At 47.6% G+C, this 72089-nt stretch overlaps 1 long non-coding RNA gene across 2 annotated transcripts; it reads left to right on the top strand.

The window, feature by feature from the left end:
* Window positions 1-36975: 36975 nt before the first annotated feature.
* LOC125453825 (uncharacterized) lies at window positions 36976-63434 on the top strand. 2 transcript variants are annotated; one of them, XR_007247860.2, is made up of 4 exons: window positions 36976-37070; window positions 44171-44357; window positions 45449-45529; window positions 61347-63434. It is a non-coding gene; the product is annotated as an uncharacterized LOC125453825 (long non-coding RNA). The 2 variants fall into 2 exon arrangements; XR_007247861.2 differs by lacking the exon at window positions 36976-37070 and adding an exon at window positions 40310-40422.
* Window positions 63435-72089: the final 8655 nt, after the last annotated feature.

Genomic DNA, 72089 nt, shown 5'->3' with positions numbered 1-72089 from the left:
GTGTCCTGGTGATTTATCTACTTTCAAGGCCGCTAAAAATCGATCCTTGTCTCTCAATACTATTTCATGATTTCTATACCGACATCATCCTTCCCTGCTGTGATTAGAGGTTCAAATTAGGCATTTGAAACCTCAGTTCTGTTTTTCAGCTCTGCACACATTTGTCCTGCTTTTTGTGAACAAAACATAACTGGAAAATTTCAATCATTGTTGGGTAGACACCAGCGTTGTGACTGTACTGGAACAGCTTGACTAAAGGAGCGGCAAGTTCTGGAGCATAAGTCTTTAGTACTATTGCTGGAATGCTGTCAGGAACCATAGCCTGTGCAGTATCTACTGCCTTCAGCTGTTTCTTGATATCACGTGGAGTGAATTGAATTGGCTGAAGACTGGTACCTGTAATGCTGGGGACCACTGGAGGATCATCCACTCGGCACTTCTGACTGAAGATTGCTCCGAATGCTTCAGCCTTATCTTTTGCACTGATGTGCTGGGGTCTTCCATCATTAAGGGTGGGGATATTTGTGGACCCTCCTCTTCCAGTGAGTTGTTTAATTGTCCACCACCATTCACGACTGGATGTGGCAGGACTGTAGAGCTTATATCTGATCCTTTGGTTGTGCGATCACTTAGCTCTGTCTATCACTTGCTGCTTAAGTTGTTTGGCATGCACATAGTCCTGGTTGCTAGTTTAACCTGGTTGATCCCCTCATTTTTAGGCATGCCAATGCTGCTCCTGGCATGCCATCCTACACTCTCCATTGAACCTGAGTTGACCCACTGGCTTCATGGTAATAGTTGAGTGGGGGATATAGTGGGCCAAGAGGTTACAGATCGTGCTGAAGTACAATTCTGCAGCTGTTGATGGCCCACATCGTCTCGGTCTCAAGTTGTTGGATCTCTTAAAAGTCTGACCCACTTCACACAATGACAGTGTCACAGAACATGATGAGGGTATTCCCATTGTGAAGGTGACTGTGCGATGGTCACTCTTACTGATACTGGCATGGACAGCTGCAACTGCAGCTGGCAGATTGGGGTGGAGGAGGTCAGGTATGTTTACCCTCTTGTTGGTTCCCTCACCACCTGCCGCAGACGCAGCCTAGCAACAATGTCCTTTGCATTCTGTGCCCTCGCAACTGTCACTGCATTTACAGCAGCTGTTCTAGATGGAGGAGTACTGACCCATTAGCAGAGACAGGGTGGCATCGTGGCTCAGTGGCTAGCTCTGCTGCCTCACAGTGCCAGGAGCCAGGGTTTGATTCTACCCTCGGGCAACTGTCCGTGTGGAGTTTGCACATTCTCCCTGTTGCTGCGTGGGTTTCCTCCGGGTGCTCCAGTTTCCTCCCTCAGTTCAAAGATGCGTGAGTTAGATGGATTGGCCGTGCTAAATTGCCCGTAGTGTTCAGAGATGTGTAGATTAGGGAGATCGGTCTGGTTGGGATGTTCTGAAGGTCGGCGTGGACTCGTTTCCACACGCTTGGGATTCTAAGAGTGTATGGTGGTAATCAGGAAAATATTCCCATGCCCATGTTTAATATGATGCCATGAACCCTCAACATTGAGGACTCTCAGAACAGCTCCCTCCTAATTAATATGCCATTGTGTCGACAGTGAGTGGCATAGTGCCCCACCCAGGATTGGGGCAGCGATATCTGTATCACAGTCGTCTCCATGGAATCATACCTTACAGATGACATGACACTGTTGCTCTCCAGTGTTGACACGAGGAAGGAGGAAATTGAGGGCCGAGGGGGTTGTGTTTTTGTCATCACCGTTTCTGGTGCCGCGGGCCATGCCAAGTTGCCCTTCAGTCTTCTTCCTTCGACCACGCCCTTCTGTGGCTGTCTGGGCCGTGTCAGAGGGTGTTTACAGATTACCGATCCTTGGAGAAATAGCCTCAACACAAAAGAACTCAGGAAGACCAACATTAACAGGAACTGTTAACTGATGTGTTCTAAAGTGGTTAATAGTTCCTGCTGCATTTCCAAGCCAGCCATAGGCAAATCAGCACCTTCAACTCATGCTGAGAGTCAAGTGAGTGGAAACTTGTCTCTATCCCAGTGTTTGTTCAATCTTTTCAACTCCTATGACTAAGCTTCCTTAAGTATTTGGCATTGGCTAATTTGTGGCTTCAGGATAATGTGGACTCCATCACAGAGGTATCCGTGGAAGGGTTTTCTTGCTCTTTGCTCAAAGATTTCAAGTTCAGCCCCTCCAAACCGTCAATTGTGACTTGCGAAAGGGATTTGAGGGTACACTTAGAAGGGAGAACTTACAGTGGGGCATCGAGAGAAGAATGAAGTGGAGTAGGACTGATCAAATGTCAATCAGTGTGCAGCCGGAAAAGAACAGCAGGTCAGACGGTATCCGAGGAGCAGGGAAGTTGGTGTTTCGGGCTGGATCCTTCATTCAGACTGGGGAGGGGATCCCAGAAATAAACAGAAGGAGAGTAGATATTTCATTCACAGTGTGGAAACAGGCCCTTTGGCCCAACAAGTCCACACTGGCCTTTGGAGCACCCCACCCAGACCCATCTCCCTCATCTACACATCCCTGAACACTATGGGCAATTTACCAAGGCCAATCCACCTAACCTGCACATCTTTGGACTGTGGAGGAAACTGGAGCACCTGGAAGGAACCCACGCAGACACGGGCAGAATGCGCAACTCCACACGGAAAGTTGCCCCAGGGTGGAATCGAACCCAGGTCCCTGGCGCCGTGAGGCAGCAGTGACTAACCACTGAGCTGCCATGCCACCCTAAAGGAATAGGCAGGATGGAGATAGGTGGGTGCAGGTAGGGTGTTATTGTGGTTGGCCGGTGGGAAGGGTGGAGCAGATATGTGAGTAGGAAGATATGCAAGTTGGGTGGGGGTTGGGGGTGGTGCGCGGTGGTGGAGAGATTTTGAAGCTGGTAAAGTCACTATCGAGGCCATTGGGTGTAAGATCCCAAGGCAAAGTGTGAGGTGATATCACCTTTACCCCGTCCTTTAACCTTTCAGAGGGAGCACTGGCTTTCCCCCCTGGTTTTGAAATCCCGCATCCCTAGGGAAAAGATACTTGCCATTCACCTTATCTATACCCCGCATGATTTCATAAACCTCTGTAAAGGTCACACCTCAACCTCTTATTCTCCAGTGGAAAAATGTCCTGTTCCCCTGGCAGGGTCATCCAGATCTGAACCGTACCATGTAGATACAGATCATTTTTGTCACTCCTTCCAATCTCCTTAAAGTTCTGTCCCCTGGTTCTGAGGCTTTCCACCAAGGGGAACAATTACTCCTTTTGCACACTGTCCATTGCCAAACTTGCTTTCAAACAATTTCTATCAAATTTCCACCATCCAGATTTGCCCCAAGTGCATTGATGCTATATACTCCCGCTGGTGAACTCGAAATTCATGGGTAAGGAAACTGCTCCTGAATTCTGCCTGGATTAGCAAAGGTGCAAATTATGATTCCTTGCCCTGCAAACCATGTCCCACACAGTGGCGAGACTTCACATTAAATACATGCTCCACTCCACCCAATGTAACAAACATGTATCACCACAACTAAAAGGGATGGGCAAAGGGATGATAAGTCCAGGCCACCTTATGGAAATAAACTGGGAAATTTCTCTCCAACCCATCTAGCTGTTTGAAAGTAGGTAAGGTGATCATTGCACCCTTACTGCACCTACCTTTTGCAATGAGTGAATTCTAACCTATCCGGAATGAGGTCCAGCTCTCCATTACAGAGGAGAGCACAATTAACTTCACTTCTTCAGTTGATCACTTCTGATGTCCAGTCCAGATCTGGCCTCCTACACCATAAAACCCCACTTCCTCCATCCCATGCCCCCCTCAAACCCTCCTCTCTAAACTGGTGCAAGGAACACACACAGTCTGTAACCTTCCTTACTGTGTAAATCATGGTCAGATCCCTCCTCAATCTGTACTTCTCTTAAATCTATGCGAATAAATCCTTTAACCTGTCTGGATAACTACCGTGGCCTCACCAAGGTGCTGTACAAAGTCAAAAATGATACGTCCTCACTCATAGTCAATTTTCTACAAATGTATCAAAACACCTTATTCACTTCATTTATCACTTCACAACATTGAACACGTGCAGGCTAGGTGTATTAGCCATGGGAAATATAGGGTAGGGGGGTGGGTCTGGTTGGGACACACTTCTGGGTGGACTCGATGGGCTGAATGGCCTGCCTCCATACTGTAGGGCTTCTACGTTCTATGAACTTCTATGTATCTTTATGGATGCATCTGCCAGAACGTGCAGATCTATTTTTGTCTTCGCCTCTTTTTGATGCTTTCCCCCTCAACAACGGGTATATTCATGCAAGTCCCGACAAAATGCATGACACAGCATTTCTTCAAAACTAAACATCATTTACCAGTCATGATCCCAATCTCACAACACACCAAAATGTGCCTGCAGACATTGAGTGATGTTTACAGTCTGAGCGCTTGCACAAATTCTTGGTTTCATCTCCACATCTGCATCCGACTGGTGACCAATCTCAAACAAGTCAGGGCCTATCTGTAACTACTTTCTGCCTATACCCTTACATCTAATTCCCCAATCGCACTCATTATGTTATCACGCATAGCAGGGGCTTTGATCATGCAGAGGCCTTTAGGCACTCATTTAGCTTGTCTAAGGCTTTTGAAAAGTCTAAGTAGACAACCATTTCAGGTCTTCATACATTTGCCATCTTTGTAATAAATTAGAATCAGATTTGCAAGACATGATCACCTTTTTTTAATTCAAGCTGTCTTCATGATCCCACCAAGTATATTTGCTATAACTGACATCCAATCAATAATCCTCAAGGAGGCCAAATCCATTGCGTTACCTTTGAATACATTAGCTTCCTTCCAGTTTCAAGAACAGCTATGAAGTACAATGAATTATTTAAATAGAGGCTAAGGCCTCATGCAGCACGTGACCCACATCCCCAAGGATACTCGGGTGATAATCACCCAATCACATTCCCCCAAGGGCGCTCAGGTGACTATCTCCCAATCACGTTCCCCTCAGGGGATACTCACGAGATTATCACCCAATCAAATTTACCCCAGGACGCTCAGGTGATATTACCCAATTGGAGGAGGTGATGGTTTCGTGGTATTATCGCTGTACTGTTCATCCAGAGATCCAGGTAATGTTCTGGGCATGCAGGTCTGAATCTCGCCATGGCAGAATGTGGAATTTAATTCTATTTTTTAAAACTCTGGAATTAAGAGTCTAATGATGACCCTGAACATATTGTCAATTGTTGGAAAAACTCACCTGGTTCACTAACACCATCCTCACTTGGTGTGGCCTACATGTGACTCCAGGCCCGCAACAATGTGGTTGACTCCTAACTGCCCTCTAGACAATTAGGGATGGGCAATAAAATGCTGGCCTAGCTAGCAATGCCCTCACCCTGTGAATGAATGAAGAAAAAAACATCATATCTCCTTGAGGACACGCAGGTGACTATCACCCAATGCCTTCAGGAACACCATCAAAAATAAAATATCACTGTTGCTACTTTGTTATTAAAACCATCATTTAAGTTTAACATCAAGCAGCATCTTCGTGAATGAAGATGGATGCGCAGCACTCATTTGACATTTTCAACACACATCTCATTGAGTTGTTGTGTAAATTCTGGCACAGCAGTAGTGTCCCACCTCAGAACCAGGAGATCTGAGTTCAAAACCCAGGGTGCTCCAGGGGTGTGTGTCATAACATCCCTATGCAGGTTAATATAAAGAAGACTTTTCTCTCAGACCAGATAGGTGGTGTGCCTTTAAGACAGTTAGATGGTGCTACGACATGTGTGGTTCCAGTATTAAGGCTTTACCTTCAGTAATCACAGACTGATGGAATCAGTGCAGTGTGCAGCTAGCCATGTGTACTATTAAATGTAGCCATGAGTAGGCATAGACTGGCTGACCATGAGTAAACCTGAGTTCTTATTAGAATGTAAATAAACTTCATAACATCAGACTCAACAAGAACCCACTCCGCACAGTAGTTGGCAGTGGTGTTTGATCCAAGAAACCAGGTCGCGCCTTACATACTGGAAGCCTGCCCTTCAACCTCCATAGCTCAATAGTCATCGGCAGCACTTCCACACAAATGAAACAGCTTTTGCCACTGCTTCCACAATCCCTTTTGACATTAACCCACCAGACCACCATCCCCCCAACTTTAAGGAAAGGCTTGCAATTATTTTCACAACCTACTTGATCTCACAAAGCTCTTTACAACCAATCAAGTATTTTTTGACGTACTGTAGTATGGGAAGTGTATCAGGCAGTTCACACGTAGCCAGGCTGACACCACCAGCAAAGTGCCCAGATTACCTACAGCATGATGTTTATCGAGAGACAGCCCAGAGTTCGGACATAACTTACTCCCCCTCACCCCCGATCCTCTCTGAAATAGAACCAGAGGATCTTTTAAGTGCGCCTGAGTAGGCATCAACTGAAGGTCTCATCTGAAAGATGGCACTTCTGAAAATGGAGCACTCCCTGAGTGCTTCAAACTTTGTGATGAGGCCCTGGAGGGGGACGTAAACCCAGAGCATTTAGCTCGCAGGTGGGAGTACTATTCAATGCAATTAAAATAATATCAGCCCTCATTTTCTTCAGCTATTCCTTGTACATAACTCTACCTAGTGGAATATATTTAAGTAATGAAGACACCTTTCTTCAGATTTTGTTCTTGTACATAGACAAGCAACCACCTTGTTCCTCCCTTAGTCTCTTGCGTATGGTTTTGCATACTGACTTTCTCTCTTGTTCTTGAAACCTTTCCATTTGTACACACATCAGTCTCACCCACTACCCAGAGCTAATTATCCTGCCCCAAGCAATCTGCCCTTTAACAAACTATGCCATTCTGAAATACCTGGTACATGTTGTAATCCATTAGTAGGATGCCAGCCAATTGCAAGCATATAATGTTGTGGACACTGTTGCCCTGATGTGCCCCATGCATGGAGATCTGACGCAACCTCAAGTCCGCAGCTGAGAGTCTCGGTTTAATATACAATTATCCCTGGTGACTTAGTTGACGTGTTGAGTCAGGATATGGCCTTGTGCATGCTCTACAACTTTTTTCCAGCTGCAATTCCCATCACAAGCAAGAGACTTAATCATCATGTCCACTTGAACTGCAGGAAAATTAAAATCACTCAGTAAAACAAGTAGCAGTTTGAGGCATTAGAAATCTGTTTGCGACTAACACCCATGGTGCCTGCAGCCTGTGCGGCCTCTCAAGTTGGTTTCCACAAATACCTGTGTCCCTGTCTGCTCTATTTGAAGGGTACTGTTTCCCTGACGATTCTGGCTAAGCTTTGATCCCATCCCCTTGGTCTAGGGCTGCTCCAGTACAAGGTGGGGGAGAATGGGTCACTGTCACAGCAGGACCTGCTCCGGGACCTGGACCTAGCCCAAGAATCCTGGCACCCAATGGTCAAGAGGACCCCGGGGCCACACTGAGGTAGCCACCCCAGTGCTTTGTTGATTCTGTCTCTGTCCCTCTGTGAGCACAGGCGTTTGATGGGGTCCTTCTTCAGGAAGGTCAATTTTAAATCACTTTTTAATTTTCCTCTCAAAAGTTTTGTTTGGAGTCCCATCAAGAAGGAATGCTGAGTCATTCTAACGTTTAGTTAGTGAAAAACATTCCAGCGGTCAAAGCGAAGACTAGAAATTTGTTCCCATAGCAACTGTTTCAGGTATCTGACCTTGGGCTTTATTAATAACTACCAAGAATTACTTGCTGCTCTTAAGCTCTCCACTTAAAACCTCAGATAAGGTAAAATGAAATTACACTCTCACTGGTTGTTTCTCCCTGATATATATTGCAGCCCCACTTCCTCCTTGATCGGTTCTCATATGACCGCAGAATGACGACAACACAGGAGAGGGCCCCTCCACACCATGACAGCTCTCCACAGGAACGTTAGCCAGTCTATCTCTCTCCCTGTAGCCATGGAATGTGTCCCTCCCACTCCCTCAGGTGCTTGAGAGCTGCTTAGATCTGCCTGCACCGCATTCCTGTCCATTTCCAGAACAGGTCACCCACTGTGTTATAAAGGAACTGTTGTTTTCCTCATGTTACCTGTGCTTCTTACGCCAAGCAACATAAAACAAAATTGTTTTGACCTCACCACCAAAGGGGACAGCTGCTGCCCCATCTTGGCCCCTCAATCATAGAATCACCACTGTACAGATAGAGGCCATTTGGTCCATCAAAGTCTGCATGGCTAACCCACCTATCCTGCACATCATGGGCAATTTAGCATGGCCAATCCACCTAAGCCCCATATCTTTGGACTGTGGGAGGAAACCAGAGCACCCAGTGGAAACCCACACAGACACAGGGAGAACATGCAAACTCCGCACAAGCAGATGCCTGAGGCTGGAATCGAACCCAGGTCCCTGGCACTGTGACGCAGCAGTGCTAACCACTGAGCCATTGTACTGCCCTTATCAAATCTTCTCTGACCCCTCTCTTCTCTAAGGGGAACTCAAGCTTTTACAATCCAACCACTTAAATAAAGTTACCAATTCCTTGCACCATTCTTGTTAGCACTTTCTGTGTCCTCTCTCAGGCTTTCCTGTTCTTCCATAATTAATGAGACTTTTGTCCACTGTTGCATACTGCCACTCTTCAAACAATTCTGCATCTAATCCTCCTTGTCTTTACAACAAAATAATTCAACGGCCTTGGTTTGTTTATTCAAGCACTTATTCCTAAACGCTGCCTGTTTAACCTGCGTGTGGAAAACATTCAAAAATGTTTGAACTACCTTATCCACAGATCATCCTGACATAGAACTATATCACTGTTGCTTCACCTTTGCACTGTTAAAATCCCAGAACCCCCTCCCTAACAGCACTATCAGTCTCCTCACATTCTGTCCTCTGCTCACCACCACTTCTCAAGGGCAACTAAGGACAGGCAATAAATGCTGGGCCAGCCAGCAACACCCACATTCCATTAATGAATAATATATAAATAGAAATATACTTCCTAACAGCAAGAACATTTTTTTTTGTTTAGCCCTGGGACACAAGCATTGCTGGCTGGGTCAGCATTTATTGCCTGTCCCTGGTTACCCTGGAGAAGGTGCTGGTGAGCTGCCTTCTTGAACCGCTGCAGCCATTGTGCGGTAGATTGACCCAAATGCCCTTGGGAGGGAATTCCAATATTATGATCAAGCGACAGTGAAGGAATGGAGAGGGATCTGGGTGTACAAGTACATAGGTCACTGGAAGTGGCAATGCAGTTGGAAAAAGTAGTTAACAAGGCATTGGCCAGGGCATTGAGTTTTAAAATTGGCAGGTAATGTTGCAGCATTATCAAACCTTAGTTAGGCTGCTTTTGGAATATTGTGTTCAATTCTGGACACCATACTACCAGAAGGATGTGGTGGCTTTGGAGAGAGTACAGAAAAGATTTACCAGGATGTTGCCTTGTATGGAGGGCATTAGGCGATGAGGAGAGGTTGGAGAAACTTGGGTTGTTCTCACTGCAACGATGGAGGTTGAGGGATGACCTGACAGATGTTGACAAGATTATGAAGAGCATGGACAGACAGGACAGTCAGAAGGGTGGAAGGGTCAGTCACCATGGGCCATGAGTTTAAGGTGCGAGGGGCAAGGTTTAAAGGTGATGTACGAGGCAAGTTCTTTACACAGAGAGTGGTGGGTGCCTGGAACTCGCTGCCAGGGGGAGGTAGTGGATGCAGATACAAAAGTGACTTTTAAAAGGCTTCTTGACAAATATAGGAATAGGACGGGAACAGAGGGATACGGATCCCAGAAGGGTAGGGGGCTTTAGTTGTGATGGGTAGCATGTCAGTCCAGGCTTGGAGGGCCAAAGGGCCTGTTCCTGTACTGTACTTTTCTTTGTTCTTTGTTTTGTACTTCCAAGTTAGGATGGTGAGTGGCTCGGAGGGGAGCCTGCAGCTGTTGGTATTTCCATGTATCTGCTGCTCTTGTCCTTCTAGATAGAAGTGTTAATCAATTCGAAAGGTGCTGCCTGAGGATCTTTGGTGAATTTCTGCAGTGCATTCTGTAGATCGTACACACTGCTGCTATTGAGCGTCAGTGGTGGAGGGAGTGGATTCTTGTGGATCTAATGCCGATCAAATGGGCTGATTTGTCCTGGATGGTGTTAAAATTCTTGAGTGTTGTTGGAGCTGCAATCATCCAGGCAAGTGGGGAGTGTTCCATCATACTCCAGATTTGTGCCTTGTAGATGGTGGACAGGCTTTGGGGAGTCAGGGGGTGTGTTACTTGATGCAGTATTCCTAGCCTCTGACCTGCTCTTGTAGCCACTATCGTCATATGGTGAGCCCAGTTAAGTTTCTGGTCAAAGGTAACTCCAGGATGTTGATATTGGCTGATTCAGTAATGGTAAAACCATTGAATATCAAAGAGTAATGGTTAGATTGTTTCTTATTGGAGATTATCAATGCCTAGCATGTGTGTGGCATGAATGTTACCAGTCACTTGTCTGCCCAGGCTGGGGATCAATGATGTCTTCCATGGTAATTTGGAACCCACATCTCATTAGGTCCTCCACGTGCTTCTGGAGCTTAGCTTTCCTAGCCTCAGGTAGAAAGGTTCTTTCTATTGGGCTTTACTTCTATGCAGGGTAAATCACATATTTACATCCCCTAGCAATGGATCCATGCCCCCCATGAGGAACATTGGGAAATGCAAGTGTTTCTAATATAGACGGTGGGGTAATGAAATAGATGCAGAACTATTAATAGAATAATAGCTTCCCTACGGGGTGAAAGCAGGCCATTTGGCCCACACTGATCTTCTGAAGAGCATCCCAAACCCTTACCCTACATTTGCCATGCCAGTCTACCTAAACTGCACATCTTTGGACTGCAGGAGGAAACCTGCAGAGACACAGGGAGAATGTGCAAACTCCACACAGACCAGAGGATGGAATTGAACCCAGGCCTCTGGTGCTGTGAGGCAGCCGCGCTAACCATTGATCCACCGTGCCATAGTGTTGGAACTTGAATCTTAAGCATTGATACACCGAAACAATGCAACCTGTTCCACTGCACTGTATATTTCACTGACTCCCTCAAATCCCAGCTGGGCTCGGTGGGAGGGTGAAGTGAGGGGATCCAAGTCAACCTCAGCTATGGAAGAATTGAATCACTGTGATAAATTCAACAACTATTGCACTGTACAGAATTCCCCTGTTAATTACCGCACCAGTTATTCCAGTAATCGACCAAGTTGCAAACAGTGGTTGCACCAGGGTTAATGCAGAACTGGGTTCCATCTGTAACATCTGTTACTAGTTTCTGTTTTGATACATTGGGAAACTAAGTAATGTTATTTCCAAGCAGCATCTGCCAGGATCATAATTTCATATGACAACATATTTGCTCCCTTCATCAGACTCTGGGCAAACTGTTTGTTCTTAAGTCATGTAATTGAAGATCAAGTCATATTTCAGAATGAGTGGGTAATGTCTGTCTGCAGTAGGGAAGAATCAGAGGGAAAGCTTGACTGCAAGGAAGGAGACTCGCCTGTTGACCTTCCCAACAAATTCTGAAAGCTCCATAAATCCTCCTGGCGACCCAGGCAACTGGAGCCCTTCTAAAATGGCCTGTTATTCAAGGCCAACACTTTCACTAATAGTGCAAGGAAAACATAACACCCTGCTCACAGCTTTACTGAACACTCATTAACCCACTTTCTCAAAGCCCTGTTCAGTCTCTCAATATCGATCCTGCCTGGAAGTGAAGTGAGGTGAAATGCTTCAGAACGTCCGTTGCCAACCTGGACTCTGCTCCGCAGAATTCCCGATTACAATCCAAAAGTGACTCTCGCCAGGATTGTGTCCCACTTTCGGCACCGATTTCAAATGCAACATCCTCCCCATCAGCCGCTTCCAGGACAGGCACAGCACAGGGTTAGATGAAGAGTAGAGCTTCCTCTAAATTGTCCCACATCAACCACTCCCAGGACAGGGGCGGCACGGGGTTAGATAATGAGTAAAGCTCCTTCTACATTGTCCTCCAACAACCAGTCCCAGAACAGGACAGTATGGGATTAGATACAAAGTAACATTTCCACTCCACTGTCCCCAGGGGCTGGAGGAGGTACAGAGATAGGGAGTTAAGGGATGAGGAGGGCAATTTGGCAGGGGTGGGGGGAAAGGGTGGCTACTTTCCCTTCCTACACCAACGGAGCATATCCGAAAACTATGAAATTCCTCTGAGCTGGGCTTGTAATGTCAGCACTCTGTCCCATCTCCATCTTCATAAAACCCAGCCCAATTCAGTTGAAACTCCTCAAAGAATAAGACGGTAACACAGTTATATTTGATTGCCCATGAAGCTATGCAGAGGCAGCACCTAGCTAAAATGTGTGCAACACATTTCTTTCACAGTGCTTTCAAAAATTATTCCATCCTCACAGCTCTTTGCTCCAGCAACATCTGCAACGTGTTCACTTTTCTTGGAGTCCACACCCAGCCCTAACCAATCGAACATAGTGAGCATCTTTATTAAACAGACTCAGTTAATCAAGTGCAGATCAATTGGACACTGCGCAATTCCTTCATCTTCTTAAGACATTAACTCTCCTAATCTATCCACCTCAGCAGTCTTTTGTCTTCCCTAATTCTCAATGAAGAACCTGGTGCCACCATTGTCCTTATCTTCAATGGAAGAGTCATTTTTCGGGTAAGAGGCTAACCGAAGTCCTGGTCAATGTAAAGTATCTTGTGCCAATATTTCAAATGGAAACAGGGCAGTTCCACCTTGCGTCTGGGTCAATACATACTGTCAACCGAAATCACACATGTAGTCTGATTATGAGTTCATTGCTGTGGGATCTCACAGTCTCGATTATCTGGCATTCCAACAGCAACCCATGGAATCCCTACAGAGTAGAAGCAGGCCATTCAGCCCATCAAGTCCACACCAATCCTCCAAAGAGTATCCCATCCAGGCTCAGCCCCCTACCCTATCCCTGTAATCCTGCATTTCCCATGGCTAACCCACCTAGCCGGCACATCCCTGGACACTATGGGCAATTTCCCAATGGATGATCCACCTAAACTGCACATCTTCGGACTGTGGGAGGAAACCCATACAGACACAGGCAGAATGTGCAAACTCCACACAGTCGCCTGAGGCTAGAATCAACCCAGTCCTTGGCGCTGTGAGGTAGCAGTGCTAACCACTGAGCCATCATGCCATCCCACTTTGAAATAGAGCTTAATTATCTACAAAGCACATTGGGATGCCTTGAGGTCATAAAATGAGCTTGATTAATACTTGATTCTTTTTGTTTATCTATTGTGTTCTTTGCTTCATAAAGGTGGCGAACTTCCATAGCAAGGAGAGCCTGAGTCTTCTGTTTTCCACTCTCAGGCTACCTTGTATCCCCTCCTAGTATTTCTTTCTTTCTCAAGTCGATTCAGCACTTTGGTTCTGAGACTTTGTGTGATTTTAAATCTTTCACCTTGCATGTAATCTGCTACCCCCAATGCTTTCTCGCTTCCAGTTGCTAATCGTGTTCACAAGACAGTTCCGGAAATATCCAGGGGCCCTTCCTTATTGCCTCTGTAATGTGGAACTGAGTGATTGTTAGCAATCTTGGACTCACTTAAGTCAGTGCTAGTCCTAGGAGGAAATCAGTTCTCTCCAACATCCAATACCCTGTAGCTAAACCTGCCAACACTTTAGCACTGAACTGACATTTTCCAACAATTTGAGATTAATAACTAGAAGGATAAATCAGAGGGCTAGTGAATAAGGTTGTCATTTATCCTTTTTATTGACACATTTGTATGTTGCTTATAAAAATACGGAATTAAAGTACTCAACTGAGAGTCAAGGAGAATCCAATTGGGTAACAGCTCTCTTTATTTCCCAATTGGCCTGGGACAAGGCTAAGTCAGGTGACCCAACAGCGCAAAGGATTATGCCTGACTCAAATTGGCAATCTTGCCTCAGCCCGATGTAGGGTTGGGGGCCTAGGCCTGAAAGAATGTTCCATCAGCCGAGGTTTCACTGAGGTCCCTTAATGGAGTCAACGGTTGAGTTTTCAAGGCAATCTCAGAGTGCACTTTTTAATGAGTATGGAGCGAAGGAAATCCACTCATGGATTTCCCCTCAAATGCACTCCAATTTAGGTAAAGTCCAGGCAGAGCTTAGACAAGATCTGTATTCTGAGGCAGCACCAGGTATCACGGGTTTTTGTGGGGTGGTGGTGGGGGTGGGGGGTGGGCTGGCGGTGGTGGTGCGGTGAGCCTTCTCCAGCCCCTGCAGCTCCTGGGAAACCCTATTCCAACCTTTACTGATGAAGGGTCTAGGCCCAAAATGGCAGCTTTTGTGCCCCTAAGATGCTGCTTGGCTGCTGTGTTAACCCAGCCTCCACACTTTGTTACCTCCAGTGAAGACGATGCGTGTTTTAAGATCATCCATTGGGAAATTGCCCATAGTATCCAGGGATGTGCCGGCTAGGTGGGTTAGCCATGGGAAATGCAGGATTACAGGGATAGGGTAGGGAGCTGAGCCTGGATGGGATACTCTTTGGAGGATTGGTGTGGACTTGATGGGCTGAATGGCCTGCTTCTACTCTGTAGGGATTCCATGGGTTGCTGTTGGAATGCCAGATAAGTGAGACTGTGAGATCCCACAGCAATGAACTCATAATCAGACTTCATGTGTGATTTCGGTTGACGGTATGTATTGACCCAGACGCAAGGTGGAACTGCCCTGTTTCCATTTGAAATATTGGCACAAGATACTTTACATTGACCAGGCCTTCGGTTAGCCTCTCACTCAAAAAGTGACTCTTCCATTGAAGATAAGGACAATGGCGGCACCAGGTTCTTCATTAAGAATTAGGGAAGATAAAAGCCTGCTGAGGTGGATAGATTAGGAGAGGTAATGCCTTAAGAAGACAAAGGAATTGTGCAGTGTCCAATTTATCTGTGCTTGATTAACTGAGTCTGTTTAATAAAGATGCTCACTGTGCTAGATTGGTCAGGGCTGGGTGTGGACTCCAAGAAAAGTGGACACATTGCAGATGTTGCTGGAGCAAAGAGCTGTGAGGATGGAATAATTTTTGAAAGCACTGTGAAAGAAATGTGTTGCACAATTGCACTGGAGCCACTCAATTCAAAGCAGTGGTATATCATTGCCTTGGGGATAGAAGTGGAGGAGGGGGAATTTACAACAGGGCTATATAAGTAGGCAAGCTGAACCCCAACAGTGGCCAGCTAACAAATTGATCCTGAATAACTTCGGTCCCTGAGAAAGGTTTCTGAAAACTTTCCGAGGATAGGAATTGGGATGTCACTTGCGGCTGTATGGGGCATTGTTGAGGCCACTTTTGGAATACTGCATTCAATTCTGGTCTTCCCACTATAGAGAAGATGTTGTGAAACTTGAAAAGATTTATTAGGATATTGCCAGGGTTGGAGGGTTTGAGTTGCAGGGTAAGGCTGAATAGGCTGGGGCTATTTTCCATTGAACATCGGAGGCTGAGGGATGACCTTATAGAGGTTTATAAAATCATGAGGGACACGGATTGAGTGAATAGCCAACGGTAGGGGAGTCCAGAACCATAGGGCATAGGTTTAAGATGACAGAGAAAGATTTAAAAGGGACCTGAGGGGCAATTTTTTCAGGCAAAGCGCAATGTGAGTATAGAAATGAGCTGCCAGAGGAAGTGGTGGAGGCTGGTACAATTATAACATTTAAGAGGCATCTGGATGGGTATATGTGATTAGGAAGGAGTTAGAGGGATATGGGCCAAATGCTGACAAAAGGGACTAGACTAATTTAGGATATCTGGTCATCACGGATGAGTTGGGCCGAAGGGTCTGTTTCTGAGTTGTACAATTCTATGATTACGACTCTACAAACCGATCTGAGGGGGAGATTTCATGATTACCAGATCTGGCCATCCCATCGGAGTGCAGCACCTCAAGATGGTGATATTGGCTTCAGGGTTGGCGCAGTGTTGTCATCTCCCTTGGCAAGTCCAAGAGACAGCTGCAAGACTTCTATTCCTTGGATTGACATTAGTTACGGTGATGATGTAACGGAGGTGGTTAAGGTATGGTTAGAGGAATTGAGAAATCTTTTGTGCCAAACTGCCCCAGAAATGTATCTAATTTGCAAAATCTGTAACATTAAGTTACAGAACATTTGATTCAAATATTATAGAATTTGCAAAAAAAAATTCAACTTGTCCCAATGCACAACCTCTACAATTATAACGGTCTTAATGTTTGCAAAATGCATTCCAAGTCAGGCAACACAGCCTGAGGGTAAAGCATTTCAAATTGGAACGAACAGAAAGTGTAATAATGTGAAGTTCCCCGTACAGTATGTTTCTGTCTGAAATGCCTCTAATACCATCTCACTCCTGATAATTCACAGTGTACACTCTTTGTAAGGCACACAGCCCCCAGGAGTTCTATAGTTTCCAGGTGTGCTATTGGCAGACAAGTCCCAGCCAGCAAACTTTCCTCATCACATCTCTGCAGAGCTTCCCTAAGCTGGAGTGTGTCCCTCAGCGTATGGCCCTGGACCTTGCAATGTGCCAAATGTTAATACAATGTCCTTGCATTCAAGGGGATACGACTTGCCCATGAACGAGGGTGTCCTGAACAGTGGAGACTAACTTTAAAGTGAGAATTAGGTCATTCAGGAGAGGTGCCAGGGTCCAGCACTTCTTCTGAAGGGAGGTTGTGGAAGTTTGGAATTCCAAAAGGGAAAAAAAGATCTGGGGGGATAAAGGAAGAACTACAAAATGTGCATCAGAAATGCTCTTGCTTGGTGGGGCTAGCTAAGGGTTGAGGCAGGTGAAGGGAGAGAGAGAGAGTTTAAGAATATATGTCAGCCACGTCTGATGAAAGGGCAGAGCATTAAGCTTCCCTCTAGGTTCAGTTTGGTTGGTGTCAGTTACCTTCAGCACTCACTTGCGAATCCGAGGCAGAATGAATGAGCTATAGGGCAGTGTTCACTGACACAGCCCTTAACAATGGTATCCATCCCTCAGCAGTAGCTGGCCTGTGGTTGCATACTGTATCACAAGACAGCTTCAACCACACTTTCTAGACACTCTGCGTGATGCCTCCAGACAGCTGCAAATGAAAGAGAAAGCAAGAACCTGGCACTAATCTGTGGTTTAAGTGACCTCAGGGTGTCCCGGACACTTTTGTAGTCGACTTGCTCTTGCAGGAGAGTGGGTCAGTTCCTGGCCCCACCAAATATTGAGCAGGATGACTTGCCTTCAAAATGGTGCCACAGGGCATCTCTTTGTGCCCTCTGCCTGGGACAGCAGATAGGGTCTCAGTCAAGCGTCTCATTGGGGAGGGCAGCACCTCCAAGAGTGCAGTGTTCCCTCAGTGTTGCGCCACACAGGGGCCAAGCTCGAGTTAGCGCTCAGATCAACAGAGTGTGGGTTGGTGAGCCATGGCCGTGCTTTTGTTGTGCGGGTTCTCTTGGCAAAATACTAAAAACAGTGGAGAGACCCACATAACTTGTGCCAAAGGCCTTTGTTGGCAGTGGAAGCCATGTCCACTGGCTTGATTGATTCAAATGGGAGGGGGGGCAGTGGGTGGGAGGGAGGGAGGGGGCGGTGTAGCTGGGCACAAAATGTTTGCCAGTTCCAGCTTCCTAAAGGCTGTGGTCATCTTCATTCTAAGCTGGCAGCTACTTGGGATGAACACATCTGGTTTTGAACCTCGCAGGGACAAGAGCCAGTTGCAGTTGCCTTGTGCCAGTTACAATAAAAAGCTCGCTGAATCGAGAAAGGAAGGCTAAACTTGTCACAAAGGAGCTTGAGGAACCTCGCGGGCAGTTAAACACTCGCAGCCATTGCTAAGGCCATGGGTCCTCGGTGCACAGGTCGATCCCACTGCAGGAGTAGGATGGATGCCCACGTTTCCAAAACAAAAAAAAACGGAAAGAACTGCAGACACTGGAGATCAGAAACACAAACAGAAGTTGCCGGATAAGCTCAGCAGGTCTGGCAGCATCTGTGGAAAGAAATCAGAGTCAACATTTGGCGCCCAGTGACCTGCCTTCAGAACTGATGGTAGCTTGGAAATAGCTGTTATTTTGTGTAGAAGAGCGGGTGAGGGCAGGGGGTAAAGAGTAAACGATAGTTGGGAATAGAGGCCAAAAAGAGACGAGAACAGTTGGACAGACAAAGGTGTGGCTAACAGTCTGCCTAGGGGAATGAGTAGCTACTAATGGAGACTGTCAGTGGTTAACAATGGTTAGTGCATAATAGTAGACCATCCTCAGACGACATGTCCATCCTGGGCCTCCTGCAGTGCCACAATGTTGCCACCCGAAGGTTACAGGAACAGCAACTCATATTCCGCTTGGGATCCCTGCAGCCCAATGGTATCAATGTGGACTTCCCAGGCTTCAAAATCTCCCCCTCCCCCACTGCATCCCAAAACCAGTCCAGCTCGTCCCCGTCTCCCTAACCTGTTCATCCCCTCCTCCCACCTCAAGCCGCACCTCCATTTCCCACCTCCCAACCTCATTCCGCCTCCTTGACCTGTCCGTCCTCCCCGGACTGACCAATCCCCTCCCCACCTCCCCACCTATACTCTCCTCTTCACCTATCTTCTCCTCTATCCATCTTCGGTCCGCCTCCCCCCTCTCCCTATTTATTTCAGAACCCTCTCCCCATCCCCCTCTCTGATGAAGGGTCTAGGCCCGAAATGTTAGCTTTTGTGCTCCTGAGATGCTGCTTGTCTTGCTGTGTTCATCCAGCTTCACACTTTGTTATCATGTGATTACAAGTTAGCATTCTGAGAAAGGGCCACTTGACCCGAAACATTAACTCTGATTTCTCTCCACAGTTGCTGGCAGGCCTGCTGAGCTTTTCCAGCAACTTCTGCTTCTCTTGAATGTGATAACGAGAACTGTGGGGTTTGGGGCAAGAACATGGGAGAGGGTGCCTCAAAACCCTAAAATCGCTGAACCCGCTTTTGAGTCCAGAAGGCTGCAGCGCTCCCAGGTGGAAAATGAGGTACGGTTCTTCCGGCTTACTCTGAGCTTCGCTGAAGCGCTACAGCCAGCCTGAGACAGAGATGCTGGCCAGGGAACAGGGTGGTGTGTTGAAGTGGCAGGTAACTGGAAGCTCAGGGTATTTTTGAGTACAGAACGTTAGGTGTTCTGGAAAGCGGTCACCCAGTTTATGAATGACTATGTTATTCCCTTTCAGTAGTGCTTTATGTTCCAGTCCAGTTGCCTCTGTTGATATCGCCGATAGTCTGCATTAATTGTTCTGGTTGAGGGATAAATATTGTGCAAGGTTTGAGGAAGTGCCCCCCTCCCCGTGCTCCTTCAGAATGGTGTCATCAGACCCAATGAGGTGATTTGACATCTTAGGCTGAATGCTCATACCTCTAAGGTGTAGCACTCCCTCAAAGAAAGAAAGGCTTGCATTTCTAAAGGGTCTCATGTGGCTTCAGTGTTCTGTGTTATTTCTTGCGGCGTCAGGAAAAGCAGTCAAATACTCCTCCCACCCCGGCTATACTCTCTTCCACTGGGCAGAAAATTGAAATCACATATTATCAGATTTAAGAACAGCTTCTTCCCCAATGCTATCAGTCTTATGGACGGACCTCTCGTCTATTAGAGTTGATCCTTCTCAGCACCTTTTCTGCAGCTGTAATGCTGTATTCTGCATTCCGTTCCATGACCCCAATGTACTCAGGTAAGGGATGACTCATCTGGTTGGCATGCAACACAGTAACATTTCACTGTATCTCAGTACATTTGACAATAGTAAATCAAATCAATCAAATTGTAGCCGACAAAATGGTAACCTTGTTTCCAGGTAAGAAAAGTGACAGCTGATTTGTGCTCAACCTGCCCCAGCAAACAGCAATGTGATACTGAGATAGCGGGAACTGCTGATGCTGGAGAATCTGAGATAACACGGTGTGAAGCTGGATGAACACAGCAGGCCAAGCAGTATCAGATGAGCAGGAAAGATTGACGTTTCGGATCAGGACGCTTCTTCAGAAAATGTGACACTGACCAGATAGCCAGATATGGGACATTGGGACCACTGGGAAAGGAAGGAGCTCTTCAGTTCAAGGGGATGCAATGGCCTTGTGATATTATTGCTGGACTGTTAATCCAGAGACCCAGACGATGTTCTGGGGACTCAAGTTTGAATCCCACCACGGCAGATGGGAAAATTTGAATTCAATCAAATACCTGGAACTAAGAATCTAATGATGACCATAAATCCATTGTCAATTGTCTGAAAACCCCATCTGGTTCACTAATGTCCTTTAGGGAAGGAGATTGCCATCCTTACTTAGTAATGTTCAATGTCCAATACAACCTCTTGCAGAAAATGGTGTATGACAAAGATCTGCAGTGGTCGAATTACACTCTTGTCACTTCAATCCATCTTGGAAAGGACCAAATGCATCTTCCCTCTAAAATCAAACAAAATCCATTGCTAGCCTTTCCCAGGGCCTTTCCGGAAACTTTGGTGATGTCGTTGGTTCTGTGAGTATATGTAACTCCAGATCCACAGCATGCGGTTGACTCTTAATTGCCCTCTGGGCAACTAGGGATGGGCAATAAATGCTGCCTGGTTAGTGACACCCTCATCCTTTTAATGAATAAAGGAATCAATTAAGAGGCCGTTGGAAACAGGAATGGACTGCAGCAAGGTTAAAAGAGAAGTTATTTCCTACAGATTACAGTCCAGGGTTGATTACTACAGTGCAACATATGAGGCCTATGGGCCAAGCGCAGTGAGGTGGGACTAGTTTAGTTTGGGATTATAGTCTGCATGTACTGGTTGGACAGAAGGGTCTGTTTCCATGCTCTGCGACTGTATAACTTGACGCCACTGCATTGCAGTCTGTTCCAGGCAGGAAATAGCTAGTACACTCTCGACAGCACGAGTGGATTGAGCTGCAAAAGAGGATCTTATTCTCATCAAAGTAGATTCTTAATCTGCAGCTTCAACCAGCACTTTACAGGCAACTGAGGGCTAAGTCAGATAAAACTGGTGCAGCTCAGAAATCTGACAATGAGGACACAACTCTGTTTCCCAGGGTACTTGAAATATAGCTCAATAGAACAAATATTGAAAAGATGCCACAAGCAAAACCAACACTTTTGACAACAGTGGATGATTTATTGCAGCATACCCATTGCATGATTTTATCAAAGTTGACGTGAAGACAAATCCATGGGGCGACTCCACGGGAAATACATAAGCATCACAAAGTGCACAGCAACACCACACAGCAACCGGTATTTCAAAAGACATGCAGAATTAAATTTTAGATAACAAGGCGTAGAGCTGGATGAACACAGCAGGCCAAGCAGCATCTTCGGAGCAGGAAAGCTGACTTTTTGGCCTAGACCCTTCGTCAGGCCTAGGCCTGAAATGTCAGCTTTCCTGCTCCTAAGATGCTGCTTGGCCTGCTGTGTTCATCCAGCGGTACACCTTGTTATCTCGGGTTCTCCAGCATCTGCAAATCCTATTATCTCAGAATTACATCTTGTCATGCCACACATGTGCCAAACATGGTCATATACTCACAGAACCAACGACATCACCAAAGTTTCCAGAAAGGCCCTGGGAAAGGCTAGCAATGGATTTTGTTTGATTTTAGAGGGAAGATGCATTTGGTCCTTTCCAAGATGGATTGAAGTGACAAGAGTGTAATTCGACCACTGCAGATCTTTGTCATACACCGTTTTCTGCAAGAGGTTGTATTGGACATTGAACATTGTAAGCATTGTTTTCGTGTACGTCTGATTTACTTGCTCATTCACTGGGACTCGTTTTACACTATTAACGAGATGTGGTTTAGCATGAGGCCTGGTTTATTATTGTTGAAACACAAGATATGTACATGCACTCGTATGAAACCTGTCTTTCCATCTAATTCCTCGAGTAACATTGCACGTCTGAAATTGCTGTGTTCTCACATTGGTTCAACATTTGCTTTCAAAGTACAAAATGGTAAACTGTTTGAACTGAGGTTGTGGCTGTTCTACCCACTCCCAAGCTTCATTTTTTTAAACTTATTTTGCCAAATCCACTTCTTCAGAGATGTTATTACACACCTCTAGAGTAGGTGGGACTTGAACCCAGGCCTCCCTTTCCAGGGGTAGGGACACTACTACCATGCCAAGAAGCTTCCTGCATCTGAGTGTTAGCACCCCTGATTTGAGTGGTCCCCTTAAATGCAGCGAAGCAGGTTATCCCCAAGTACAGTGGCACATTATCATTTATTATATTGGCATGGTCATCTGACGTGCAGATCCCTCCTGAGTAGTTATGGCAGATTGATACTGCAAACGTAATGAACATAATCCAGTCACTACATGTGAATGAGTTTGTTTTTGTCCCAGGAAAAGGTGTTACAAAAGGCAGTGTTGGATATTGTAACTTCTCTATTGAGTGAGCCCAGCCTGGGAGCCAGGCCGTCTCCAAGACACTTCCACCGAAACTCCAATCTATTGTTCCTTTCAAAACCTCACAGCATTGTCTCATCAACACCTATTCAAAAGAATTAATCAGTGTAAATAGTTTGGGTATCAGTCTGGCCTGATCCAATTTGACAGAGGATTCTGCAAGCTCCCGGGCTGACTAACTCATTTCCCTTCCCAGCGTACCGTTCAGCCGGCCAATATTCCCAGCGTGCCATTCTGTTAGCCAATGCCGCCCAAAAGAGCTGTTGTTTTATTTGTAAGGGACATTCCACTGCCTACAACGTCAACTGGTGAACGTAAGTTCATTTTGGAGTCAGGCTTCAAGTGGGGGCAAAGGTTTTGCACTTCACCTTCAGTCACACACAGAGGCTAGAAGAGCAGTCAATGCCTCACAGTCACTAATGCATAAGAATCCAGCCTGGGAATACCCTCTACAGAGCGACACCATTGTTTAATATGTATACTGACCAGCAAAATTGCTCCTGAGGAGCTTATAAACAGATGTACTAGCTTTATGGTCATCAGTCCATCACACTCTCTCCCACTCTCAGGGTGAGTCCATAGGTGGATGTACAGTTTGTAACATTGGTCTTTTTTTTAAATTCCAGGTGAAGAAGAAACAAGCGAGGGCTGTTCATAGAATTATAGAATCTCTTAATTGTTATGAGCACCATATCCTATAAACCTAGGGTTGGAAAGAGCTATAAGACTGTGTAGGCAATAAACTCTACCCAGAAAGAAAAGTGTTTTGGTTTTCTGTCTCTCCGATTGGTTTGGATCCAGACAGACGTGCGGGTGTGTCGATGGACGGGAAGATGGTTGGAGGAAACCGTTGTTACTCATTTAATCATCAGAATCTGGTAGAAGCATATTGTTCAAGGTGTATCGTCTTCCTCTTCCTGTTTCCTGTTTATGCTTCTTTCCCTCAGCTGCTCTTCTGATGGTTGGCATCATCCCCCCTCCCTCCTGCCCCACCCCCAAACCCCCTGCCCAATGACCAACGTGTACAACATGCCACTACAAATCTTGCAAGTGAGTGGGCGCTGTAAGCATCACTTCCTGATGTCACTGACACCGCACTCTGTATTATTCCCAGCAGCAGCCTGGCTCTCATCGTAGAGCTACGGTGTAGGAGGATTCCTGACCAGCATTGTAGGCCATGCCAGGGATGGATAACTCTCCCGTGGCCAGCCGTCGTGGTGGGCAGCACAGAGCCACTGCCGTGGGTGAAGGAAGCTGACAGGATGGCGTGCATTCACCCACGCGATAATTGCGTGTCACCTGTACACTGCGTGGGGTGGGGAGGGGCAGTGGTGGAGCCAAAGCCCCTTTCAATCCTTGAGATTTACGCGAAACAATATACCTGCAGTCAACAGCCTGCTGCACTGTCCATTCAAACCCACACTTCTGTCTGGAAGGAGTGAACGGAGACTAGACGCTGTCGCTGTGGGCTTCCACCCTCATGGAGCAGCATATTAGGAAACTGCAGAACGACATGGCTCGGCTGGTGGTGTTCTCAACCTCTGAGGCCCACGTTTCTGATTTTCCGAAGGGGTGCTGCGCTGCCGCATGTACCGCCTTTTGGTGGAGATGCTGACCCGAAACCCCAGCTGCCTGGCCTGGTGGATGTAAAAGATCCCAAGATGCTATTTCAACGAAAAGGAGGGCTCCCGGCCAATGTTTATGCCTCAATTAAGGAACACAGAAACAAATGATGTCTTCAGACTGCTTATTGCGGGAGCTAGCTGTGCACAATTTGAGGGACTGCAATTACTGTTTGAAAGCTTTTCATTGGCTGCAAAGCACCTGGAGATGCTTGGCTCTAGAACTATAAATCTTTCTCTGGTAGGGCGCTCCCCAAAGTGTGGGCAGTAGCTCAGTGGTCAGAATCGCTGCCTCCCAGTGTCAGAGGCCCGGGTTCAATTACCCTCCTCGGGCAACTGCCCGTGTGGAGTTTGCGCATTTGCTCTGTGCCTGCCTGGGTTTTTCCATTGGGTGCTCCAGTTTCCTCCCACAGTCCAAAGGTGTGCAGATTAAGTTGGATTAGCCTGAGGCAACGTGGGGTTACAGGGATAGGGTGGGTCCAGGTGGGATGCTCTTTGGAGGGGCAATATGGGCTGAATGGCCTGCTTCCACACTGTAGTGTTTCTTTGAGTGAGATTTTGAGATGTTATTCAGCGGTCACAGGCTCTGACCTGACAAGATCTATGTTAGAATGCCAATCCAGAGCTCACATTCAGGAGGCCCTTTTGAACCTTTATGTTACCTTGTTTACTGATTAGGTGTAGCCTGGCAGGCTGCTCGTTGAGGCTGGACTCCTGGCTGGGAATTTCCAAGCTTTGCAATCGGATTGGATCGAACCAGCAAAAACTTTTGGACGGCGCTGAACGAATATTCGCGTCTTCTGAAAGAGCAGCCTTTACCGGGCTGGATGCAAAGAGAGGTCGATGCTATGGGTGCGGCCTCCAGCTGTATCCCCTCCCTTCCCCCTCCCTCTTCCAGCGGCTGGTCGTGCTTGTTGTGGCCTCTCTTTCATGCTCCTCGTCACTCACTATTGGCAGGGGAAGCGTCACCAAGCCACTCACGTCCAGAAGCATCTTGTTTCAGCAGTCAACAAAAATAAGCACTTTGGCATCATCTCCTGTGGCCTACTCATCCTTGAGCCAAGTTTGGCTAAAACATGGACGACCACATTGGCAACCAGAGACAAGAAAAGAAATAACCCGGCAATTAACCAAGATGATCCCTTTTAAACATTGCTGGTGGAAGAGTGGCCCATTGTTATGTGTTATGTCGCAGTCAGCTATGGGAGGTTAAGGCAGGACGTTGGGGTGGCACAGTGTCTCAGTGGTTAGCACTGCAGCCTCACAGTGCCAGGGACCCAGGTTCGATTCCCGCCTCGGGTGACTGTGTGGAGTTTGCTCATTCTCCGTGTCTGCGTGGGTTTCTTCCGCGTGCTCCGGTTTCCTCCCGTAGTCCAAAGATATGCAGGCTAGGTGGACCAGCCATGCTAAATTACCCGGAGTGCTCAGGGGTGTGTAGGTTATAGGGGGATGGGTCTGGGTGGGATGCTTCAAGGGGCTGTGTGGACTTGTTGGGCCAAAGGGCCTGTTTCCACACTGTAGGGAATCTAATCTAATCTAATCATTGATTGGAGAGTGCCGTTAGAACCACAATGGTGTGTCTAGAGATCTGTCTGTTCCATTTCCTACCCATGTGCATGCCCACGCAACATCCATTACCCTTCCCCTTCATGCCTGCATCAGAGATGCTAAATTAAACATTAGTTGCAATAAAGCTGCTAAAGCATGGACGATTTCTACCACCGCCCCCGCTTCCCAGTGTGTTTTTGTGATGTTGGTTGAGGAAGCCATATTGGACTCCTGGATTTCTCCTTCACCGCAAAGCTGTGGGATCATCGAGAGAGTTTAACGCTGCATCGCATCTGAACCATCCGAGGCCAGAGGCTCTCAATCTAGCTAATGCGCTGGCCCACATCTGAAGGAAGATTCGAACCATTGACCTTCTGATCTCAGGCTGCCCTCTGAAGGTTAAGGCATTCCCGCTTCTGGCGGGGGTGGGGATGTGCACGTTTGAGCGGGAAGCGGCGAGACTGGCCCCGAACCCTCACCGGGAAAGAGGCCACCACCCCGCGAGTTTAGGGAGTCTGCTCCATATATTTCAGACGACAAGAGTCTTACATGTCGAGAACATTGCCCTGAAGCCACTTTTAATGAAACAGCCTGGGACATTTCAGCCGCTCAACATAAACATCGACTGTGAGCTAAGAGCTCTGGCTGTTGTCTTGCTCAATGCTTTGTCACACCACAAATTGGCCGTTTACTGAGTTTTCTGATATAGGGCTCTCTTGTGCCTTGCGTGTAGAAGTTAAGTGGGAGGCAGATCGTTGGTGGGGGTCATTACAACATCATGTTGCATGAGTGTTGTGTTGAAGGTCTTAGCGAAAGATGTTCTCAAGGGGGTAAGGAACATGTCAACAAACTAGAATGTTCCGTCCAATTAAACAATGGTGCCCTTTACGTTCACCCCCAGCCCTTTCATCGTATTTTATTATATCAAGTCATTGAACTTTCAGTGAACGACCCCGGTCTAATTTTTTTCCCCCGTTCGGTCCCAGATTCAACCGCCGCAGTCTGACCTTCTACACCGGAGTCTCGAATCCGGACAACGCAAACGCTGAGTGAGCGACGTCTTCATAGATAACACCTTAAGCCAGCCTCGCCCCGTCGGGAAAATATACTGTTTCGAAGAAGTGCTGCTCTGGTTAAGTGGCCTGGTTAATGCTTGATCCCTCAACCGAAAGCGGGCTGGGTTGATTGCCACGTGTGGGATCTTGCTGTGCGGAAAATGGCAGCTGTCTTTGGCGCCTCAAGGCTGCGCCATAACTGCCGTGGAAGCTGTATGTGGGACGCAGTAGGTCAAAAGCACGTTCCTTTTTGTCGGTTTGGATGTAAAGGGCTCAATTTTAGAAATGAAGGCAGCTAATTGGCGTTAAAATTCTATTGACAAACAATCGTGAAGGAGCGGTATCCCGGTTAACGCAGTTGGATTTACAAAGCAGGTTTTCAGTGCGTTACCTTTGCTCGGAATACGATAAAATCGATGAAGCAGCTGCTTTTGGTAAAGCACTCACCATGTCATGAGCAGCATCTGAAAGGGGATTTTAATCCCCCCCCCCCCCACCAAGGTTGAAAGAAAGCACTCCGTCAGAAAAAGAAACCATTCCAGGCCGAGAAATGGGTGAATGGGGACCTATCCCTATGCACCGTTACCTCATTAAACACTTTGAACTGATTTGTTTCTTGGCTTGTGCATGCGTTGATTTGCAGTATAGTGCTCACATTCTCTACATTGACTGCACATGGCCACCCACTTGGCTGAGCCTGTTTAGAAAGTCAGAGGTTTGTGATGTTTTTCTTGGAGCCCGAGCCGCGGTGTCGGAAGGCTGATTTAACGATTAAGGGAAGGCCGTGGCCCGACTCTGAAAGAAGAGAAGACGGCAGACGGGGGCAGGCCGCCGAGAGGTCTGTGTGCGATGGGGTAGGGTCCTGGAAGGGAGCAGAAAAGGGAAAGGGCAGCTTGCAGCCAATGGAACATGCCCGAAGAGGTTCCTTCCCTGACGGGGTGGGCAGATGCTGCAGCTCATTGCCGCACGGGGAGGTCCCACAGATGGAAACGTGGGATGCCCGGCAACACCGCGCCTCATGGAATAGTGGCCAAGCAGCATCTCTGACAGTGCGGCAGTCCATGGGCTCTGCACCGGACGGTCAGCCTGGGCTGTATGTTCACACTCGAGTGCGGGGCTTGAAGGGCAATCTTCGCCTTCGGAGGCAGGAATATTACCCCAGCGGGCCATGGCTGACAAATTGCAACAAATGCAGTTTCAGATTGAACGGTGAGCGAGAGGCACGCTTGTACACGCTGGCGAGAGTTACAACAACGCGCATTTTTATAGCACCTTTACAGCCTCCACTAACCCCGCCCCGAGGATGTTACAGGAACATTCTCAGTCAAAACTCAACGCCACGGAAAGGGACATTGGAGTGTTCCATCTGCAATTCCTCCCAAGATCCTTAGATTTTAAAAGAGCCCCCTTCCCATTTTGGCCAGCGATCAGAAATGCCATAAAATAAAAAGATGCAATGTCCGCCATTTCGCCCCACCTCAGAGAAGGATCCAAGGCCCAAACACCTTCAGCAGCTTCACCAATGTCCATCTCTTCATCATAAGGGCAAAAGTGGGGATGTTTGCTGAAGACTGCACAGGGTTCAGTGCAATTTGTAACTCCTCAGATGCGTAAACAGACTGCCTCTGTAAGCAGCAAAACCTAACATTCAGCTTTTGGCTGACAATTGGCAGCAACATTTGCTCCTCACCAATGCCAGACAACGACCTTCTTCAGCAAAAGAAAATTGCCCCCGACACGCAATGGCATTGGCATCAATGCACATCAAGCGCCAGGGTCCTGCAGGTTACCACGGGCCAGAAACTCAACTGGACTTGCCACATTAACACAGTGACTGCAAGGGCAGGTCAGAGGCTTGGAACACTGCAGCGAGTAACTGACCTCCTGACTTCCCAAACCCTGCCCGCCATCTACAAGTCACCAGTCAGGAGTGTTGTGGAATATTCCTCACTTGCCTGGATTTGCATAGGAAGTTGGTACCATTCAGATCAATGCATTTCACTTGACTGGCACCACATCCACCACTGTGTACCATCTGCAAAATGCACTGCAATAACTTGCCAAGCTCCCTCTAACAGCACTTTCCAAACCTGTGACCTCTATTCCCTAGGAGGACAGAGGCAGCAGGGCCTTGGGAATACCACCACGTCTGTATTTCCCTCAAAATCTCACATCATCCCTACTTCAAAATATATCGCCACTACTTCATTGTCTTTGAGTCAATATCCTGGAATTCCCTTCCCGACAGTAACACACCCGGACTATATGGACTGCAGTGACTTGAGAAAGTAACTTCCCACCATCTTTACTGAGGCAATTAGTAATGAACAATAACCTTTGCACTGCCAGTGGAGCTGACAAGCTGTAATAAATAAAGGCAAGCGCGCCAAATGCCTTCCTCACCACCCTGTCTACCTGCAAATCCACCTTCAAGGAACTATGAACCTGCACCCTTAGTCGTCCTTCTTTGGCAACTCCCCCCTGGCCCCTACTATTATCTGTATAAGTCCTGACTTAGCTTGCCTTACCAAAGTGCAGCGTCTCACATGTATCTAAATCAAACTCCATCTGCCTCTCCTCGGCCCACTGGCCCATCTGATCAAGGTCCCTTTGTACTCTGACATAATCTTCTTCACTGCCCACTACATCACCAATTTTGGTGCTGTCTGTAAAGTTATTGACCATACCTTCTATATTCACATCTTTTTAGGTGTCCTCACCATCAATACGAGGCTGTATTCACCAGTGTTCACAACTTACATTGAAGATTTAGCCTGAGGATCAACACAACAAGCTCCAAATTTGCTGACAACAAATTCAGGGGATAGTTAACATCAAGGAGACTGCAGTACAGGAAAGCATGAAAGTACAAGTGTCTATTTATAGAGCAATGGAATGGTTAGGTGGAGATTTTACGTTAAACAAATATCTAACAAAACATGTGGCACGGTGGCTCAGTTGTTAGCACCGCTGCCTCACAGCGCCAAGGACCTGGGTTCAACTCCACCCTCGGGTGACTGTCTGTGTAGAGTTTGCACATTCTCCCCATGTCTGCGTGGATTTCCTCACACCGTGTGCTCCAGTTTCCTCCCACAGTCCAAAGATGTGCAGGCTAAGTGTGTCGGCTGTGCTAAATTACCTGTGCTGTTCAGGGATGTGTAAGTTAAGTGAGTTCGCCATGAGAAATGCTGAGTTACAGGGTCTGGGTGGGATAACCTTTAGAGGGTGGTGTGGATTTGATGGGCTGAGTGGCCTGCTTCCACACTGTTGAGATTTGATGAAAAGTATGCTCCACTTGGAGTACTGGGTGCCCACAATCATAAAAATGATAGAGGGACTAGAAAGAAAAGGTGACACTAGAACTGCAGGATAGGATGAACAGGCTGGGTGCCCTTCCATTGAAGGGGGAAAGGGCTGAGCTGATTGAGGATTTTGAGGTCATTTTTAAGAATCAACAGAGATTGTAACTGCCGATGGGGAAGAGCTAAAGGCCGACAAATATGAATGGTCACTACGGGAATAAAATCAGATGAAACTTTGAGAGAGATTGGTGAGAGTGTGGATCTTGATAGCTGTGGGAGTGATAGAGCTGAACAATATTAGGCACTTTTCAGGAGAGGGGGAATGAAATGGATGGATACAGTACACTGACCATATTAGGTGATTAAGATCCAAGGAGATTTGAGTGGAGTATAGGGTATGAACTGACTAAGCCAACTGATGAGTTTGTGTGCTGTGTCGGCTATGCAATTTTCTGTCGTTCCTATTGAGTTTGCACAGCATGATAACCGGATCTAATTTCACGCCCATATTCAGCTGAAAAGCCAGACACTAGAATAAATTTGAGCTGAGCTCAGTAGTGTACATAAATAGAATATTGTCAGCTCCCAGCCTACCTGGGTCAAACAGGAAGCCACAGAGGACCCTATTGGATGACAGTCCGGCCTATGACCTCTGGCTGAATGCGCAACCATATTAGGCATTGGGTTGAGCTGGCTCTTCAGCAGTGTGTTTGACAGCTCACTAACCCTCAGAATCACAACAAAATTTACAATTGTTTTAATTCCATTTTGAAGTGTGGGTGTTAATAGCTAGTCTAGCATTTATTGTCCATCCCCAATTGCTCAGAGGGGCAGTTAAGAGGCAACCACATTGTTATGGGTCTGGAGTCTCATGTAGGCCAGACCAGGTAACAATGCAGTTTCCTTCCCTAAAGGACATTAGTGAACCCGACGGGTTTTTCCCAACAACCAACAATGGATTTGTGGTCATCATTAGACACTTAATTCCAGCTTCTTTATTGAATTTAATTTCCACCATCTGCCACAGCAGGATTTGAACCTGGGTGCCCAGAACATTACCTGGGTCTCTGGGTTAACATTCCAGTGATTATACCACAATGCCTTTGCCCCTCCGATCAATGGCCATAATGCCTATTCTCTCCACAGTCCTGCCAACTTCTATCTCTGATGATTTCCTCCTGAGTGGTGCAGTATTGTAGTCGTTCCATTTGCCTAGTAACCAGAGGCCATGGATGAATAATCAACATTAATTCACAACCCCATAATGGCACCTTGTGAATCTGAGTTCACTTAAACAGAGGAAGGGCAAGTGACTCAATGCATTGGATCGTCCAAGTGATCCAGTCATGTCCTTTAGGATAGGAAATCTGCCCTCCTTACTTGGTCTGACATGTATGTGACTTCTGTCCCACATGGGCTAACAAGCGACTCATTGGCGCTGAGTAAGTAGTCCCACTGGTTCCAGAAAGACCACCAGCTTTTCTTAAGTCAATTCAGAATGAGCAATAAGACTTGGTGTGCATTTTGTTTGATTTATTAATGTCATGTGTACCAAGGCACAGTGAAAAGTGTTATCTAATGTGCTTTACGGGCAGATCACACTATACAAGTACATCGGGATAACAGAACAGAGTGCAGCATACAGCGTTACAGCTACCGAGAATGTGCAGAGAGAGATCTATGTTAACGTTCAAGAAGTCCATTCTAAAGTCTGGTAACAATGGAGAAAAAGATGTTCTTGAATCCATTTATGTATGTGTACGAACATTTGTATCTTCTGTCCCATGGAAGAGGGTGGAAGAGAGTATAACCAGGATAGGACAGGTCTTTGATTATGTTGGCTGCCTTTCTGAGGCAAGGGGACGTGTAGATGGAGTCGATTAATAGTAGGTTGGATGGTGTGATGCACTGAGCTGTGTTCATGACTCTCTGTAGATTCTTGCGGTTTTTGGGATGAGCAGTTGCCACACCAAGCTGTGATGCATCCCAGGATGGGATACAGTTTGGTGGGTCTCTGGTCCCCTCCACTCCCTGCAGCCATCAAACAGAATGGTTGTTAACCAGAGATAATTGAAGATAATTGGCGAAATAGCCAAAAATGACGTTAAAATAAAATTGCCCAGAGAGAATGACTCAAAAAGGGGGAAAAATTCACTTTAGTCCTGGGGAAGGAGCAAGGGACTGGATAGCTCTTTGAAATGGCCAGTATGGGCATGATGAGCTGAATATCTCCCTTCTGAGCTGATTTATTCTCTGGTTTTATCATCTCTACAGCAGTGTTAATGGCCAAGGAAGGTCGAAAGACGGAACAGAGTCTTGACACTGAACTGCAGATGGAGCTATCAGGTTGACATGTTAGGCTTTAAGGAACATCAGGAAGGAATTAGGGAGGCAGGAAAGTTTAGGGAAGGAATTTCAGAAGCTTGGGTAGATGACGGCACAGAGGCATGGTGACAGAAATCAAGTGCACAGGGGGAAGGCATTTCTGGGTGAATGAGCGAAAACAAACCCTCATCCCCCATCCCCACCTGCATTTATCTGTTGCCCCTGGATTTTCCCTTGAGCGTCCTGTGGACTGACTCCACAAGGAGACCCCAGCCAGGCGAGATAGACTGCTGCTTCCAGTCAATTTTCACAGAGTTCGCATCAACTTCATGCCGACAGTATGGAGATGGGGGAATTTTCAGCCTGTGATCCACTCTGCGTGTTGTCAAGCGTGCACAGTTTGAATGTGCAGTCGCTTAAGCAGACCAATTGTGACTGCTTAGCCACGTAGTGTTAAACTTTCAGTCATTCCTGTCGTTGGTTCCATCCACTAGATTGGAATGTTTGTTCACAAATGCCCCACTTCCCGTTTTAATATGCTCGACCCGTAGAGTTGCAGAGGAATACAAATTACACAGAGAAAGAGGCCATTCATCTCTGCTGGTCTGTGCTTTTGTGCCTGTTCCACACAAGGTCCGCCCTAAGCCTAGACTTGAGAAGCCATAGTTTTCGGGTAAGAAGATTCAAAACAGTGATGAGAGGGTCTGAAAGGGCCGTGAATCTGTGGAATTCACTAGCCCAGGCTTTGGTGGATGCCAAGGTGCTGAATAAATTCAAGGAGAATATAGACAGACTTTTCATTACTACTATAGAATCCCTACAGTGTGGAAATAGGCCCCTTTGGCCCAACAAGTCCACACCGACACTCAGAGCTTCCCACCCAGACCCATCCCCTGATCACTATGGGGCAATTTAGCATGGCCAATCCACTGAGGCTGCACATCTCTGGGCTGTGGGAGGCAACCGGAGCACTTGGAGCAAACCCACGCAGACAAGGGAAGAATGTGCAGACTCCACACAGACAGTCACCTGAGGGTGGGATCGAACCCGGGTCCCTGGTGCTGTGAGGCAGCAGTGCTAACCACTAAGTCACTGTGCCGCCCATTAAAGTGCAATGGGAAGAGGTCAGAAAAGTGGAGCTGAGAGGAAATGCGATTAGTCACAATTGCATTAAATGGTGGAGCAGGCCTGAGGAGCTGAAATACCTAGTGTTATGCCTGGTTCTTAGCTATTTAGCAGATCTAAGCTCTGGAGTCCTGCCACATCAAGTAGTGAATGGTGGTGCAGAATTGAACAACTCAGTGGAGGAGGAGGCTGCACAAATATCCCCATCCTCAATGATAGAGAAGCCCAGCCATTTCTTTGGAAAAGACAAGGCTGAAGTATTTCTGACTGTCTTCAGTCAGAAGCGCTGAACGGATGGTCCATCCTGCCCTCCTCCCAGATGACCCAAGCATCACAGATGCCTGTCTTCAGCCCGTTCTATCCATTTCACATGATATCAAGAAACAGGGTACAATTACAAGATGTAAAAGGCTTCTGGGTGGGTATATGAGTAGGAAGGGACACGGGCCTAATGCTGGCAGATTGGATTAGGTCAGATTGGGATGTCTGGTCAGCGTGGAGCCGTTGGACTGAAGGGCCTGTTTCCATGCTCTTCGGCTCTATGTCTCATTTGGAGTGCTGGCGCGGGCAGGATGGGCCAAATGGTTTTGTCTCCTTGACCTCAGAAAAGACGCAACTGTCACAGAGAGAAAGCAGCAAAAGTTCAACAGACAGATTCCTGGGATGGCAGGATTGTTGTTTCTGGAGAGATTGAATCAACTGTGCCTGAATTCACTGAAAGTTAGAAGAAAGAGAGGGGTTCTCTGTGAAATTGTAAGAGGAAAGGATTGGATGGGATGGATGTAGGGACGATCCTGGTAGGGTCACGGTCTCAGGTCAGCACAATAAGCCATTTCAGATTGAGGCGAGAAGACACTTATCCACTGTGGATATCTCTACCACAGAAGGCTTGTGGAAGTTACGTTGCCAAATATGTATAAGAAAGAAATAGATTTCCAGGGTCTAAAGGGTGTGGGAAGAGAGCATGAGTATGGTGTTGAGATAGAGGATTAGTCACAGCGATGTTAAATGGCAGAATGGGTTTGATGGGCCAAATGGCCTAGAGCTGTTCCTACTTTCTGTGAGACTTCAGTGTTGTGAGCACTGAGCCTGAACTGAATGTTAACACCCGTGAGGCCCCTTTAAATCACTCCTTGCTTTCCCTAATGGTGGATGCGGCCCTAATGGAGAGACATTCAAGGCCCAATTGCAGTTGCAAAACAAAAAGAGGCTGTGAAAAGGGATGGGCGTTTTGTTAAAATTAAATACCCCTGCAGTGCAAACGCTTCCCGTTGCGCTCAAGCTGACTCCCTCCGTCTGCCCAGCTGGAGTTTACCCCGATCCACCACTCACCAACTGTCCGACCCCACCACAATTTCACACCAGGGTCAGGCAATGGGCTGGGATTTTGAGAACTCCCAACCCGTTAGCCCTCATTTGTGGAAACGGGGAATATCCCCCCACGGTGGCTTGCCAGAGACTTTTTTTTACCCTTTATTCATTTACAGGATGAGGGTGTCACTGGCCAGGCAGCAGTCATTGCTCGTCCCTAATTGCCCAGAGGGCAGTTAAGAGTCAACCACATTGCTGTGGACCTGGAGTCACATGTAGGTCAGGCCAGGTAAGGATGGCAGTTTCCTTCCCTAAAGGATATTAGTGAAACACATGGGTTTTTCTGACAATTGACAATGGATTCATGGTCATCATTAGATTCTTAATTCTAGATATTTCTTGAATTCAAATTCCACCATCTGCCATGGTGGGATTCGAACCCGGGTCCCCAGAATGTTATCTGGGTCTCTGTACTAACAGTCCAGCAACAATAGTATGGGCCATCGCCTTCCCCAGGAGGCCAGGAATTATATTTTTCACAAAGTATTTTCCCCAGAGGTTTTGCATTTGTGTCATTTCTCTCCAGCTTTTAACTGTTGTTTTCGATTATTCTGCCCTTCACATGCGGTCCCAGATACTGGCTGACTATTCGACTTAGGAAGGCCAAGCCTCTGCTCTTTCTCTCACTTCAAATGGATATATCTCCCTGCTCCATTTCCTCGATGCAGCATCCGGGCCACTGGTAGGGATGGGATCAGCACAGAGCAGGCCATTGATTCCTGAGCCTTCTAATCTAATCTGCAGTTGGTCGGAATTTGCAAGCCGCTTTTACCCAGCTAAAACCTCGGAAATTCCCGGCTGGAATGTTTAAGCATCTGACAGCCGAAGCATCTCATGCATTTTTATTTGCGCTTCTTGTGAAACCTTGAGGTCAAACAATAACCTTCAAGCATGTCGCCTTACAGTATATGCATCGGTTTTGTTGCACACTGAACCCTCCTCATGCCTGAAATACTTAAATATTTCAGAACTCTCGGGGAAACCGCAAACTGATGGATTTATAGCCCAATTACACCGTCCCTGTTGGAGCACAGTGAACGGGACAGTGAGTTCGCTGAAGTGGGGTAGCACGGAAGGCCACCTCAGGAATAATGGCTCTGGGGGTCAGCCCAGAGGTTTCTCGAGCTGGAGAGCCAGGACACAAGCAATTTCACTGCCAGTGCTACACTTGCCATCACTATGGGGAATGCTTGCTCCATACAGTATCGGCGCATCACAGGCTGACAGACCTACTGGTGGGATTAAGCACGACTTATCCTTCGAAGCTGCAATCGCCTTTGGACAGAATAGCACAAAGGCCCAAAACCAGAAGCAGCTCGATACTTAAAGTTTGGGCAAACATCTGTAGCTCGGGTTGTGGATGAGATTGTTGACTTGCTCACCGAGCTGGCTTGTTCTCATTCAGATGTTTCGTCACCATGCTAGGTCACATCATCAGTGGGGCCTCCGATGAATTGATGTTATTCTACTCCGCTTGGGATTTATACTGTCCGGTCCATTATGGTGAGTGCTGTCATTTCTGGTTTTCATCCATTTGGTATTGTATAAGGGGTCCACGCACAATGCAATCAACAAACGCATAGAATTGGACCCCATATACAAACTCATACAGAACAAAACCAGAAATGCCCCTACTCACCATAATGGAGAACAAAGATTGCATCGAAACAGCAAAGGTTCAACATTTGCCTTGTGGAGTTGGAACAGGAACAGTCCCAGATCATTCCGTGTCTTGAGTTTATTTACCCGTGTCATTTCCTTGGGCCGATTCGTCTGACAACAATCGGCCTCAGTTTTGACATTTCCAATTTCCCTCACAGCTTTAATGGTTCTTTTGTTTTTTGGATGGCTGCCAGGGATGGGGTGAGCCAAATTCCAGCTTGCTTTCATGATCCTTTCGAGAGAAGACGTCCCTTTCCAAATGACCTGACACCAATGGTAAGGTCACGACCCCTCATTCTCGACTCCGCCTCTCTGCCGTGTCCATGGAGATCCTTCGGTCATCTGGATCGATTCAGATCAGGCTTACCTCCGACTTCTGACCAGGCCTCGCCCTTGACTTGTCAAGTCACCTCGCTGTCCGGATGGACCCACCACTAGGAGGCACTCTACGTGGGCACCAATCATCTGGTGGGCACCAAGCATCTGGTGGGCACCAAGCTTAGAAAGGCCTGCCTCAACAACCCCAACATCAGACGTGTAACGTGGACGCCAGTTGTGGAAAAGTAAGCTTTGGCCCTTCACTCCGAGAATACATGTGCATCTCTCTCTCTCACACACACACACACAAACAGGCAGCAGGGGCCGAGTTTGTGCATTCACTGAGACCCTTGTTTTGCTACAGTTGGTGGGGAATCAAAAAAACAACCGCAAGACCGAAGGTCGTCTCATTTGGTTCTGTCTTAGGCGGGGTTCTGTGCTGGGTCTCTCCAACAACACTCCCACATTTTACGACATCTCGCTCTCAGCACGGGCGGCTCAGTGATCACAGCGCCAGGGAGCCGGTTCGACTCCGAATGTGGGCAAGCGCCCGTGCGGAGTTTGCACGTTCTCCGTGTCCGTGCGGATGCTCCGATTTCCTCCCACCCTCTGAAGATGCGCGGTTTAGGTGGATTGGCCGTGCTAAATTAGTGGTAGGGCCTTGGGTGGTGTTGTAGAACAGAGGGACCTAGGGGTGCAAGTACATAATTCTTTGAAATTTGTGTCACGTATAGACAGGATGGTTAATAAGGCGCTTAGCACACTTGCCTTCATTGCTCAGTCCTTTGAGTATCGGAATTGGGGTGTCATGTTGAGGTTATACAGGATATTGGTGAGGCCTCTTTTGGAATACTGTGTCCAGCTCTGGTCACCCTGTTCCAGGAAGGATATTACCAAGTTAGAGAGGGTTCAGATGAGATTTACCAGGATGTTGCCGGGTATGAGTTATAAAGAAAGGCTGGACAGGCTGGGACTTTTCTTCACTGGAGCCTAGGAGGTTGAGATGTGACCTTATTGAGGTTTATAAAATCATGAGGGGTATAGATAGGGTTAATGGTAGGTGTCTTTTCCCTAGGGTGGGGGATTCCAGGACTAGGGGGCACACTTTCAAAGTGAGAGGAGAAAGACTTTTAAACAGCCATGGGGGTGAATTTTTTTACACAGAGGGCGGTTCGCTTATGGAATGAACTTCCTGAGGAATTGGTGGATGTAGGTAGAGTTAGATAAATACTTGCATGTGAAAGGTTTGGAGGGATATTGGCCAGGAGCAGGCAGATGGGACTAGTTTAGTTTGGGAACATGTTTGGCATGGACTGGTTGGACCAAAGGGTCTATAGGACCACTGTATGACTTGATGAAATGGCCCATAGTATCCAGGGATGTGCAGACCAGTGGATTAGCCATGGGAGATACAGGGTTATGGGTCTGGGTGGGATACTTTACAGAGGGCTGCTGCAGGTTCGGTGGGTTGAATCACTTCTTTTCGCGTTGTGGGTATTTTGTGATCCTAGTTTATATAGCACCTATCCCGACCCCAGAGCATCCCAAACAGCCAGCGAGGAATTCTGGAAGTGTAAGGCAGGAAAGGCAGCAACAAATCTGCACTCAGAAAGCCTAGTGTGATAGTGACTTGTCTTTTCTGATGTCAGTTGAGAGATAAATCTTGACTATGGCACTGAGGAAAATTGACCACAGTAGTACCATGAGATGATTCACATTGGAGGGGGAAGGAAAGGCTTTAGTTCAATGCCTCCTGTGAGAGGCAGTACCTTTGGCAATGCTGCACTGGGACCATAGCTTCAATTAAATGGGTCTTGAATATTGCCTCTATTCCAAGCATAACGCTGCGACATTGACCAGCATGGGCATTTCTCTAAAGGGACGTAGGGACTAGAATTGCTCTGATAGATGAGGGATGCTTTAACTGAACGGAGGTGAGTTTCTGCTGGTCAATCATTATGTTATTCATTGAATGACAGCATTGCCAACCAGCCCAGTGTTTATTGTCCATCCCTAGTTGCCTAGAGGGGCATTTAGGAGTCAACCACTTTGCTGTGGGTCTGGAGTCACATGTAGACCAGAGCAGGTAAGGATGGCAGTTTCCTTCCCTAAAGGACATTAAGTGAACCAGAGAGTTGGGAGCACATGGAATAGTTTGCCAGTGGTAGTCGTGGAAGCGGAGTCATTAGTGACATTTAAGCGACTGCTATGCACATGAACAGCTGTGAATTGAGGGGAATGTAGGTTAGGTTATTTTATTTTTGGATTAGGATTATTCCACAGCACAACATCATGAGCCGAAGGGCCTGTTCTGCGCTGTACTTTTCTATGTTTTATGTTCTATGGGTTTTTCCCCAACAATCGGCAATGGATTCACTGTCGTCATTAGACTATTAGTTCCAGATTTTTCTTGAATTCAAATTCCACTATCTACCATGGCAGGATTCAAACCTAGTCCCCCCACCGCACCCCCGCTCTGCAACAGGAACGATACCTGGGTCTCTGTATTAACGTTCCAGCACTAGGCCGTTGCCTCCCTGCCATATCCACAAAGTCTCAAAGTAGATCCCTGCTCTGTGCCAAATCACCACACCTCAGCTCGAAGACGGTCTGGCCGAATCTGGAAATGTCAGCTAAGGTCCCCACTCCCCGCCGTGTGCAGTGACCATTGGAAAACGTGGGGCTCTAGATATCCGAATGAGAATGGGGGTATTCCCAGCAGCGGGAGCAGAGCAATCCTGATGGGCTGAATGGCCTACCTCTGCTCCCCTATGAGTTATGGCCTCCACTCGTGATGGCGCCACTGAACGCAGCATTGAAATGGCCCTCAGGGTGTGGGCAGCCCGCAGCCACAGGGCCATGTCTGCAGCTGCGGGGGCAACATCTCAAAGCCGGGGCAGCCTTTCGACATGTGCAAACATGCTGAACCGGCCTTATTTTTAGCTCCCGTCTTTACTCTAATGTTTAGGTTAGTTGTGGATTTTTGGAGACCAGTAAAGGTCACAGAGACTTGCGAAAACTTTAACTTGGCCGTGTCGAGGTAACCAACACATTGTTCCAAGCCAGACCTTGGCTGAGGAGAGGCTTTGGTTTTACGACAGATTGCTTGACTTGGCCGGCTCTACCTTAGACACCCTTCAGAGGATGCCTTGAGTGAATTCACAGTCTAGACGAGAGCAGTTAGTTCCAAGGCGCACAATGATGCAGCAGTGTTATGCAAGCACAGTTTTGTTGACAAATGCCATGAGCTGAACTTTGGTATCTGCATGTTAATGCAGTAGGCCAGGAATCCTGTTTTGAGCTGCACAGAAAGAGATAGCAGATTATCACCCGGTGCTATTTATTGGGCCATCCCAAACCGCGATCACCAACAATTGCCCTGCTGCCCTTCCCTGCTGATAGTTGCCCCTTTGATGGGGTTGAGGAGCCCGCAATGGGATGGCACAGTGGCTCAGTGGTTGGCGCCGCCTCCTCACGGCGCCAGGGCTCAATTCCACCCTCGGGCGACTGTCTGTGTGGAGTTTGCACGTTCTCCCGTGTCTGCGCAGGTTTCCTCCGGGTGCTCCGGTTTCCTCCCGCAGCCACAAAGACACGCAGGTTAGGTGGATTGACCGTGGGAAACGCAGGGTCACAGCGACAAGTGGGACTGGGTGGGATGCGCTTCGGAGGGTCGGCGTGGACTTGATCGGCCCAACAGTCTCTTTGCATTCTGTGAACCGAGTACCAAACAGCTCGCTGTTTGCCTGCAAGTGAACAGCACAGCTCAGTGGTAATTGGCGCGGGGCAGCAGGCACATTAGGAGCAGGCCATTCGGCCCATCTGGACTGCTCCTGCCATTCAGTGGGGGGGATCACGGCTGATTGGCTTGTGGTCTCAACTCTACATTGCCGCCTAACCCTGGTCCACTCTCTCCACGTTAGTCAAGAACACAACTCCCACTGCCTCCAAAGTATGTCAATTGTCCTACCCCAACCGTGTTCCGGTGGAAGCCAATTCCAGGGACTCACAACCCTCTGAGAGAAAATCAAATCTCTCCTTGTCGCCATCTTCAGTGGATTTTTAAACCCGCCTTCCCCCTCCTCACTTATGGCCTTGGGGTATCTTGCTGCCACCGGCAAGCAGCGGGCAGGGATCCTGACGTCAACGGGGGCAAAAGAGGCCGTGGTGCATTTGCGTAGCGCCTCTTCCGAAGCACTCTGCCACTAACGAGGTGCTTCTAAAAGCCAAGGTGTCCTCTGTGGGCGCCGCAGGTGGCGCCCTGAGAATGGCTGCGCGACCTGATTTTTTTTTACTGTTTCACTGTTTCGAAAGGGCCAGGAATGCCCGGGGGGTGGGGGTGAAGGGCCCCCGTCCCTTCAAAACACAAAGGGCCCAATCTTCCACTGCCGCGTGTCCTTAACGTTTTTTTTGGTAATCTTCGTGATTTCCACCATCCTGCTGAAATCGACGGCACGCACGTCACGGCAATGGCCCTGGATTTAAAAAAAACCACGATTTGCATTTATGTAGCACCCGCCTTCGTGGAACGCCCGACAGCATCGGTAAGCAAACTTTGGGATTGAGACAGGCAAGCCGATAGACAATCGGAGTCACAGATCATAGAACCCCTACAGTGTGGGAGCACGCCATTTGGCCCATTGAGTCTACAGCGACACTCCAAGGAGCATCCCAAACTATTCAGTCCTATCCCTGCATTTTCCACGGCTAATCCACATCCCTGGACTCTTTGGGCCAACCTACCTCTAACCTGCCACACCTTTGGACTATGGGAGGAAACCGGAGAACCAGGGGGGGAACCCCCACAGACACGGGGAGAATGTGCGAGGGTGGGAATTGAACCTGGGTTCCTGGTGCCGTGTGGCAGCTGTGCTAACCACTGAGCCACCATGTGGCTTGGTCAAGGAGGCCAACTTCAAGGAATCCCATAAAACACTAGAGAGAGAGAGTTGGAGAGCTGGAAAGGTTTAAGAAGGGAACGTCAGACCTAGGGGCCTCAGTAGGTGAAGCAAGGACCCCGGGATGCTGGGGAAGTAAAGTGAAGAGCGTCACAGGTACCTCAGGAAGACCGCAGGCCTGGAGTTCACAGAAGAACGAGGCTACCGGGGGGTCCTGCAAACAGGGACAAGAGTATTAAAAGTGAGACGTTATTTAACGGGGAGCCCAAATAGCTTGGAGGCACAAGGGTGACAGGTGAACGAGCGGGACCTCAGTGTGGGTCAGGACATTGACACCTGGGTTTTTTTGGGTTTGCAGATGGTGGAAGGGCTCATCAGGATGCACATCGGTGGGTCTAGAAGAGGGAGAAAGGTATGCGCGGGGGGGTTTGGCAGCAACCGTGGAGATAGGGCTAGAGTCAGGTAGCGGTAGAAACAGGGAGACCTCAGTGAAGGGTGGATATGTAGTTAGGAGCATACCTCAGTATCGAATATGGTGCAAAAGTTGTTGAGCAGTCTGGTTCAGCCTCAGACAGGGTAGAGGTTGCTGGTTAAATGTCGGAAATGCCAGTGTGTGTTTCCCTCTTACCATACCACTGGTGCAGTCTGGCCAAGGCTCTGCTCCACTGAACCATCACTTTCTCAATTTAGAATTTCAGCACCATCGAGATAAAAGCCAATGGTCCGTCAGATTTTTTTTGAGGATTTTCTTTTTCAGCTGAATCAAGCACTGATTTTGTTTTGAGTGCTTTGTGTATGCAATCAGCCTGCGTTTCTTGGCTCCTCTTCAGTTCGCCGTCTCCCACGATGAAGGACAGATTTCCAAAGTGGATTCTCACAATCCCCGACGTTAAACCCCTGCTGTGCCGATTCGCTCCGCTGGTTCTTATTCCTCTTTAACTTCCTGCTGCCAGCCCACAGTCCTGACTGTGCTTCCCTGATCCCAAGCACAGGTGGGCAGTTTCCTGAGGAGCCATTGAGGAAGTTGGGCTTGAACTCATCGGGATTTAGAAGAATGAGAGGCGATCTTACTGATGCACGTAACATTCTTAGAGGACAGGGTGGGAGTGGATGGGGGTTGTTTCCCCTCGTGGGAGAGTCAAGGGCCAGAGGGTGTCCTCTCAGAATAAGGGGTACCTTTAAGACAGAATTGAGGGGGATTTTTTTCTCTCAGAGGGTAGTGAATCTGTGCAATTCTTCATTGAAGAGGCTTGTCGAGAATGGGTCATTAAGTAGATTCGAGTCTGAGGCAGATTTTTAATCAGTGAGGGAGTCAAGGCTTATAGGGAAAAGGCCTGCAAGTGGTGTTGAGGGTTCTCAGATCAGCCATGATCTCATTGAGGCTCGATGGGCTGAATGGCCTGACTTTGTTCCTGGTGTCTCATGGTTTCATATCTTCGTATCAGCTGTGAGCTTCAATATGCACCTGTCCATCCCACCATCCATGCCATTGGCATAAAATAATAGCTAAGGTCCTCAAACAGACCTTTTGGAAACGTGCCTGTCACATCCAGCCAATTGGCTTCACTCTCGCTTTATCCTTAGCCTCGCCTTCTTTGCCCCAATCGAATATCAACCCAAATCCCTAACTCGCTCCCTCTTTCCACTCTCCTCCCTCTCCCTCTCTCCATACTTCATGACACCATTGCCTTCCTCCTCCTCCTCATTCTCTCCCTTATTCCCGCACCACCCCAACCCACTTCCTGTTGTATAGAAACGGGTAAAAGAATATTAATGCGCTCATATTTCAGTCATCGTGTTGTACAGCACAGAATCAGACCCTTCGGTCCAACCAGTCCATGTTGAACATAATCCCAAACTAAACCCGTCCCACCTGCCTGCTCCTGTACCCATGTCTCTCCAAACATTTCTCGTTCATGTACTAATCCAAATGTCTTTAAAAGTTATAACTTTACCCGCATCCACCACTTCCTCTGGAAATTCATCCCACACACGAACCACTCTCTGTAGAAAATTGGCCATCATGTCATTTTTAAATCTTTCTCCTTAAAAATATGTCCCCTGATCTTGAAATCCCCCACACTAGGGGAAAGACACCCGCTATTCACCTTATCTATACCCCTCATGATTTTATAAACCTCAGTAATGTCACTTTTCAACCTCCTACTCTCTAGTGATAAAAAGTTGCACCCAGTCCAGCCTCTCTTTATAACTCAAACCCTTCATTCCAGGCAACGTCCTGGTGAATCTCTTCTGAACTCTCTCCAGCTCAGTAACATCTTTCCTACAAAAGCCCTGCCTCTTGTTCACTAACGTCCAACTGGGGTTCAGCGGCTGGCTGTCTGTTCAAGCCCCGCTCAGGGGCCTGAGCGCAGAAATCGACGCTGTCGCTCCAGGGCATGTTTCCTTTCACTGAGAAGTTAAATTAAAGCCTGTGTTTGCCCCCTCAGGTGGACGTAAAAGATTCTGTGGCTCCAATTAAAGACAAAGTCGGGTGAATCTGACAGCCATGCCAGTATCACCTCGCTAAACGCACATTACATCTTCGTGCTTCCATTTCCCTTTCTGCGGGAGGTTGCTCGTGAATACGTTGGCTGCTGCATTCCGCACATTACAGTCCGAGACTGCATTCCAAAGGTACTTTTGTGTAAAGTGTGCTAGGCATCCTGTGGTCATGACAGGTGCTATATAAATACAAGTCTTTGTTTTATCCCGAGTTTGTTTTATGCATGATGGAGCACCACCGCACACCGCACCCCACCACTCCCCCCCCCCCCCCCCGGCTTGGCCTTCTTTTTGTTTTTCATACCTTTCAGAGTCACACAAGATGCATGGAAACAGACCCTTCGGTCCAACTTGTCCATGCTGACTAGATATCCTAAACTGGTCTCATCCCATTTGCCAGCATTTGGCTCATATCCCTCTACCCATGTACCCATCCAGATGCCTTTTAAATGTTGTAATTGTATCTACATCCACCTCTGGCAGCTCATTCCATACATGCATCACCCCCTGCGTTGCCCTTCAGGTCTCCTTTACATCTTTCCCCTCTCACCTTAAACCTACTCCCTCCAGTCGGTAACACCGTTAGCCCAGGCAAGAGACCTTGGTTATTCACCCTATCCATGCCCCTCGTGATTTTATAAACTCTATAAGGTCACCCCCTCAGCCTCCGAAGCTCCAGGGAAAATAGCCCCAGCCTTTTCAGCCTCTCCCCTGTAGCTCAAACCCTCCAACCCCATCAACATCCTCGTAAATCTTTTCTGAACCTTTTCCATCCCACAGCAGGCAGACCAGAACTGAACGCAGCATTCCAAAAGTGCCCTAATTAATGTCCTGTACAGCTGCAGCGTGACCTCCCATTTTTGTGCCTCGTTGTTTGATTCGGTTCAGGTCTAATTCTTGTCTGAGACCATCTCCAAAGTGTATCTATTCCCCCTCCCCGGGAAAGGGCCTCCAAATGCTTAGGAGTTTGCCCATGGTGTGCCAGGTGAAAGAGACGTTTCTCCCAAGTTCAACAAAACCTGCTGAATGCAAAATGCCGCTGGTCTTCTTGAGTCAAATGCTACAAAGACCGTAGAGGCGTCTTCGCCAAGATCTTGTTACAACAACCACTGGTGTATTCTCAAGAACCACCGCAAGGCAGCTTGAGCTGCACCTTCATTTTTCCCCCCAATGTCTACCTTTTACTTTTCCTGTTTAGTTTTGGTTTTCTTTTTTTTTAATAGGTGTTCAAACACTGAGCAAATCTGTGTGCTCTACAAATCTGGCGGCCAACAAAAACAATCTGCAATAGGCTTGCAACATAGGTAAATATAGACTTTTCTACCTTGCATGTAGCTTCGTGCACGTACTGAGAATATACTTTAGAAACAGTCTTTGGAGAGAGTGCAGGGGTGATTTAGTGCAGTCGCGGCAGGCATGAGAGTTTTCGGTTGTGTATTTGGAGATTTGATGGCTTTTCCTGTTGTAGGTGAGAGTTACAGCTACTCTTTCTGACAGAGAGGTCAGAAGATACTACTCAGTTCTCTGGTTTGGAGGAATTATTGGCAGCACAATGCTCAGTAGTTCACAGCGCCAGGGTCCCAGGTTCGATTCCAGCTTCAGGTGACTGTCTGTGTGGAGTTTGCACATTCTCCCTGTGTCTGCGTGGGTTTCCTCCCACAGTCCAAAGATGTACAGGCTAGGTGGATTAGCCGTGCTAAATTGTCCGCTGGTATACAGGGCTATGCAGGTTAGGTGGATTAGCGATGGGAAGTGCAGGGTCACAGGGACTGGGCTGTGGGGAGCATCTGGGTGGAATGGTCTTTGGAGGGTCGGTGTGGACTTGATGGCAAGAATGGCCTGCTTCCACACTGTAGGGAATATTCAACTGTCTTCCAACTGCAGACAAATCTTCAAAATCAGACCATCAGACATCCTTGACACAGGAGGTGCTCCTGACACAGTCAAATCAGGAAGCTGTACCAAAGCATTACAGTCAGAGTTGCTGTAATGAAAGGTCGATGTTTTCCAAATTATGTGAGAATAGAAGGGTCACATGCTCGTCTCAGGGATAGGAGGAACTGCAGATGCTGGAGAATCTGAGATAATAAGGTGTAGAACTGGATGAACACAGCAGGCCAAGCAGCATCAGAGGAGCAGGAAGGATGACGTTTCGGGCCTAGACCCCTCTTCAGAAACGTCAGCCTTCCTGCTCCTCTGATGCTGCTAGGCCTGCTGTGTTCATCCAGTTCTACATCTTGTTATCTCACATGCTTGTCTACCTTGTTATGAAGTTAAAAGGTGAAAGATTGCTTCTCTCTGAAATATATCTTAGAATTCTGACAGTGTGGGAATCATGCCATTCCAGTCCACATTGTTCTCCAATAAAAAGCACCCCCCCTTCCATTCATGTGACCTTACATTTCCCATGGTTCATTCACCTAACTTGGGCACTATGGGGCAATTTAGCATGGCCAATCCACCTAACCTGCAGGTCTTTGGACTTTTGGAGGAAACTGGAGTACCCGGAGGAAACTTAAGCAGTCACGGAGAGAATGTGCAAACTCCACACAGACAGTTGCCTGAACGTGGAATTGAACCCAGGTCCCTGGTGCTGTGTGGCAGCAGCGCTAACCACTGAGTCACCGTGCCACCTAAATCTTCCAAGAGAAGCAAGCTTTCAACAGCAAAACCAATGTCAGAATGTGTCCCCTGTCAAAGGTGTTTGCGAAGTCAAGGACCTATCAGATTTCCAGCAGAGTAATGAATTGTACCTGAACATTTTCTCTCCAAGCTGACCAAGTTGTGAGTCATTTATAAAGTTAGAGGCCTGGGGAAAAGTGGGGTAATGTAAACCTACTGATTGGAAATAACTGTGTAAATAATTTAATAACCAGTAAAGAAAAAGCTTGTGTGGAAATGTAGTATAAGGAAGTTAGTACCTAAAGTGTTAACTGACGTCATGAGGTAAGCTCAGGATATGAAGGACTGTCCCCAGGAGGAGTTAACCAATCTGTAACGTGCTGTTACCCATGGTGTGTAGCAATCTTTCACTCACTGTTAATTTAAGCCTGATGTCTCAGAAGACACCATCGAGTATGTCAGACATAATGTAACTAACTATTGAGTGATATATAATGAACCCTGCGCACTGTTCGTCAGGATTGAGTCTATCTTCTCCCTAAGATTCCTTCCTCACTGGGCATCTTAGACTGTAAGGTGGGTTGAGAACAGTGAATCTATCCAATACAAAAGGTCTCCTTGCTGTAGGGAGAATTAAGGAGAGATTTAACAGCGCAGGTCCAAACTATGAGGGCTTTGATAGACTCGATAGAGAGAAAACATTTCTAGTGCTTTAGGGAGTGAGCAGCAAACACAGTTCAGCAATAATTAGCAAAACAAAATCGGATTCCAGTGGTAGATGAAGGGGATTTCTTTTCCTGCTTACACTGTTTTGCACAGCCTGAAAGGATGGTGAAAGCGGACTCGACAAGTCACAAGGGAACTGGATAAACCATCAAATGGAAAATCCTGTGGGACAATGGGGAGCAAACAGGAAGAATGGGACTAATTGGCTAATTCCTTGCCAACATGCCACACGGGAGGGCTTCAGACTCTAGGCATCATAAGGAGATACCAGGGCAAGCGAATAGCATCAGAGATAATGGGAACTGCAGATGCTGGAGAATTCCAAGATAATAAAATGTGAGGCTGGATGAACACAGCAGGCCAAGCAGCATCTCAGGAGCACAAAAGCTGACGTTTCGGGCCTAGACCCTTCATCAGAGAGGGGGATGGGGAGAGGGAGCTGGAATATATAGGGAGAGAGGGGGAGGCAGACCGAAGATGGAGAGTAAAGAAGATAGGTGGAGAGAGTATAGGTGGGGAGGTAGGGAGGGGATAGGTCAGTCCAGGGAAGACGGACAGGTCAAGGAGGTGGGATGAGGTTAGTAGGTAGATGGGGGTGCGGCTTGGTGTGGGAGGAAGGGATGGGTGAGAGGAAGAACCGGTTAGGGAGGCAGAGACAGGTTGGACTAGTTTTGGGATGCAGTGGGTGGGGGGGAAGAGCTGGGCTGGTTGTGTGGTGCAGTGGGGGGAGGGGACAAACTAGGCTGGTTTAGGGATGCAGTAGGGGAAGGGGAGATTTTGAAACTAGTGAAGTCCACATTGATACCATATGGCTGCAGGGTACCCAGGCGGAATATGAGTTGCTGTTCCTGCAACTTTCGGGTGGCATCATTGTGGCAGTGCAGGAGGCCCATGATGGACATGTCATCAAGAGAATGGGAGGGGGAGTGGAAATGGTTTGCGACTGGGAGGTGCAGTTGTTTGTTGCGAACTGAGCGGAGGTGTTCTGCAAAGCGGTCTCCAAGCCTCCGCTTGGTTTCCCCAATGTAGAGGAAGCCGCACCGGGTACAATGGATGCAGTATACCACATTGGCAGATGTGCAGGTGAACCTCTGCTTAATGTGGAATGTCATCTTGGGGCCTGGGATGGGGGTGAGGGAGGAGGTGTGGGGACAGGTGTAGCATTTCCTGCGGTTGCAGGGGAAGGTGCCGGGTGTGGTGGGGTTGGAGGGCAGTGTGGAGCGAACAAGGGAGTCACAGAGAGAGTGGTCTCTCCGGAAAGCAGACAGGGGAGGGGATGGAAAAATGTCTTGGGTGGTGGGGTCGGATTGTAAATGGCGGAAGTGTCGGAGGATGATGCGTTGTATCCGGAGGTTGGTAGGGTGGTGTGTGAGAACGAGGGGGATCCTCTTAGGGTGGTTGTGGCGGGGGCGGGGTATGTGGGATGTGTTGCGGGAAATACGGGAGACGCGGTCAAGGGCGTTGCGGGAAATACGGGAGACGCGGTCAAGGGCGTTGCGGGAAATACGGGAGACGCGGTCAAGGGCGTTTCCAGCCCAACCTTCAGTTCACCTGAGCCATCTCCAGCACATCCCTCACCTTCCTGGACCTCTCAGTCTCCATCTCAGGCAACCAGCTTGTAACTGATGTCCATTTCAAGCCCACCGACTCACACAGCTACCTAGAATACACCTCCTCCCACCCACCCTCCTGCAAAAATTCCATCCCCTATTCCCAATTCCTCCGCCTCCGCCGTATCTGCTCCCACGATAAGACATTTCACTCCCGCACATCCCAGATGTCCAAGTTCTTTAAGGACCGCAACTTTCCCCCCACAGTGATCGAGAACGCCCTTGACCGCGCCTCCCGTATTTCCCGCAACACATCCCTCACACCCTGCCCCCGCCACAACCGCCCTAAGAGGATTCCCCTCGTTCTCACACACCACCCTACCAACCTCCGGATACAACGCATCATCCTCCGACACTTCCGCCATTTACAATCCGACCCCACCACCCAAGACATTTTTCCATCCCCTCCCCTGTCTGCTTTCCGGAGAGACCACTCTCTCCGTGACTCCCTTGTTCGCTCCACACTGCCCTCCAACCCCACCACACCCGGCACCTTCCCCTGCAACCGCAGGAAATGCTACACTTGCCCCCACACCTCCTCCCTCACCCCTATCCCAGGCCCCAAGATGACATTCCACATTAAGCAGAGGTTCACCTGCACATCTGCCAATGTGGTATACTGCATCCATTGTACCCGGTGCGGCTTCCTCTACATTGGGGAAACCAAGCGGAGGCTTGGAGACCGCTTTGCAGAACACCTCCGCTCAGTTCGCAACAAACAACTGCACCTCCCAGTCGCAAACCATTTCCACTCCCCCTCCCATTCTCTAGATGACATGTCCATCATGGGCCTCCTGCACTGCCACAATGATGCCACCCGAAGGTTGCAGGAACAGCAACTCATATTCCGCCTGGGTACCCTGCAGCCATATGGTATCAATGTGGACTTCACCAGTTTCAAAATCTCCCCTTCCCCTACTGCATCCCTAAACCAGCCTAGTTCGTCCCCTCCCCCCACCGCACCACACAACCAGCCCAGCTCTTCCCCCCCACCCACTGCATCCCAAAACCAGTCCAACCTGTCTCTGCCTCCCTAACCGGTTCTTCCTCTCACCCATCCCTTCCTCCCACACCAAGCCGCACCCCCAGCTACCTACTAACCTCATCCCACCTCCTTGACCTGTCCGTCTTCCCTGGACTGACCTATCCCCTCCCTACCTCCCCACCTATACTCTCTCCACCTATCTTCTTTACTCTCCATCTTCGGTCCGCCTCCCCCTCTCTCCCTATTTATTCCAGCTCCCTCTCCCCATCCCCCTCTCTGATGAAGGGTCTAGGCCCGAAACGTCAGCTTTTGTGCTCCTGAGATGCTGCTTGGCCTGCTGTGTTCATCCAGCCTCACATTTTATTATCAAGCGAATAGCATCTTGGCAGGATGAGGGTGGGGGTGGGGGTACGGATGGTGGGGTTGGTAGGGGTGGGTGTGGGGATGGGGGTTGGGGTGAGGGGGGGTGGGTTGGGTAGTTTGAAGTTGACAGAGGTGAAAAGGTTTTATGACAGAACTCCACATCTCAAAGCTCTGAGGACACACCAGCCAGTGTAAAGATGAGGGTGAAATGCACAAGAGGTCAGATTTGGAGGAATGTAGAGATTTTATTTGTTGCGGGAAGTGGTGGAATTTGAACTTACAGGAGCCTGGTCCTAGGTTATGTGTGTTCAGCACTTTGAAGCACTTTAAACCCATTACTATAAGCTCTCACCTCACAAATGAGAGGGGCAATCCCTCTGAGACAAACTGATTCTCAGTTAGAACACTCACACACCTTGGATAAATAGATAATGCTCAGCAGACTGGCTGCGCTATGATGCATCTTTGTACTTATTCAATGCCAGACTCGTTCCAAAATGCCAAGTGACCATCGCAAGGGCAGTAACAGCGCTGGCAGTGGGTAGGAATCCAACTGTGGCATTTTGGGAAGGCACTCAGATGTCTTGCCTTTCTAAAGGAGAACATTTCAGAGTAAAGTTTTGAAGCAATGCTTTGATATTAATGGGATATTCCCTGGGGTTTGAAGGAGCTCAAGCAGTGGTGACGGGAAAGTAGAATTGTGTTTGTCATTCCTTCACAAATAACGGCTGTGCCTTTCACCTCCTGGTTAATTCTCTCCCTGAACCTCCCCACCTTTTCTCCCCTACCCTAAAACACTTCCAAACACCTCAAACAATCTTTACTCTCATGTGTTCTACAATAGATCCACACACAGGCTCAGCAGTTAACTTGACTTAGTTTTGTTCCTGTGAAGCAAAGGACATTTGACTGCATTAATGGCGCTGTGTAAATGCCAGTTTGTTGTTGTAGCATACTACCCTCCATACTTGTTGGCCTGAAGAATGTTCTCTTGGCCCTCTTTAAAAGCTCTTTGAACTCCTGGTTGAGGGGAAGAGCAACAATCTATGAGCACACTTAAAATGCCTCAGTATGTCACAGGACTTCACAATTTAACTTGTTGCTCATAAAGATCACCTTCAGGCTTCTGTTGGAGAAAGCTGGTCCAACCAGTTTAACTGATGTGATATCATTTGCCGAGATAGTAGGAACTGCAGTTGCTGGAGAATCTGAGATAATAAGGTGTAGAGTCGGATGAACACAACAGGCCAAGCAGCACCAGAGGAGCAGGAAGGCTGACGTTTCGAGCCTAGACCCTTCTACACTTTGTTATCTCTGATATCTGTCACTGATGCTTAACACAACACCCCTAAATTATGGACACAAACTTCTATGCAGTGTTGGCAGAGATAACACAGTGTGGAGATGGAGGAACACAGCAGGCCGAGGTGACATCAGAGGAGCAGGAAAGTTGGCGTTTCGGGTCAGGTCCCTTCTTCAGACCCAAAACGTCAACTTTCCTGCTCCTCTGGTGCTGCCAGGCCTGCTGTGTTCATCCACCTCCACACTATGTTATCTCTGACTGCAGCATCTGTAGTTCTTGCTATCTCTGAAATGTTGGCACATAGTGCAACACTGCACTGGAAATAATTTTAACAAATTCACAGGGATTTTTTATTCACTTCTGGGACATGTGCGTCACCTTGTGGGCCAGCCTAGTTGCCCTGGTGTTGGTGAGCTGCCTTCTTCAACCACTGCTGTTCCTGTGTTGTCGGTAGACCCACAACGCCCTTAGGGAGAGAATTCCAGGATTTTGACCCAGTGATACTGAAGGAACAATGATATATTTCCAAGTCAGAATTGTGAGTGGTCCTGCAGGTGGTGGTGTTCCCATGTATCTGCTACCTTTGTCTTTCTAGATGGAAGTGGTCGTGGGTTTGGAAGGTGTTACCTGAGGGTGTTTGGTGAATTTCTGCAGTGCATCTTGTAGATAGTACACATTGCTGCTACTGAGCGTCAGTGGTGGAGGGAGTGGATTCTTGTGCTTGTGGTGCCAATCAAATGGGCTGCTTCGTCCTGGATCCTTGTCCTTGTCAAGCTTCTTGAGTGTTGTTGGAACCAGGCTCATCCAGGCAAGTGGGGAGTTTTGAATCTCATTTCTGACTTGTGCCTTGTAGATGGTGGACAGGCTTTGGGGAGTCAGGAGGTGAGTTGCTCATTGCATTATTCTGACATGGCCTTGCAGCCAGGTGATGTGCTGGTTCCAGTTGAGTTTTTGATCAATGATAAATCCCAAGATGTTGATAGTGGGGGATTCAGTGATGGTAACATCATTGAATATGAAAGGGCAACAGTTAGATTGTCTCTTATTGGTGATGGTCATAGCCTGGCATTTGTGTGGGGCGAATGCCAGTTGCCAGCCCAAGCCTGGATATTGTCCAGATCTTGTTGCATGTAAACATGGGCTGCTTCTGTGTCTGAGGAGTCACGAATGGTGCTGAACACTGTGCAATAATCAGCAAACATCCCCATTTCTGGCCTTATGGTGGAGGGAAGGTCATTGATGAAGCAGCTGAAGGTGGTTGGACCTAGGACACCACCCTGAGGAATTTCTGTCCAGATGTCCTGGAGCTGAGATAACTGACTTCCAACAACCACAACCATCTTCCTATGTGCCAGGTATGACTCCAACCAGCAGAGATTTAACCCCTGAAACTCATTCATTCCACTTTTGTTAGGGGTCCTTGATGTCATTCTCAGTCAAAAGTGGCCATGAGCTCGAGGGCTGTCACTCTCACCTCACCTCGGGAATTGAGCTCTTTTGTCCCTGTTTGAACTAAGGCTGTAGTGAGGTCAGGAGCTGAGTGGCCCTGGCACAACCAAACTGGGCGTCACTGAGCAGGTTATTACTGAGCAGAGGCTGCTTGGTCGCGCTGTTGATGACATCTTCCATCACTTTACTGATGATTGAGAGTAGACAGATGGCATCGTGTTTGGCCAGGTTGGGTTTGTCCTGCTCTTTGTGTACAGGACATACCTGAGAAATTTTCCACATTGTACGGTCTGCGACAGTGCTATCGCTGCACTACAATGGCTTGGCTAGGAGTGCAGAATGTTTTCATTCACTCGTGGAATGTGGGCTTTGCTGCCTGTCCCACATTCCTAGTTGCCTTTTGAGGAGGTAGTGATGAGTTGTTCTGGAGAACAAGTCTTCAGTAGTATTACTACAATCTTGTCAGACCCTGTAGACTATAGGACACAAGATAGAAGTTGGTAAAATGTAGAGGAATGTAATAGGGTATTGCACTACAGCACAGAAACACCCACGCCATTCAGCCCCTCAGATTTATGTTGTGCTCACTCTTTCCATGAGACTTCTCACATTTCTATCTCATCTGAAGCTATTGGTGTATTCCTATACTCCTTGTTTCAGTCCTACCCCAGGTCTCCACCTGGAATTCTTTCTCTGGTGACATCATTGGTGCTGCTTCCCTCTTTCATTTGGAATTGGAAAAGTTGATCAATTTCCCTTCAGTTTCCACCCCTCTATCACCTTCACCTGGTCCACCTCTGACTCCCTGCTTCCCTTTCTTGACATCTCTGTGTCCATTTCTGGGGATAGGCTGGCCACTAATATATCCCCGATAAAGCCACCGACTCCCACAGTTACCTGTACTGTACGTCCTCACACCCTGCTTCCTGTAAAGACTCTATGCCATTCTCCCAGTTCCTCCTGACTCCGTCACATCAGTTCTGATGAGGCCAACTTCGACAAGGGGGCCTCGGTAATGTCCATCTTCTTCCTCAACCGAGGACTTCAACAACCACCCCCCCTCCCCACCCACCATTGTCGACAGGTCCCTGACCCATCTCCCTCACTTCTGCCCCCACCCTTCTCTTCCCTCCCGCAACAGCGATAGGGCCCCCACTCCTCACCCTCACTTACCGTTCCCCACAGCAATACACGTCCTAAGGATTGCAAGCTGCCATTTCTGCCAGCTGCAGCCAGACGCCACCAACAGACACAAGTTTTCCCCCTCCTCTCCCTTGTCAGGATTGTCCACTCCTCCACAAAAACCAAAAAAAGCTGCAGATGCTGTAAACCAGGAACAAAAACAAAGTTGCTGGAAAAGCTCAGCTGGCCTGGCAGCATCTATGGAGGAGACAACAGAGTTAACGTTTCAGGTGCAGTGACCCTTCCTCAGAACACGTTCTGTGTGCTAACCACTGAGCCACCCTAAAAGCTGGCCTGCCCAGAGACACCCACATCCTGATGAATGAACACATAAAGACAAATCTGCGAGGTTGAGGGTTCCAGATGCTCACTGCCCACTGGGTATGCAAGGCTTCTCATGAACTCCCTGATAGATTTTTGTTTTCAAATGAGTGTCTTATATTTCCGGCCTCTGGCATCTCTGTCACAAATGGAAACATCTCCACGTTTACCCTACTGAATCCACATTCTTAATAACTTTGAACAAGTCAACCCCCAATCTTCCCTTTCTTACGCTAAATTGTTCACTGAATTCTGATCGGAATAGCCACTCAGTTCAGGAGCTGTTCTCATAAACAGTTAATTGATCCTTCTCTAGTGCTTTTCTTACAATGGAAGAACTCGAAACAGCACACAGCATCCAAGGCTCACATGCCCTCTCTCCTTTTCAATCCCATTCCTCTCAAAATGAATCCAGTGTCTAGTTTATGTTTCAATGAAATAGTTATCAGTGCATTCCAGCAGACAGGGCCTATCATGGAGCCTTCTCTTGAGTATAGGATGTTCCTGCTCAATGTTTACAGAACCTCAGGCGAAGCTGGAAGCAATTATCACAAACAAATACAGGTTTTGCGCTGAATGACAGTTACCACTCTAACACTGGAGGCAGCCAGCGGTTTTGGGAAGGCACAGTGCAGAAGACAGGGCTTTCTGTGTGTTTAACACTCGAGGGGACATTGTCCACAGGAAGCTGATGTCATACCGACAGAGGGACAACGTTGGAAAATGCTATTATCGACGGAAAGTGGAAATTGTTGGATAATTAAGCCGTCTCTCATTTGGCAGAGCCCTCACCTCTGAGTCAGCAAGTTGAAGAGTTCAAATCCCTACTCCCGAGCCCGGAGAGCGAAGTAGCCGCGCTGGAAGCTTTGCCCTTTGAACCCCTTGTCAGATGGGATCTGGACAATCCTGTGGCACTATTTGACAGTGGATTAGGAGAGCTCTCCACTGCTGTCTCAGCCAATATTCCTCCCTCAGCCCAAATCACAAGAACATAATGCCCGGCCATATCTCAGTGCCGTTTTCGGGATTTCTCCATATGCTAATTAGCTGCCATTCTCTCCTGCCTGGCAACAATGCCTACGCTTTGAAAACCCACTCTGCCAGCTGTAAAGCACTCTTGGGGATGCCCTGAAGTTGAGGAAGGCGCTACAGAAATGCAAGTATTTCTTTTGAATATCAGATGCAGGCAGTCTGCCAAAACCTCCAGGTTATATGGCTCTCCATTTGAGTTGCATTTGCTAGACAATTATTTCGGTGGTTCCCCTCACTGAGTAAAGTAATTTGTTTCATTTAAGCATCTGCTTGGACCAGACCTGGAGTGCAGGGGCCGGGGAAGTGGAGGGAGTGCGGTATAGATTTGCAGAAACTATGCCTGACTGCAGGGCTTAAGTTACAAAAAGAGGTTCTCTGGAATTTAAAACATTAAGGAGTAATTTGATTTCAGGATAGGAGAGGGAAGTGGTAAAGTATATAGGGAGACACTGGGGACCAGTGCAACTTAGTCAAAAAAATTAGAGTCAAACCTTTCATTAAGAAACATGTCCACGCGCAAAGTTTGACAGATGTTGGAACAGGCATAGAATTTAACGTAATGCTCAATTCTTATTGAATTCTGTAAGGCATGCTTTTAAGGGATACAGAGCAAAGACAGGAATATGGCATTATCAGCCCTGATCTTGTTGAATATTAGAATAGGCTTGAGGGGGCTGAATGGCCTCCTCTTGTTCCTGTATTCCTTTAATCTGCAGAAAGGCTGTGTGCGTTAGCTTGGTCACTGAGGAAGCATGTGAAGTGTGGTTGTAAAGGATTGAATAATGATTTTATGGGATAGGAATTCTGACAGGCAATTACCTCAGTCTGTACAACCATTGTATCTGAACAAGCAAAGAACTGTGGGTTCCCGATTGGATACTGGTGATATCATGTCTTGCACAGTGAGACAGACTATCTTTCCCTGTCTATGATTGTCTCAACACATTTTCAACTCAAGATCATAGCACTGCTGTACTCGGAATCGGTACAATTATACATCTGCATTGGTTCTGATTCTAATTGTGTCTGCATTGCATAAGTTTCATCCTTGTGATCCAATTTCTCTCATCAATCTCTCCCATCTGGAACATCCTACAACCCTCCAATCTCTACTTTCTTCCAATTACGTCCTCAACTTGCATCATTTCATCATTGGTGGATGTATCAACAAATATCTAGGCGCTTAAAGAAGTGACAACACGGAAGTTGCCCATTCACCCATCAACTCCACACTAGTTCTCTTAAAAGCAAACCAGATACTTTTCTTCCTGGACTACATTGCTTTGGATTTGTCTGGATCATGTGCCCAAGAAATTTTCTTTTGAAACCCTATGATCATTTCCTCACATCTCTCCCTTCACCTCTTCCACAAAACCTTAAATCTGTGCCCCTTCATTTTTCCTCTGTTAGCCACTAAATACTCTTCATCAAGCTTTTTACCTCTGTTCCTCACTTTCACCCACATCCTGTTGGAATTTTTATGGGTTTCCAATGAGATTGCCACTCACGCTTCTAAACTCCAATGAGTACAATCCTAGCCGACCCAGTTTCTCTTCGTACGTCAGTCTTGCCATCCCAGGAATCAGTCTGGTAAATCTTCGTTGAACTCCCTGCATAGCCAGAACATGCTTCCTCAGATAAGGAGACCAAAGCTGCACACAATACTACAGGCATAGCCTCCTCACCAAAGATTAGATTCCCTACAGCGTGGAAACAGGCCCTTCGGCCCAACAAGTCCACACCGCCCTTTGAAGCATCCCATCCAGGCCCATCCCCCCATAACCCTGAACACTACGGCAATTTAGCATGTCCAATCCACCTAGCCAGCACATCTTTGGACTGTGGGAGGAAACCGGAGCATACGGAGGAAACCCACACAGACAAGGGGAGAATGTGCAAACTCCACACAGACAGTCGCCTGAGGCGGGAATCGAACCCGGGTCCTTGGCGCTGTGAGGCTGCAGTGCTAACCACTGAGCCACTGTGCCACCCCATGGCAGTATATAATTGCAGCAAGGCAACTCGGCTCCTATCCTTGAAACCTCTCGCTATGATGGCCAACACACCATTTGCCTTCTTCGCCAGCTGCTGCAGCTGAGTGTTTATTTTCTGTGACCGGTGTAGAAGGATACCCGGATCCTGTCGCACCTCGCTCTTTCCCAATCTATCAACAAACGCAGTAATCTGCCTTGATTTCTGAAGATGGGTCCCGACCTGAAATGTTAGCTTTCCTGCTCCTCTGACGCTGCCTGGCCCGCTGTGTCCCTCCAGCTCCACACTGCGTTATTTGCCATCCTGATTTTGCTACCAAAGTGGTTATCCACATTACGTTATATCTGCTAAACGTTGCCCATTCACTGTACCTAGGCATATGACACTTGATAGCACTGTCAATAACACCTTCCATCATTTCACTGGTGATCAGGTATGGACTGATGGGGTGCGAATTGGCCAGGTTGGATTTTTCCTGCATTTTGTTTTGTGTACGGGGCATGTCTGGATAATTTTCCATATTGTCGGGAAGATGCCTGTGCTGTAACTGTGCTGGAAGAGCTTGGCTTGGGGAGCGGCAAGTACTGGAGCACAAGTCTTTGGTGCTATCGTTGGAACATTGCCAGGGCCCCCATAGCCTTTGCAGCGCCCAGGGCCTTCAATTGTTTCGCGATATCGCGTGGAGTGAATTGAATTGGGCAAAGTTAGGGAATGCCATGGACCTTAGAAAAATCGTCCTGTCAGCATTTCTGTAGCGAATGCTTCAACCCTATCATTGGTATGACCCTCACTTTCCACTTGGGGACCCTGCAGCCCTCTGGACTCAATATTGAGTGCAATAATTTTAGGGCCGAAACTCTCCCACGTCCCAGTCCCCCACCCCACACACGAGGCCTTGTTACCACATAGCCGGCCACTACATATCCCCTGTTGTTAGTCACTAACAGTCCCCATTACCAACTATTGACCCTCTCAGCCTGATCGTTAGCAACTCCTTCATCTGTCCAACTGTCTTTCTCTCTCTTTGGGCTCTATCCTAACATCTACTCCCTACCCCACCCACCTCCCTATTTTCTGTACATAAACTGACATTTTCCCAGCCACCATCAATTCTGAGGAAGGATCACCGGACCCGAAACTTTGACCCTGTTTTCTCCTCCGCAGATGCTGTCAGAGCTGCTGAGCTTTTCCAGCAACTTTGTTCTTGCTCCCAATTTACAGCATCCACAGATAACAAGGAGTAGAGCTGGATGAACGCAGCAGGCCAAGCAGCATCACAGGAGCGTGACGCTGCTTGGCCTGCTGTGTTCATCCAGCTCTATACCTTGTTATCTCAGATTCTCCAGCATCTGCAGTTCCTGCTATATCTGTGACAGCATTCGCAGTTCTTTTGGTTTTTATCGGTGTGGACATGCTGGGCTCCCGCGTTGTTGAAGATGGGGATATTTGTGGAGCCTCCAATGGGTTAGTTAATTGTCCACCAGCATGGCTGGGTGTGGCAGGACTACAGAGCTTGAATCTGATCCATTATTCATGGGAATCGCTTAGCCCTGTCTATTGGACGCCATTTTGGATGTCCTCAGGCTACCGAAATGGCCGGAGCAGTGCAAGTCTTAGGCCCTCAGATTACCTTATTTCACTCTGAGCGTGGTGTAATTGTGATCTGACAGATCAGATAGCCTGTTGTTCGCAGTATTAACTGACCTGAGACAGGTGAACAATCACAGGTCACAGCACCATCTCCATCGCTTAATTCCTTTTTTCCTTTATTCATTCACGGGATGAGGGTATCACTGGATAGGTAACATTTATTGCCCATCCCTAATTGCCCAGAGCGCAGTGAAGAGTCAACCACATTGCTGTGGGTCTGGCGTCACATGTAGGCCAGACCAGGTAAGGATGGCAGTTTCCTTCCCTAAAGGACATTAGTGAACCAGATTGGTTTTTCCAACAATCAGCAATAGATTCACAGTCATCATTTGACTCCTAATTCCAGATATTTCTTGAATTCAAATTCCACCATCTGCCGCGGCGGGATTCAAACCTAGGACATTATCTGGATCTCTGGAATAACAGCCCAGTGATAACACCACTAGGCCATCACCTCCCCTCAAACAAAACAAAATACTGCGGCTGCTGGCGATCCAAAATAAAAACAGAAAGTGCTCGAGAAACTGGGCAGGTCTGGAGGTATTGGGGAGAGAGAAATGGAGTTAGTGTTTCTTCAGAGTTGAAAGGGGCTGAAAAATGGTGTGTTTTCACATTGTTGAGAGAGGAGGTGAGTGGAGCAGAATGTGAGGGTGCCCAGAGCAAAAGACAAGGGGCATGTTAATGGTGATCAAGGAGTGATAGAGATGTAAAATAGGAGTAAATGACAGGTGTGGGATGGAGAAAATGGGTCTCCTTTGCTGACAATAAAGCTAATAAAACGCAAAGGAGATGATGATGGTGGGTTGGCTCAGTGGTCAGCACTGCTGCCTCACGGTGCCAGAGGCCTGGGTTCGATCCCACCTTCAGGCGACTGTTTGCACATTCTCCCCATGTCTGCGTGGGTTTCCTCCGACAGTCCCAAAGATGCGCAGGTTAAGTGGGTTGTCCTTGGCAAATGCAGGGTTATACAGGGATAGGCCTGGACAGGACGCTGTTCAGAGGGCTGGTACAGGCTTGATGGGCTGAATGGCCTCTGAGTCATGCTGTGAAGTTGTGGAATTCAGTACGGAGACCTCAAGGCCGGAGTGGGGACTGAGGTGTTGTTGTTCCAGCACGCATTGAGCTTTATCGTAGCAGGTCAAGGATGGAAACATTAGCCTGGGAGCAAGATGTCCTGTTGAAATGGCAGGCAACTGGAAGGTCAAGTTCATTCCTGTCGACAAAACAGAGATGTTCCTCAAAACAGCCACCCAAATTGTATTTGGTTTCGCCAACCATAAAGGAGATCACACTGTGAGCAGCAAGTGCAGCACACTGGATCGAAAGACAACCAAGTGAAATGCTGCTTCATCTGGAAGCTGGGTTCAGGGGCTTGGGCAGTAAGGAGGTGAATGCGCAGATTTACACAGGCTGGAATTGTGAGGAGAGGTGCCGGGGTCTGGTGAGTGAGGAAGCATTCGCAGCGATGGAGGAGTGGAACGGGATGTCACGGAGGGAACAGTCCCTGCAGGATGCTGATGGTGGAGGGGAAGGCGAAAAGTGGTGGCATTCTGTTGGAAGTGGTCAAAATGGTGATCTTTTGCATGTGGTGTGGAAGCAGTGGTGTGGTGGTGGGTGTGGAGGGTCAGCCTCTCAGTGTTCTGGGGACAGGGAAAGGGTTGAGGGCAGAAATGGGGGAGTTAGGGTGGTGCAAGGATTTCCACATCTCTATCACTCCTTTATCACCATTAGCACTCCCTTTGTCTTTAGCTCTGGGCACCCTCACCATCCATCCCATTCACTCCTCTAACAACACTCCTCTTCCCAACACTGTCAACTGCATTAAATCCAGCATTGTCAAGCCCCTCATACTGGCTTCAAACTGGATCCTGTTTCTTTCTCCACAGATGCTGCCAGACCTGTTGGATTTCTGCAGCGTTCTCTATTTTTATAGCACCACCACCTGGCCTAGGGGAGGGCCACCTCAGCTTCAAGTACAGAAAGTGTTGTCATGGTCACAGTCAGTAAGTGGTACGTTTGACGTAGGGAGTCATGGAGTTGTACTGCATGGAAACAGACCCTTTGGTCCAACTCGTCCATGCCGACCGGATATCCCAAATTAATCTTGTCCCGTTTGCCACCGTTGGGCCCATATCCCTTCATGTGCCCTTTTAAAATAATTGTACCAGCCCTCCACCACTTCCTCTGGCAGCTCATTCTATACATGTATCACCCTCTGTTTGAAAATGTTATGCTTTAGGTCCCTTTTAATTCTTTCCTCTATCACCTTAAACCCATGGCCTCTAGTTCTAGACTCCCCAACCCTGGGGAAAAGACCTTGACTATTCACCCTATCCACGCACCTCATGATGTTATAAACCTCTATAAGGTCACCCCTCGGCCTCTGACGCTCCAGGGAAAATAGCCCCAGCCTATTCACCTTCTCCCTATAGCTCAAACCCTCCAACCCCATCAACATCCTTGTAAATCTTTTCTGCACCCTTTCGAGTTTTATGACATCTTTCCTATAGCAGGGAGACCGGAACTGAAAACAGTATTCCAAAAGTGGCCAAGCCAATGCCCTGTACAGCTGCAGCATGACATCTCAACTCCCAATGCACAGACCAGTAAAGACAAACAGACCAAACACCTTCTTCACTACCCTATCTACATGCCACTCTACTTTCAATGAACTATGAACATGCACCCCGAGTTCTCTTTGTTCGGCAGCAATCCCCAGGACCTTGTGTCCATAATGTAGTGTCACAAATCAGCAACACACAGCTAATGATTTTGCACCAACACAGTTGTACAACCAATCAGAGAGGCCAGCTCACCGAAGGTCTGGGGAAACCTCTCAGGTTTATGAGTATTCAATTGGGACAGTGAGTTAGAGAGGCTCAGAGGTGTGATGACAGAATTCCAGAGCTTGGGGATCCTATGGCAAATCTGACTCCCTTTTAAATAACGTAAGACATAAGGAGTAGGCCATTCAGCCCATTTACTCGTCCATAACAGGGGGATGAATAAGAACATTTCCTACTGCCCTATCCTCCAACATCCCCACAGCCCACCATCATCTACCAGGAACCCCCATCCCACCCTCATTTTACTTCAGGGAGGGAGCGCAGTTACATGACTATCCCTGCCAGTTGGGGACAGTATACCCTCAGGGATAGGACTCATGTGGTGTAGCAGTGGTGTCGACTGCTGTCTCCGGGCCAGGGAGTCTGGGTTCAAATCCCATCTCCCCCAGACATGTGTCAATGTTGAACAGGACAATTAAAGACATATCAACCCTCAGAAATGCCAGAGATTGGAATTGCAAGGGTGCTACCAGTTCTTGTGATGAACACAGGACCTCCATCATTCAATGCTGGCCATGGAAGGACAACCACAGACAGCAATACTATGATTACCAACCTTCTCAACGGATAACACTGGGAGAGTCTTACTGGATGGAGAAGGGAATTGGAATAAAGGAGGAAAGAAAAATCAAGCTAAACGAAAGATGATGGTGTAGTGGGGACATCACTAAGACTCGCAGTCCAGGAGGCCCAAGCTATGGCCTGGTTTGAATCCCACTATGATAACTGATGGGATGTGACTTCGATGAATGTAGTTGGAATTGACAGCGAGTCTATTAACCATGAAACAATCATTAATTTTTTGTTAATAACTCAGGCTGGTCCCCTAATATCCCTCAGCGAAGGATATTGGCTGTCCTTACCTGGTTTGGCCTACGTGTGACTCCAGACCCACAGCAATGTAGCTGACTCTTAATGGAGCAATTATGGATGAGCAATGGTATCTTTCCCAGAAAGCACTCTGTTAACAAATCTGTCCATAAGACTTCCCCTGAATGGAGGGCGAAGGGAAGGTTACAATTAGCTGTAAGGATCTCCACAAAACGTGCAATTGTATTCTACCGAAAGAAGCCCATCAGCCCAGCTGAGAGGTGGGGCTTGTCACTGTTTCTGGCAGATATTTGCACAGCGGAAACCTCTTGGGATTTTTATGCCTAACGATTAATTCTGTTCAACAATAAAATACAAGTTTGTTTTGCAAAAGAATTTGTGTGGATGTATGCGTCTGACCACAGCAATTATTCATTTGTCCATGTGTATGATGTCCCTATATAATGCAATGCCTACTTTCGCAATGCTCAGCAGCACACAAATTTCAAGAACGTTTGAGGTTTTTCAGGCAAATGCCTTACATTCCCTACCCGTCCCCTTCCGACTCCTCCCGACCTCTGTGTGCACTCTCCGTCTGAGAAACGAGGGGAAGGCTTGCATTCAGATGGCGCCTTTCATGGCCTGAGGACATGCCTAGGCATTTCAGAGATGATTAAACGCCTCTCCCCCAAACCGTAGACTCTGTGGTCAGGCAGGAAATTCAGAAACAGTGGACGTGTGCGCAAGACCCCGTAAACAGCGATTTGATCTTTTGCTGGGTCATCCATTCCTGCGGTGTGCAGTCAAACTGTAAGATGTTGAGCAGGACACACAGTGGGGGTTGGTGCGCGGCAGGGGGAGGTGGGTGATGCCCCGTTTTCCTTCAGCATGCAATAACGGGATCTGTGACATCCATCCAAGATAGCAGCCAGGAGCCTTCAGTGTAAAATCTTGTTCAAAAGGTGGGCACTGCTCACAGTGCAGCACACTCTCAGCTCTGCATTTCTGTATCCGCTCCAGTTATTTACTGCAGCCTCTGCTGCAGCAGGATCTGAACACACCCTCCTATGCACCTCCCAAGCCCACCCCCCAGAGGTGCCAGTGCTGCCCACTGAGACTTCGCTGGCACCATGCAGTTGATTTGGGTGGTTGGCTCTCTCTCTCTCTCTCTCACAAAGTGGCTATTTTTCACGTGAGCTGCTAGTGTTTCAGAAAAGTTGCCCCAGTCCCATACCTCACCTCTCATGCCAGTTGGTTTGGGGTTTGGGGACACGTCAAGGGAAATTGGGGCAAGATTAGGCACCATCAAATCTCTCGACCAGCCCTTTTGGAATTCTAGGAGGTAGAAATATTGAGGAGATATTTCAAGCCAGTTATCGATACCGATTCTAACTGTCCTGAGGGTTCAAATGACAATTAAGCAATAGCATCAACTCATTGGGTCAAATAGCCACCCTCTGTGCCACAGCGACTCAATGCCATTCTAGGCTGGCATTCCATTGTGGCACTGAAAGAGTGTTACTCTTTCTCAGATGAGATATTTTTCCAAAGCTCTTATCCACCCTTTCGGGTTAATATAGAAGCTACCACTGTAAAACGGCAGAAGACTAGTTCCTATGAGTCCTGGCCAGGTGACTGTACCTCTAAGAGCTGTGGAACAGCTTGTAAAATGTTCTACATAAATGCAAGTGTGTCTTTCTTCCAGGGTAAAGACAGCTGGTAGAGCAGAATGCCACACAAAGTAAACAGTCTCACATTTCATTCATGCTGCGTGCAGATTCACCTGACCTCAGCCAGGTTGTATTATTTACAACCCCATAAAGCATCTGAACATCATGGCGTTCTAGACACAGAAACAGTCATGCATTCAGCCAGAGACATTTCGAAGTAAATATGCACAAGCTGCTGAACATGAATCCTCTTTTTGTCTCATCTTAGCAGACTCTCTCTGCTGGTGCAAGTGTGTACGGTAGCCTCAAATGGACAAAATGCACAATGCAATGTTTGAGCCACTGTGACTATCTTTCAGGCTAAGGTGTAGGAAAACTAGCCAGGGTCCTAACTCCAGTTACTATCCTGTGATTTTACCAGATAATGTACATGTTTGTGGGGTTGTAGGTTACCACAGGGAACAATGGGCAGAGAAGATTAGAATCAATTTCAGCGGCTTCACAACTGAGCAATGCTCTCGCAGAGTAGGTGTACAGGTAGAAACTAGCTATTCACTAAATTGAGAGGGAAGGTCAGCACCTGCTGTGCCAGAAGTGAACAACTTGGAGCAGAGATCATATAAATCATCCTCAACTCTTAAGGTCAATAGAACTCACCCCAGCCATAATGCATACTTGGCCTCTTTCAGACATTATCATAGTGGCTGTGCAGTAGGCAGTGTTGTATATTTTTTGTCTTCGGTCATTGAGATGTACAGCATGGAAACTTACCCTTTGGTCCAATTCGCTCATGCCGACCGGATATCCTAAGTTAATTTAGTCCCATTTGCCAGCGTTTGGCCCATATCCCCATAGACCGTTCCTATTCATATACCCATCCAGATGCCTTTTAAATATTGTAATTGGACCAGACTCCTCCATCTCCTCTGCCTTCCACTCATTCTGTCAGCACTCTTTATGAAAAATCTGCCGCTTAGGTCCCTTTTAAATCTTTCCTCTCTCACCTTAAACCTATGCCCTCTGGTTTTGGGCTCCACTACCCTGGGGAAAAAGACCTTGGCTACTCACCCAATTCATACCCCTCATGATTTTATAAACCTCTATAAGGTCACCCCCTCAGCCCCTGATGCTCCAGGGAAATTAGCCCCAGCCTATTCAGCCTCTCCCTATAGCTCAAACCCCCCAGTCCCAGCAACATCCCTGTAAATTTGTTCTGAACCCTTTCAAGTTTAACAACATCCTTCCTCTAGCAAGGGGACCAGAACTGAAGGCAGTATTATGTCTTTGGACAATGCAGGGATGATTGTTCTTGCACGCAAAATAGATCTTATTTGCCGTACTTCAGAATGTCTACTTCCACGCATGAGGTCTGGCTTCCAATTCTGTCCACAGATTACTTTGATGTTTCTCGAACACCATGCACAAGTTGAACCCAGCACAGTGAGCATCTGCAGTAAGCAGACTCACATCACCAGAGGTGGAGCAATTGACATTGGCAGGTGGCGGAAATTTCGTCAACAGTTCTCTCACAACAACAACAACTTGGGTTTGTATAGCGCCTCCAGTGGAGTTAAAGAGCCAGCAAGTGTTTTGCAGAAGCATAATCGAACAGAGGATGCAGGTCTCATCAGGACATAGCAGGAAAAGTGAGCACAAGATTTGCCAGTGAAGTAGCAATTACAGAATATCTTGAAGGAGACAAGAGGGAGTGATAGAGAACTTTAGGGAGTTTAGTGTCGAGAGAGCTAAAGGTGCAGGCAGCTCAGGTGGATTGATGGAAATTGGGCAAACTGGGAGGTAGCCCATATATTCCTCTCAATTGCCGACTCATGATTTAAGCCTTGTAAAAGTGCCAATTGCCCAATTCGTGACCCAATAACAGGGATTCGGAACTGCTCGAGTGTCAGGACTGAAGGAATCTCTATGAAGGCACAGGGAGGTTAGGTGAGGAACATTGATACCCAGATCTTCACCATGATGAAAATCCCGTCCACTGCAATGGAAATCAAAAAATCTCAAGTCCCACTGTCGAACACAGCATCTCTCATTCTCAACAGGATAGGGCTGAGAGCTGGCTGTGGTTCGGGCATGTGCGACTCCCAGCTGACCACTTCACTGACCAGTGATTTTCCAATGAAATTGGATTCTGCAGCCCCTGGGTGTAAGGAGTCCAGGGCGTGGAGATCGGACAGGGTCAGAGCTGCTCTGTTCTCAGTGCATTTCTTGCAGATAACCAGGACACCCCTTTGGAGAATCCAGGTTTCCCAAACTGAACCAGTCCCATTTGCCTGTTTTTGACCTATATCCCTCTAAACTTTTCGTATCTATGCACCTGTCTTTTAAATGTTGTAGCTGTACCTGCCTCTGCCACTCCGACACTCCGGTTAAAAAAAAACACCCACACCATCCAGCCTCTCCTTATAAATCAAACCCTCCAATCCTGACAACATCCTTGGAATATTTTTCCGTATCATTTCTGGTTTAACAACATTCTTCCGTTAGCAGCACTTAGGAAAATTGAGATGGATACAATGCTTGATGGCTGAAGGCAATATTCGGATGGGGAGCTAAGATGGGTAAATGGAATCCAGATACAAATCAGCCTAGGCTCCTGCTCACTGCCAGTTAAATTATTAACTCCCTGCCAATTTTTGCCTTCAACCTGTCCTGGCCCCTTCTTTGAAACTGTACTCCCCTCTGCGCCAGTCCGAAAGCTCCCCCATTCCCATCTTGGGGTGTTTCCTTTCTCCTGCGATTTTGCGGGCTCCGCTCAGCGCCATGCCCGGCAAAGTGCTGCCAGGGGTTGCCCGAGCTCATGCCACATCTGGGTTCTTCTGTGGGCTACCTCGCGTAGGAGCAGTGAACAATCCAAGCAGTGGTGCCACACTCTTTGAGGGTATCACAAAGTCCAGAGGAAATCGTAAACTAGGGCAGGACTTACGCAGTTAATGGTAGGGCCCTGCAGAGTGTTGTCAAACAGAGAGACCCACGAGTTCAGGTAAAGTGTTCTTTGAAAGTTGCAAGACAGGTATACAGGGTGTTAAAGACAGCATTTGGCATGCTTGCCTTTGTTGCTCAGACCACTGACTATAGGAGTTGGGACATTATGTTGTGGTTGTACAGGATGTTGATGAGGCCACTTTTGGAATACTGTGTGCAGTCGTGGTCTCCCTGTTATAGGAAAGATATTCGATTGGAGAGGGTGCAGTAAAGTTTTACAAGGATGTTGCCATGGAGGGTTTGAGTCATAATGAGAGGCTGGAAAGGCTGGGACTTTTCACAGTGGAGCATAGAGGGTTGAGAGGCTTATAAAGTCATGAGGTGCAAAGATAAAATGAATGGCAAATGTCCTATCCCGAGGATAGGGAAGTACAAAACGAGGGGGGGCATAGGTTTAAGGTGGGAGGAGAAAGATTTGAAAGGGATTTGAGGGGCAACATTTTCACACAGAGGGTGGTCTGGACAGGTACAGTTACAACATCTAAAAGACATTTTTGACAGGTACATGGATTGGAGAGAGATATGGGCCAAACACAGGCAAAATGGGACTTCTTCAGTTCGGAAAACCTGGTCAGCGTGCAAAAGGGATACCTGAATTCTCCAAAGGGGGCTCCTGGTTATCTAAAAGAAATGCATTGAGAGCAGAGCAGCTCTGACCCTGTCCAATCTCCATGCTCTAGGGTCCTTACACCCAGGGACTGCAGAATTCAATTTCATAGGGAAAACCACTGGCCAGTGAAGTGATAAGCTGGGAGTTGCACATGTGGAATGAACTCTCAAAGGGAATGGCAGATGCGGATACAGTTAGAGCATTTGAGAGACATTTGGACAGGTACATGAATAGGAAAGGTTCAGAGGGATATGGGCCAAATGCAGGCAAGTGGGACTAGCCTGGTTTGAGAAACTTGGTAGGTTTGGACGAGTTGGACCAAAAGGTCGGTTTTTGTGCCACCTGACTCTATGACCACACTTGAGACTAGACCTTCGGTGAATTTACCCGAACATGGTAGGAAGATAGTATCTCTTGGTGCTGTAACCATTCTCCAGACTGTTGCATGACCAGCCTATGCCGACCCAAACCAAACACACTAGACACCTTCTGTATTTTCCCAGCCACTCAGCCTCCATTCATCCCAGTGTGTCAGGGCTAGATATTTACTTGTCATTTTCCATTGCTCCATTCAACAAAGCCCGGTCTCTTTTCACTTGGGAAATGTTGATCGCTGAGTGCTGGTAACAGAACTGGACAATAATTACACTGCAAATTTGCACAAAGTCTTTCTGTTCGCTCGGTGTTCTTTTGCTGCCAAAAAAAACTATTTAAATAGATAAAATCTGATTCACATTCCCAGTCAGAGGAGGAATTTGCTGCCTGAGCTCAAACAGCTGTCTGTAGTGGATGGTATCTTTAAGTGGGAAAAAACATGGGAGCGGGAGGACAGCATTCAGTCATTTAAGTATGTTTCGCCGTTCAATGAGACCACAACTGACTTGTATGTTCCCTCTGTTTCCCTACCTTGCTTCCACATACCTCAGTCCCATTAGCTCAGAAAAACATCTTATCTATGACTTGTTTTAATTAACAACCTACCCCAAACTGCTGACACTGACCTAGGGAGCCGAGAGAGTAGAATTTCAGATCCATCCTGCCATTTGTGTAAATACACCTCCTGATATTGTCCCTGATTTTAAATGTGATGCCCGCCCCCCCCCCCCAAACAGGATATCCCACACCAGAGCAAAATTGCTTCACTCTCTCTCCCCCCGTTAAGCCCTTTAATCGCCTTGAACGTCTTCATTGGCTCACCCCTTCGGTTTCAAAATTCGAGAGATTGCACACTTCACCTCCTAGAGTCATACAGCACGGAAACAGACCCTTCGGCCCAACTAGTCCATGTCAACCATGTTCCCAAAATTAACTAGTCCCACTTGCCTAGGCATGGCCCATATCCCTCCAAATATTCCCTGTTCATGTACTTATCCAAATGTGTTTTAAACTTTGCAACTGTACCTGCATCCATCGCTTTCTCTGCCAGATCATTCCACACACAAACCACTCTCGGTGTGAAAAAGACTCCCCTCATGTCATAGAGTCACAGAGCTGTACAGCACAGAAAAAGACCCACAGTCTAACTTACCCATGCCGACCAGATATCCTAAATTAGTCACATCCCAATTGCCAGCATTTGGCCCATATCCCCCTGAACCCTTCCTATTCATGTGTCCATCCAGATGCCTTTTAGATGTTGTAACTGTACCATCCTCCACCACTTCCTCTGGCAGCTTGTTCCATACACGCACCACCTTCTCCTCCTCACACGTATCTATACTAAACTCCATCTGCCACTCCTTGGCCCATTTGTCCATTTGATCAAGCTGTAACTCCACTGTCAGTCGCCGATCATATCCCAAACACTTTGATCAAAAGCACATGGGTGGCACAGTAGCTCAGTGGTAAGCACTGCTGCCTCTCATCTTCAGGGACCTGCGTTCGATTCCAGCCTCAGGTGACTGCGTGGAGTTTGCACGTTCTCCCCATGTCTTGTGTGGGTTTCCTCCCACTGTCCAAAGGTGTGTGGGTTAGGTGGATTGGTTGTGCTAAATTGCCTGTAGTGCCCAGGGCTGTGCAGGCTAGGCGGATTAGCCATGGGGTAATACAGGGATAGGTTAGGAGAGGGGAGGTGGGTCTGGGTGGGAAGCTCCCCAGAGAGTGGGTGTTGACTTGAAGGGCTGAATGGCCTGTACCCATGCTGTAAGTATTCTATGACTACAAAACAGCTTAGTATTCAATTTCCAGGCAATACTCCCCGCATAGTGAAATTATGTATTTTAGCAGAAGGGATGGGGAAGAGACAATGGTATAACTTAAAAGGGTGCGGGGAGTTGGTGATTCAGATGCACAGATATTTAAAGATAGCAGGATTTACTAATTAGTCGCCAAAGCAAATTGGATCCTGACTGACTTCAGAGGAAACAGAGCCCGCGTTTGAGAGAAATATGTGAGGGCATAAAGATAAAACAAGGGAAGAGGGCTGGCTGGATTGTTCTGGAGAGCCAGCATGGCCCGAATAGCCTCTGTAGTTCTGTAAGCACTTTGCGATTCTTTTGAATGATCCTTCCTATATTCTAAACCTATGGGTTTAGATCTCAATCGGGGATGGCTATAGCCATTCCAAGGCCTTTAGACTATTCAGGAGTGCATGGCCCAGAACTGAACACAGCGAATTAAGTGAGATCTAGCCACAGTTAGTGTGTCTCAGCACATTTCCGAACATCTTAAATCTTCTCCCGCAGACAAACTTTAATCCTACCACATTCGGGTGCTGCAAATATTCAGGCCCTCATCAGTCGAGTCGCTGTCATGCAGCTTAATGTGTTTTGAGTTTCCTGCCTGTCAGTTCTTCCGCTGAGGCTGCCCAGGACTCAATACGCCAACATCCTTTTTAAACCCTTTGGCTCTCACCTGAAAAAAATGTGCCTCCCAGTACTGAAATCCCCCAGCCAAGCAAAAAGATGTTTGCTATTCACCTTATCTATGTCCCTCATCATTTTATGAACCTCTCTCAGGGCGGCTCCCAACCTCCTACGCTCCAGTGAAACAGGTCTCAGCCGATCCAGCCTCTGCTTATAACTCAAACCCTCTGTTCCTGGCAGCATCCTGGTGACTCTCTTCTTCACCCTCTCCAGTTTAATAATGTCCTTCGTATAACAGGGAGATCAGAACTGCACACGTTGCTCCAGAAGAGGCTTCATCAACATCCTGAACAACCTCAACATGCTGTTCCCAACTCCAAGCTCCTTTCAGCCTTGATATGACTTGAATTATTCTGTTCAGCAGGACACCCAAGGCTGTGTCCTTCCTGAGGTTGGGAATGAAGGATTCTGGGCAGCGTTTAGCTGGAGATTCACATACCTCTCAGATGATGCCCCACCCAGTGCTGGGAGCATGTTTGATCAAAGCATTCATGTGAAAAATAAACCAATTTGCAGAGTCACAATCAGAAGGCGAAAGATTGACAGAAGTGAATTGCTCATTCAGACGAGATAGTAGGAACTGCAGATGCTGGAGAATCGGAGATAACAAGGTGTACTGCTGGATGAACACAGCAGGCCAAACAGCATCAGAGGGGCAGGAAAGCTGACGCTTCAGGCCTAGACCCTGCTTCTGAAATTTCACACACACACACATACGCACACGAACGTGCACACACACTCACACTCACACACACATGCACTCACGCACATGCACTACACACACACATTCACACACGCACACTCACACACACATGCACTACACACACAC

Source organism: Stegostoma tigrinum, chromosome 7 (genome assembly GCF_030684315.1).
Source record: "Stegostoma tigrinum isolate sSteTig4 chromosome 7, sSteTig4.hap1, whole genome shotgun sequence".
Classification (NCBI taxonomy): Eukaryota; Metazoa; Chordata; class Chondrichthyes; order Orectolobiformes; family Stegostomatidae; genus Stegostoma; species Stegostoma tigrinum.
This window is presented reverse-complemented; position numbering and strand designations above follow the sequence as displayed.